General features: G+C 46.2%; 2 protein-coding genes across 2 annotated transcripts; both read right to left on the bottom strand.

Moving 5' to 3' along the window:
- Positions 1-41,425: 41,425 nt before the first annotated feature.
- Positions 41,426-41,869, bottom strand: LOC136483170 (protein STIG1-like). The gene has a single exon (XM_066480251.1). It carries the CDS (start codon positions 41,867-41,869, stop codon positions 41,426-41,428), a length of 444 nt encoding a protein of 147 aa, XP_066336348.1.
- A 7,959-nt stretch (positions 41,870-49,828) lies between these two features.
- LOC136482813 (vacuolar protein sorting-associated protein 2 homolog 1-like) lies at positions 49,829-52,332 on the bottom strand. The gene is made up of 5 exons (XM_066480006.1): positions 52,064-52,332; positions 51,459-51,589; positions 50,712-50,816; positions 50,246-50,506; positions 49,829-50,144 (listed from the first exon to the last, which is right to left on the bottom strand). Exons 1-5 carry the CDS (start codon positions 52,098-52,100, stop codon positions 50,004-50,006), a joined length of 675 nt encoding a protein of 224 aa, XP_066336103.1. The 5' UTR covers positions 52,101-52,332; the 3' UTR covers positions 49,829-50,003.
- Positions 52,333-72,089: the final 19,757 nt, after the last annotated feature.

Genomic DNA, 72,089 nt, shown 5'->3' on the forward strand with positions numbered 1-72,089 from the left:
CAGAAAAAGGCTAGCCACACAACAGGACAGGTAGCTAAAGGTCATGTTGATTTGGGTAAATTGTATTATTTTCTTTTCTATATATGTTTTCCTTAATGATGCATATTATTACTTTTCCAATTATTTTGTGACAATTAAAAATATATTTTAATCTTAACTATAAAAAACGTGAAATTAAATGTGGTTACATAACAACGTTGTGGTGCATAACACGTTGTGGTGCATTCAGTGGTCAGCATGTGTTTTGTGTGGTATGCATATCCAACATTTTACTTTAAGAAAAGTGGCTGTTTACATGTCTTATGATGGATTTTTGTTGGAAAAGGATATGTTGGATTTTTAACCATTGGATATGAAATTGACGGTCCGGGTCTCCTTCTCCAACATTACCTTTTTTTCCTTTTTCTTCCCGTAGCCAAAGAACCACGCCCAATCCACTACTGCCACTTCTTTCTCCATTTGTTGCGTGCCCCGGACTCCTTCGTCTCTAGCCTTGGCGGCGCCAAGCCGCTGAAGCCCTTGCCCCGCTACCACACTCCCAAGCAAATCCATCCAGAAGTCGTTGCTTCGTGCTGTGCTCCACCGCCTCCTCTACATCCCTGTTCACCTCCAGCAGCGCCACCACCACCTTCACCGCCGCAAACCCTAACCATTCGAACAAAGGAAGCCTCAGCGCCGGTGCCGGCTTCGCCCAACTTCCTTCCACCACATCAGCAGTAGGTGGTGGTAGGCGGCATCACTGTCCCTTCAGCCACCAGCCACGCCTCTGCTAGGCCGGCAGCATCCCCTAGCAACACTATATAGCCAGGAAGCCACAAAATCCCCCAACCTCTCGTCGTACCCCCAAAATCCTAACGCCCCTAACCAGAGCCAAGTCCGCCGGAGTTGGCCCTCGTCGGAGAAAAAGGATAGCTCATAGCTCACCAGAGAAGAAAGCTGCAATAATCTCCTATTGAATTCTTTGGGAAGGAATTTGTTAGATTTCTCCCCACAATATTCTTTTAGCAGATATTTAGCATATTTCTTCCAGTACTACAGTGACCTCCATATTTCAGGAATCATACTATATTAAATGTTACAATTTTCAAAATGATTTCCCAGAATGTGAACCACCAGGACAAAAATAGTAGTAATAAACTAATAACTATGCTTGCTAAAATGGAACCATGATACTCTTAATTTTGTAAATAAATGTTGCAACATGGAATGTTTTTACGCTTTGGGCATTCTCTTAAACTAAATTTGGTATGTGGAGCATTCTCATGAGGTCCTCCCTAGTTAGCACGAGAGAGAAATACGTACAAAAATTCGTTGCAAATCAAAAGGAGAAAACTTTTGTTCTGTTCTTGATTTTCCAGTATTTAAACAAATGTTTTTCTACTGAAAACTAGCAAACCATATTCCGTAGCGGTGCAAGTTGACTCTTATGAAAATGATCACTCTCATGAAAATAGACAATTTTGTGGTGGGATAGTCATTTTCATGGCGGTGCCTAGAGCACTCTCATAAAAAACATCTGATTTCATGACGTTATGTGGAGCATTCTCATGAAAATGAGTTTTCCCCACAGGAGTTACATCCCCCTCATTAAAAAGATTATTTTCACGGGAGTGTGCTTTGCACTTTCACAGAAAAATTGTTCCCCCCATGAAATCTCTTTTTTTTCTAGTAATGTGTTTGGCGCACTAGGTGGTGAATGTGGAATGAGTAACACTATATCGCATTGCTTCGTCGGATTCTGTTCCCCCCTTTTCTATAAAATAAAAAAGTATATATAATCGTACAGAGATGTTTGTTCAGAGTTTCTGAAATGGTAAGCTCATTCATATATATAAATATGTTCTTGATTGATTGATCAAACTCGCAGGTGCAAGATTATCATGGACCTCAATCTGTGTGCAACAATCTCAATCTGCATGACCGTTTCCTCTGCCTAATCAATTGATGCCCAGAATGCCCTTATTGGCTACGGCTGCGGCAAGAGGACGCCAGCGTCTCATCGACCTGTGGGCAATCGAACCCTTGGCGGGAAACTGGCAGGAGCCGCTGGGACAGGACTCCGGCATCCCGCCATGGTCATCATGGCCGCGTGAGACAAAAACCAAGAGTTGTTCGGCGTCTCACTCACGGTGATAGTCATCGTTTGATGGGGTGTCCACCGCCTTTTCTGCCATGACAAGGAGGACGGCGAGCAGGATACCAGCTGGTTTGTTCTTGGACCATGGAGCAACAACGACGATGCCAAAGGTGTCAGTGCTCTGCCACCGCCATCGCTGATGCAGCAGCAGCCACCTGAAAGCGGGGATGTGGCCGTGGACAGCGGAGCAACTGCGGCAAAGAAGAAGGTGACAGACCTCCACGGCAGCGGGTTGTGTGTGTGTTAAAAACAGAGGTAAATGGATGCTTCGTTCCAAAATTATGAGGGTGAAATCACAAAGTTTAAAAGTAGTGACAAAATCGCCATTACAATTTAAAATAAGGACAGAAACACCAAATTCCCTAATTATTACTTACTTTTTCCCCCTAATTCTACTTTCCAAGCGCGCAGGCTCGTATGTCTTGGCGTGCACATCGCGTAGGCCATCCTATCCAATCCCATGATGAAACAATGGAAGCGCCCCACCGCCGCACGCACGCGTTTATCTCCTCGACTCCTCCCCACTGCACGCCCTCTCCCTCTCTCTCTCTCTCTCTCTCTCTCTCTCTCTCTCTCTCTCTCTCTCTCTCTCTCTCTCTCTCTCTCTCTCTCTCGCATCTCCGGTGAACACACCCCAGCAGCCGCGCCCGCGCGCCCCACTCCAGCGAGTCCTCCTTGGCGGCCGCACGCGCGGCACAAAGTGGCCATGCAATGCCCACAACCGGTGTCCATGGCGGTAGCGGCCATGGCGGGTTCTAGTGCCGGCGGTCTCCTCCTCCTCCTCCCCCGGCGAGGTTTGCCTCCTCCTCATGGATCTGCTTCTTAGGGTTCCAGCGAGCCTCTTCCCCTTTTCTTCCCGAAATCTGACGGACTATAGAATGGCAGGCCGAGGGGAGGCAGGTAGGGCAAGTAGTGGGGCTGGACGGTGGGCGGTTTAGTGGAGCTGGCAGTGGTAGCGACAGCCAGGCCAGGTCGGGGCGGGGCTCCATGGCCGGATTTTGCCAGAGTTCACCAGAGTTCGTCCTGGCCACGTGCAGGAGGGGGTAGGGGGGAGGGGGAGAGGAAGAAGGTGGTCACCGGTAGTGGTAGGGTTTGACCGGAGCTCCACGGCTGCGGAGCTCCAGCGAGACCCTACCGCCGGCGGCAGGGCGGTGGGAGGTGCTGGAGGCGGGAGCGTGGGCGGCGCCACCGGATCTAGATCTGGCTAGGGTGTGGAAACACCGGAGGCGGGGAAGACGTGGGGGAGAAGTCAGCGGCGGGGATGACGCGCAGGAGGAAGACGATGCGGGCAGATTTTGTTTTTTTCATGGTGGTGCATGGAGCACTCGAGTTTTCACGACGGGATTTACATCACCCTCATGAAAAAGATTATTTTCATGAGAGTTTGCTTTGCACTCTCACGAAAAATGACTTTTCTGGTAGTGTGTTTGGCACACTAGGTGGTGAATGTTGAATTTGTAACACTATATCGCATTGCTTCGTCCCATTTTGTTCAGAGTTTCAGAAATGGTAGGCTTATTCATATATGTAAACTATGTTCTTGATTGATTGATCAAATTCGCAGTTGCAAGATTATCGTGGACCTCAATCTTTGTGATAAACTCAATTTGCGTGGTCGTTTCCTCTGCCCGATCACCTTACTGGCTGCTGCTGTAGTGGGAAGACGCCAGCATCTCGTCGACCTATGGTCAACCGCGCCCTTGGCGGGCAACTGGCAGGAGCCCCTGGGACAGGACTATGGCATCTCACCATGGTCATCATGGCCGCGTGAGACCATAAACCAGGTGTTGTTTGATGCCTCCCTCGCAGTGATGGTCATCGTTTGCTGGGGTGTCCACCGCCTTTTCTGCCGCAACAAGGAGGACGACGAGCAGGAACCAGCAGGTTTGTTCTTGGACCATGGAGCAACAACGCGGTCGCCGAAGGTGTCAGTGCTCTGCCGCCGCCATCACTGCTGGAGCAGCAGCCACCCGAAAGCAGGGATGGGCGTGGACCGCGGAGCAACAGCGGCGAAGAAGGTGACAGACCTCCGCGGCGGCGGTGTGTGTGTGTGTTTGTGCGCGCGCGCACGTGCCCGCGTGTGCGTGTGCATGTGTGTGTGTGAACTTTTTGGTATTGTTTTTTGCACCATTTGGTAGGAGATTTGAGCTTGTGTGCGTGCGTGCGTGTGTGCGTGTGCATTGTGTGTGTGTGAACTTTTTGGTATTGATTTTTGCACCATCTGCTAGGAGATTTGAGCTTGTGTTGTCCCTTTCTCAGCTGTTGTTTTATGTCAAACGGTTTGTTTGTTACAACTTATTCACTATATCATGTTACCCATCCTTTTTTTGTCAGAACATTCTGCTTTGTTTGACAATTCACTTGTTCTCCTAGGACCGGGTGTGAGATCTGCATATACACAATTAATTGAGCAGCTGTGGTTTAGGAGAACAAGTGTGAAATCGTTTTTAGCCATTGGATATACAGACACTGAGAGAAAGTACAGAGGTGAAAGGTAGCATATGTAAATTTTAGCCATTGGATATACAGAAAAATGTCTTGATGGAAGTATCAGCAGAATATAGGTTGCAATTGCTCCCTTCATTGTTGACCTCATAAGGTATTTGGTGAGCATTGTTTGGGAGTGTTTGGTGTTTTTGTTTGAATTGGGGATCTTTGTTTATCATCTAACACGAATAAAATCTATGCATCACCTAGTTTTTTCTAGTATCACTGGTACTGCTGGTCTTTTGTCTTGGGTTGTCGTTTCACTTTTCTTTGCATCACAAGTAATGTTCTACACTGTTAGGAGGAAGCTTACATTATGTATTTATTTATCATACCATTTATGTGTTTGTTTCACAATTTCCTGACATGCTCTGTCTTTTTGCTTTTTTTAACGAACTAGGGAGGAGAGCTGCCGATTATATTAAAAATGAGATGAACCCAAACTAGGTAAAAACAACAAAATACAATAGGGCGACTAGACCTCAAAATGTTGAGCAACTACAACAAACATGGTAGGGGTAGACCCTAGCACGGACTCGCCTAATATCGATATTATTATATGAAAGACCACAAATAGCAATTTAGACATTTTTTAGATATATCCACAAATTTTCTCAAATATCAAATATGAATTTGGATATTTTTTCCTAATATTGGACATTGCAGTCAATATATCCAACTACTAGCCAAAGTACGATCCAATTAAAAAAATTATTTCACTTATATTTAGGGCTGTTTGGAGGGGCTCCGTTCCGCGTGCTCCTATGCAAGAGCCAAAGCTCTTCTACCGAAGCCTAAAATCATGGGTCCACCTAGCATATGAGAAAAATGGCTCCTCCTCACCTGTTCCATGCCAGGGGCGCTCCTGCTCACCTATTCCACGCCAGAAATGCTCCAGCCTGCACCAAACTTCTACCGAAACCCAAAATCATGGGTCCGCCTACCATACGAGAAAATGTCTCCTGTCCCATTCCATGCCAGGAGGCAGCAGCGCTGCTCCTCACATATTCCGCACCAGAAAGCACTCCGAGCTGGTATGCCTGCCATACGAGAGAGAAAACGGCTGCTCCTCACCCATTCCATGCCAGGAGCGCTCCTCCTCACCTATTCCATGCCAGAAGCACTTCTTGAGCTGGAACCACACCAGGCAGGTACTTAATTCTTATTTACTTTGTTATTACCAACATTCTATGCCACTCATACATTCCATGCTAGAACGCTCCTCCTGCCTATAGTTTGGCGCAAGCCGCACAAAATAGACACTTGAGCCGGTTTATCTGGCATACCATAAAACGGCTTCTCCACACCAATTCCATTTCCAGGAGCGCTCCTCCTCACCTATTCCATGCCAGAAGCACTCCATGAGCCGGAGAACCACATCAAACAGGCACCTTAATTATTACTGTTTTTTTATTATTTGCAACGTTCTATGCCTGTCATACATTGAATGCTAGAACGCTCCTCCTGCCTAAAGTTTTTGGTGCTGGCCGCACCATACAGAAGAGCACTGCTCACCTATTCCATGACAGAAGCACTCCTTGAGCTGGAACCACACCAAACAGGCACATAATTATTACTTTCTTTTATTATTAACAACACGCCAAACAGGCACTTAATTATTACATTTTTTATTATTGGCAACATTTTATGCCTGCCATACATTCCATGCTACCAGCCTTAGCAGTGAACACTCAACACCAGGGTTGCACGGCATGAGGCGCTGCGGATTTATTTGAAATAATATTACTCTCATAATTAATTACAAATCTAGATATTGCTTTTATAAAATTGCAAGACTAGCATTCTATTTTTAATTAATTAATCATTATTAAAATAATATTATTTCAGTAAAAATTCGAGGCGTTGCCAACAGAGGAGTCACTAGCCTGCAACCTCATTTTACATTATAGGCAAGCTGTGTAGCAATGCTTTCTGCTTCTTCGTCTGTAAACTGTGGCTTGTTTCGGTAGCTATGGGCCCATGTGAAGCCGATCTGGACTGGTTGTTGCCCCAAACAGCTGAACAATGTGATGTGCTCCACGTATAGGAAAAAAAAACATGCTGACCACATAACAGGACTGGTAGCTAAAGCTCATGTTGATTTTGCTAAACTGTATTATTTTCTTTTCGCTGATCCATATTATTACTTTTCAAATTGTTTCGTGACAATTAAAACATACTCTTATATTAACAATAAAAATGTGAAATTAAATGTGGTAACAAGTAATGAATGGTTTGTGAAGAACAATTTCCCCTTATAAAATGATGAGTAAAATTCATCAACGGTTCTCAAAGTTATCTGGAGGTGTCATCTAGGTCCTCAAAGTCCTAAAACTCATTTTGGCTCTATGAAGTTGTAATGGGTCTCATCAAGGTCCAAACTGATGTTTACCAGACTCGCTATCCATGTGGCATTCGATTCAAAGCTTACATGCATCTGATAGATAGAACCAACATGTTAGCGACAAAGCCCCCACTTCAGATGAACATGATTTTATATCAAATTTGTAGTCCTAGATGAGATCTACAAATTTTTAGTGTTTTTTTCATATGAAATAGTTAAGAGGCTCAAAAAGTAATATAAAGTTTCAGCGGCATATTAATCGCGTACCTAGGCTTGGCGCCAAAGAAAAAACATATAATTCTTGTATAGTGTTGGATAAAGATACTTTTTGTATGTAGCCATCGATGAGATCTACAACTTGATAGTTTGAGTTTTGTAATTTAAGATTATTAAGAAACTCAAATGTATAATATAGATTTTCAGCGGTATATTAATCGCAAACCAGGGCTTGTCATATGGGAAAAAATATATCTTGTATGGGTCAGATAAAGATATTTTTATATGAAAGTTTTACTACTCAATAAGATCCACAACTTGCTAGTTTTGACGTTTTTTATTTGAAGTTGTTTGTTTTTTCAAAAAAATGATAGAAACTTTAGGAAGAACCAAATTGGAGTTTGTGTCAAATTTTTTAAAAGATCTAAACAACTTTATATATAAAGCTCAAACTCGAAAGTTGTAGATCTCAAGTGGTAAAACTTTCTTAAAATAATTGTCGTGCTAGTATAATAAGGTTAGAAATTAGCATGTAAAAAATTTGTACAATCAGACAAGAACACATCTTTAGACACACGTGAGTGATTTTAGCTAAGTGATTGGTTTAAATTTCATGAGAATTTTAGATTAGCCCAATTCATTTCAACTTGAACGCGGTATTTTGATTGACCAGTACAAATATTGACTAGCTGGAGATTTGTTCTCTTACATCTAGTACACGCGAAACTAAATTAACTAGAGGGGTACACGAGGTAGCTAGCTACTTAGGTTCACGTCGCCTTGTTCCTGCCGCCTTTGGCAGTTGTGGGAGCGCGCAGGTGTCGCGCTCGTGCAACCATGGCTCGACGCAGGCAGTGTGGAAGCAATGTCTGCACGCGATCAGCACCCTCACAATGTCGCCGTCGGCCAGCTCCGACAAGCACACTGAACACGTCTGCTCAGCCCACCCGCCCGCAGACCGGTACCTACGCTCCAGCGCAACCGCTGGCGTTGGTGCCGGTGCCGGCGGTGCCAGCGCCGATGGCGGCGCCAACTCTTTGTCTGCCGCCACCGTAGGCTCACTACTACATAAAGTTCAATGGAGGCGGGCATTTTTAATTAATGGAGACGGGCATTACAACCGCCTCCATCAAAGGTCACCGTTAATGGTGATCTACGGTAGCGGTTGCATTGCCCGTCTCGGTTAATCTATTAACGGAGGCGGGCGTCTTGCAAATGCCCGTCTCAGTTAATGAATTAAAAAAACAAAAAAAAACCCAGAGCCCACCGGCGAGCCTGTTTCTGAGCCCACCGGCGAGCCCAATCCCAGCCCCAGAGCTAGATCCACACCCACGCCGGCCACCCTTCATGCTCCCATCGCGGCGTCGCGCAAATCTGCCCCTATCCAGGGTCCCTCCACCGGATCTGCCTCTGTTCCACTAGATCTGCAAAAGGGAGAGGGAAGAGTGAGGGAGATGAAGAGGGGAAGAGAGTGAAGAGTGAGGGAGATGGAGAGAGAGAGGGATATGTACCTTTGTCGGCGCCGGATCGAGTCCGCTGCCCGCGCCTTTGCTTCTCACCATGCCGCTTACCACCATGGCCACCGCGCCGCTCACCGCCACCGGGATCTGGCTGCCCGCCGTCGCACACCACTGCATCAGCCTCGATCTGCCTTGACCCGCCTTGATCTGCCTCGATCCACCATCAGAGCTCGCGGATCCTGCCTCGATCCACCAGAATCCGTCTCAATCCGCTGCTGAGTCGTGAGACCCTCGGTGCTGGAGAGAGAGGGAGGTCGCGAGGAGGGAAGATGAACGTCGCTCGGGAGGTCATGAGAAGAGGGAGGTCTTGAGGAGGGAGAGGGAGGGAGGAGGAGCGCCGCTAGGGATCGGTCTTGGAGGAGAGGCAGATCATGAGGAGGGAGAGGGTGGGGACACCGCTCGGGCTCGGTGTTATGAGGCAGGCAAAAGTGACCGCCTCCGTAAATGAAAATGCCCGCCTCCGTTAATCGTCCGATATTTTCCTAGGCTGTTGAATTTTGTGACCACCTTCGTGAATTAAAGTGCAACGTCATGCAAAATCAATATTGTAGTAGTGTCTGCTGCCGGTGTTCTCTAATACCCTCAACGCTGATCTGCGGTCATGTGGACCATAGGTCCTGCTAGAGCTGCACATGATACGCTCAACAACACCCACATACCTATTTTTGGCCCGGCGAGAGGCCGGAATCCTGCCTCGGCAGCAGCTGCTGCTGCCAGTTGCCCGCTGAGGGCGGGGCAGCGTGGAGGACCACCAGATGCAGGCATTGTGTGGCAAAGGACGAGACAGCCATGCGGCAGATTCACATGAGGTTCACGGTGATGTACCAACTACAATGTCTATTAAGAATGCAAGTACATCATTTTTTTAAAAAAAGAATTCAGTACATCTCTATCTCTATCTCTAAAATCTATCTCTATCTCTATAATCTATCTCTATATCTCTACTTTATATATGTACTACTAAAGAGAGGATTATTTTTTTTCTTTTGTTGCTTCTACAAGCCTCCATCAAGCACTTACAGATTTTAGAGCTCTTGAATTGATATCTGGTAAAATGCTACGTCCGCAAAACCCAATGACTGCTACCTGCAAAATAGCACCATTCTAAGAATATATAGTTTGACAAAAACATTTCTTTCACTACTACGGATTTCACTTTAGTAGCACCATTTTCACCGCCGGTTTGTACTTATCCGGTGGTGGTAAAGTTTCACCGCTGGTTCAAAGGCAGGCGGGGCACAATTGGACGACAAACAACTGGTCGTGGAAATTGTTTTCATCACAGGTCACCATATGATCTAGCGGTGAAAATTGTTTTCACTGCCCGCCGGTTGCCATATGATCTGGTGGTGAAAATGGTTGTGGTCATCGGATCAAATTCCGATCCAGCGCTGAAAACAATTTTCAAAAGTTGATTGATTTAGAGATATATCCGCTTTAAGAACAGCTTATTGGTTTCATTATCGACCACGTCTTGAATCCAAATGGAGACCATTGCATTATTTTTTCTTGAGAATTACACAGTACACCACAGACCCTCACAAAGCATGCACACTCAGCCCTATAAACGCACGCAGATGCCCCTATGAGCTTCTTCGAAGACTAGGTCAGCAAATCCTCGAGATTGACGAAATCACCACAGACGCCTCGATGTCGACGGGAACGTCGCCTACCACTAAAAACACATAGCCGTTAAATCCTTGAAAATTCGCTGCCACGGGGAGTCGAACCCAGGACCTGAGGTGCTACTGAGGTTCTTGTAACCACTAGACTAAAGGCCCTTTCGCGACCATTGCATTATCTAATTATGGTGCAACTCTAATTCATCTTGTTCACCCGACAATCGCATGTTATACATATTTGTGTGTTAGCTTGGACTTGTATTCAAATTTATATCTCGTGTTCTTGTGAAAACACTGTGGTCGGATTTAATGTATGGACTCATGACTTGAACCAGATGTATATTTTGATGCATTGTGTAGGTCTTAGACTTGATGTTATATTTAAAATAGTTTTCTAAGAATGTATTATTACCACGAGCACTAGACAAACCATTGGTCATATGGTAGAACATGCGGTGATGATCAAGATAACACGGCTGAATAAAATGGTGCACGAGCGGTCATGAGCTCTTCATCATGGCTAGATCAAACGAGGTGATGAGCTCTTCATCACCATCGGATCGTATATCTCAATGGCGGAAAAATCACTTCATCACTTCCTAAACAAACCTCATGCCAGAGGTTATGAGCTCTTCGTCACTGCCTGATCATATTCCTGACCAATGGTTATGTCCAACTTCATCACCCCACTGGATCGTATGCCAGATAGGTGATAATGTCCGGTTCATCACTACTGGATTGAATGCTGGACCGGTGGTGATGGAAATGACATCACTATGGTGATGAAGTTTATCACCGCCAGTTCCGAACCGGCAGTGATAAGTTTTGTTAGCACTGGCCACTTTTACAAACGTCGGCGAAAACATGAAGATGGGTTATGAACTGGTAGTGATGAAGTTTGTGTCGTAGTGTTTAGACAAAGCAGGGTATGTTTACATTCAATACAACTAGTTCTAATACTTAATAGTTTTGAAGACATTAGAATTTAATGTTTTGTGGCATTGAATTCTAAGACATCAAACATTATGGACATATTATTAGGCATGTGTACAAGAACCTACCCAAGTGATCAACACTGACTCAACATAGATGCTCACATTTCTTTTCCAAGATTTATCCCAAAAAGGTTACGTAACACGTTGTGGGGCATTCAGTGCTCAGCATGTGCTTTGTGTGGTGTATGCACATATCCAACATTTTACTTTAAGAAAAGCGACCGTTTAGCTGTCTTATGATGGATTTTGACCGGAAAAAGATTTGTTACATTTTTAACCGTTGGATATGAAATTTATGGTCCAAATCTCCTTCTCCAACCCCACCTTTTTCCTTTTTCTTCCCGTAGCCACAGAACCACCCAATCCACTATTGCCACTTCTTTCTCCATTTGTTGCGCGGCCCGGCCTCCCCTGCCTCCAGCTTCGGCAGTGCCAAGCCGCTAAATCCTCTGCCCCGCAACGACTCCCAAGCAAATCCATCGATACAAAGTATTATATAATCGGCAAAGTTACTTCGCGACAGGTCGCGAGACATTGTGACCGTACAACTCCCTCTCGCGCCTACGGCCCACGCGAGCCCTCCTCACCGACGCAGCTCCTCGCTCCCTCCCTCCCCTCTAGCGGCGGCGGCGGCGGTGCCAGCAAGGTAAGTCAGGTCCTCCTCCTCCTCCTCCTACTACTCCTAGATCTGATTGAGCACCGGAGATAAAGACGATGGCGGCGGTGGCTAGCGTTCCGGCAAGAAGGAGGTCGCTGAGAGGGAGAAGAAGCCAACTCCCGCGCGCTATAGAAGGGCCCTGCTAGGGGTGACAAGCAGGGCAAGCGGTGGGGAACGAGATTGGGCGGTTTAGGGGGCCTAGCGGTGGCAGCGGCGGCTGAGCGAGGGAGGGGCGGGGGCGCCATAGCCGGAGCTCGGAGCTCGCCATCACCGACGAACATGGCCATGGTGGTGGTGCTCCGGCGAGAGGGGGGAGAGGCGAACAAGGCGGCCGCTGCGGGCGCTAGGGTTTGCTGGAGCTAGTGCGTGCGGCGGGGGCGGTGGCTGGTGGCGGGGGCTGGCATGACGGCGAGGGGCACGGGGAGGGAGAAGGGGGCGGGGGAGGAGGCCTGTCGTGAGGTAGACGACGGGGTCACGCGCTCCTGAAGCACGTGACCCGTCACGTGTTAACGTGCTCCTTATAGAATATACTCCTATCTGCCATCTACCTTTATGTACGTTTTTTATACCATTTCTGCTCAATAAGGGCCTTATAGAATATACTCCTAGCTGGTACTGTATATATTACCACTGTTCACCGTATACTGTATCAAATACTGTGTAGTAATGTATACATTGCTTTTCTCTTATTTTCCTCTTTTCCTGCTAGACTACAAATCTGTTTTTTTCCCTCCCGTGCCAACTGTGGGGTTACCTATTGTATGGATGAATTCAGAAAAAAAATGTGACAACGTCTCGCATACTGCCTTGCATGCGACACAGTCTGCTTGTTTGACGCATAATCAGCCCCGCGTGGCCTGAGGCGATACTGCCTTGCATGCGACACCATCGATCTACCTTGCAGGACGCGTGTCACGCGATTAGATGGTGTCGCAGCTATGGTGTCACATAGAAATTTTTCTGATGAGTCCTCTACTCTCTGCCCTGGGAAGGTTTGTAGCCGTCAGATCGGGCATGGACAGCTCGTGATTGGGAGGGGTTTATTTTGCCCTCCGTCTCCTGTTTAGATATATCGCATTGCTTCGTCCGGTTGTGTTACTCCCTTCTATTCTATATAATAAAATAAAAAAGCATATATAATTGTAGAAAGATTCTTGTTTAGAGTTTCAGAAATGGTATGCTTATACATATATCTAAACTATGTTCTCGATTTATTGATCAACCTCGCAGTTGCAAGATCATCGTGAACCTCGCGTGACAATCTCAATCTGCCTGGCCGTTTCCTCTGCCTGATCAATTGATGGCCAGAATGCCCTTACTGGCTGCGGCTGCGGCAGGAGGACGCCGGCGTCTCGTCGATCTGTGCGCAACGGCTCCCACGGCGTTCAACTGGCAGGAGCCGCTGGGACAGAACGGCATCCCACCATGGTCATCATTGCCAAGTGAGACCAAAAACCAGGTGTTGTTCGGCGCCTCCTTCTTGGTGTTCCTATTGGTTTGCTTGGGTGTCTGCTGCCTCTTCTGCCGCGAGGACAAGGACGACGAGCAGGATACCACTAGGTTTGTTTTTGGACCGTGGGGAAACAACGACGACGGCGAAGTTGTCAGTGCTGCCACCGCCGCCGCTGCAGGAGCAGCAACCGCTGCCCGCAAGCGGTGATGGCAGTGCACCGCAGAGCAACAGCGGCCAAGATGACAGACCTCCGCGGCGACGGCGGCGGCGGCGGCGGCAGCAGCCGCCCGCCGTGGCAGAGGTGCCCGCGGCCGACGTGGAGTTAGCTCTGGGCGAGGTGCAGTTGACGCAGGCCGGCGTGGAGTGGATGCTGGCTAACATGGAGTTGCTGGCGCCGGCGGCGGACGTGGACATGGCGCCAGCGGCTGACGTGGAGATTGCTCCAGCACCGGAGCCGGCGCCAACGCTCAAGTGCACGTTCAGTACAGCGGAGGGGTGGACCGAGGGGACGTGCTCCGTGTGCCTGTCGGAGCTGGTCGACGGCGAGAAGGTGAGGGTGCTGACAGCGTGCATGCACTACTTCCACGCCACCTGCATCGAGACGTGGCTGCGCGGGAACGCCACCTGCCCACTCTGCCGCGCCCCCGCCATGGCCGTCCCGGCCAGAGGCCGCCGGCTCCGGCGCCCGGCAGACCGAAACATGGGCCTAGCCTAGCTAGGAATCAGGTGGTTTGGACTTCGGACGAATTCCAGTCTCTCCTAGTATGTGTTTTTGTCTCTCGCCAAGATGGAGCGACAAATCTGTATGTACTTTGGTTAAGATTATACCCGTGCGACTGAGATTTTAATAATTCGACAGTGCTATCTATTATCTAATTGTGCCATTGTGTGATGTGCATCGAAGATGAGGACGAAACCTTCGAACATCTGTTTCCATGGTGTGATTTTGCAAAATGCTGTTGGAACCTCTGATTGGTCTTGGCTATCCACCTGACTGTTCTTTGCAGGCTGCTATTAAATTATTCAAAACTCAACTTGGCTCCCCATCATCATCGTGCCATGGGGAATGCTGCAAAGTTCTCTCACTACTGGAAAATGGAACTCCCCTGTCAGTAGCCTACCAACAGAAAAATTATGTATTATCCTGTGTCGTGTGGACGACAACCGATAAAAAAATTATACAACCATTGAAAGAAGGGTTACATACAACCTGTGTAGTGCGCATTGATGCATGTATTGGAAGTAGGCTTATGTCCCTACACCCTGGCACCAGCAACACATGTGCAATGCGTTCGACACCCAATAGGTGTCATAGCAACAGCGACAATGTGTCTACAGTATCCATACGTTTAAGACAATAGAGATTTCCTCCCAAACTCTTGTAAGTTGTTGGTCCAAATAGATCCATGTGAAGAAGCTCTAGCACTTTTGTTGTTGACATATAAGCTTTTGTTGGATGAGTGTTTGCAACTTGCTTGCCGGCTTGACATGCACTACAAAGCTTGTCCTTCTCAAATTTCACATCCTTCAAACCTATCACCAATTCATTCTTCATTAACTTCTTGAGTGAGCTCATCCCAACATATGCAAGTCTTCTATGCCATAGCCACCCAAGTGATGTTTTGGTGAATAAGCATGTCTTCAAATTTGCATCTTCGGAGGTGAAATCCACTAGATATATGTTGTTGTATCTAAAACCCTTGAATATAACTTGATCATTATCTTTCTTTGACACAACCACTTCCTTCTCGGTAAACAAACATTGAAAGCCAAGATCACACAATTGACCAACAGATAGCAAGTTGAAACTCAATGAAGCAACATATAGCACATTTGATATTGAATGATCATTTGATATTGCAATTTTGCCCAATCCTTGAACTTTGTCCTTTGAATTATCACCAAATGTAACCCTTTCTTGACCATCTACTTCTTTATCTAGTGAGGTGAACATACGAGGATCACCGGTCATATGTTGAGTGCAACCACTATCAATTACCCAATGACTTCCACCGGTCTTATAGTTCACCTACACGGAAGAGATCAAGCTTGTTGTTTAGGGACCCAAACTTGATGGGGGCCCTTGACTTTCTCAATTAGTGACTTTGCAACCCAAATTTGCTTAAGCCTATTCTTGTTGGGTGGACCTAAGAACATGACTTTTATCTTTCCACTAGAATCCTTTCTAAGCATGTAGTGAGTATTGAAGGCAAAGGGTCTAGCATGCTTGGGCAAAGGTTGTGGTGGTGGAGTTTGACACTTATGAGCAAAATGACCTTCTTGTCCACACTCAAAGCATCTCTTTGGCTTAGGCTTCGACTTGTATTGTTGTTGATGTTGAGCTTGAGCTTTCTTCTCTTGATTTGCCAAGTATCCAATACCACTTCTATCCATCTTCATCACGGTGTTTATGAGTAGCTCACTTTAGAGATATTGGCCTCTTGTGAACTTACTCAAACCGGTTTTGAGATGTTCTTTCTCCAACTTGAGCTTCTTGTTTTCTTCTCTTAGCTCATCATGATTTTTCTCCATCTTGAGTCTCTTGTTCTCTTCTTTAAGCATCTTATTCTCAAGAGCTATATCATAATCATTGTTAAGATTTTCTATCACAATTGTGTTGGTGGTTGATAGCTTTTCAAGATCTTTCTTGAGCCTTTCATTCTCATTCTTGAGCTTGACATAATCATCATAGTTGTCGGACTCAACCACTTTCTTGCCTTTGCTACTAGAACCTTGCTCAATGCTCTCAACAATCAAGTCATCACATGATGTAGCTATATCAATCTTAACAACATTGTTAGTAGCATCATGTGGCTCATTGAATAATAACTCATGAGAAAGGACAAGATTGTCATGATTAATCTTGAGATTGGTGTACTCTTCTTTTAGCAAATTATAACTAGTGATGAGCTCATTATGTATCCCCTCAAGTTTATCATGTTTTTCTCTAAGCTCCTTTTTAGAGGATTTGAGCTCCTTGAGTTTGGATGACACATTTTTATTTTCTTCTCTAAGCTCAACACTAACTTTTTTGGCCATGTCATACTTTGCTAAGAGTGAGTCCTTCTCAAATTCTAGCTTTTCATTTTTAGCTCTTGTCTTTCTAATGATTTTAGTTTATTGGTTTAGCAACTTGACAAGATTATCATAAGAAGGTAATTCAAATTCTTCATCACTATCACTACCACTTTCATCATTGCTAGCATTGTCATCACCACTACTATCATCATCATTTTGTACCTTTCGTTCACCCTTGGCCATAAGGCATAGGTGTGTAGAGGATGATGGCGGCGGTGTCGGTGAAGATAGTGAAGAATCAATCACAAGAGCGACCACCTTCTCGTTCTCATTCTCACTTTCATCATCGGATGAGCCATTGGATGAATCAATATCCATGAGCCAATCACCAATAATGTATGCCTTACCATTCTTCTCCTTCTTGTAAAATTCATTCTTCTTGCCATCCTTCTTCTTGTATGGCTTGTTCTTTTTTTTCTCATCATCATTTTCATCACTTGAATCATCTTTCTTGCCCTTGTACTTCTTCTTATACTTGTCTTTCTTAGGTTTGGGGCATCGATGAGCTAGATGATCAAGTTCTCCACAATTATAGCAATCCATTTCGGAGATGGGCTTCCTTCTAATGCTAGTGAAGAATTTCTTCTTTTTGCCATCAAACTTGACACTATTCTTGTTTAGCTTCTTGAGCATCTTGGCGGTTCTTCTCACCATGAGAGCAAGACTTGCATCATCAATCTCATCGTCACTTGAGCTATCATGATCAACTCTTGCTTTACCCCTCTTCTCTTGGCTAGCCTTGAATGCCAAATCTTTCTTCTTGATGGAAGAAGAGCCATCTTGTGGAGTGTTGTGCATGTATATCTCATGTGCATTGATCTTCCCCGAAATTTGAGTTGGTGTAGCGGTGGAAAGATCACCTTGATGAAGCACCGTCACAATATGCCCATATTTTTCAATGGGGAGGACACTCAAGATCTTTCTTAAAACATCGGAGGGTTGCATTTGTGTAAGTCCAAGCCCATTGACTTCCTCTACAAGAACATTCAAGCGTGAATACATTTCATTGGCACTTTCTCTAGGAAGCATCTCAAATGAATTAAGCTTCTTCATCATAACGTGATAGCGTTCCTCACGCTCACTCTTAGTTCCCTCAAGGAGCGCTCAAATGTCTGACCATAGTGCATAGGCGTCTTTGTGGTTCCACACACGGTTAAATACATCCTTGCAAAGGCCTCTAAAGAGGGTGTTTCTAGCCTTTGCATTCTACTTCTCGTAATTAACCTCATCACCTTGAAGGTTGGCAGGATCCTTAGGTTTTGGGAAGCCTTGTGAGGGGGCTCTAAGAACTCCAACATCTAAAGCCTCTAGGTATGCTTCCATGCAAATTTCCCAATAAGGAAAATCATCTCCCTCAAAGATAGAAGGGGGTCCATCCCCATGGGACATCTTGCTCTAGGCGATTAAGCCTAATTTAGGAAGCACGATGCTCTGATACCAATTGAAAGGATCAAGATGCCCAAGAGGGGGGGTGAATTGGGCTAATTCTAATTTTTTGCAATAATGAAGTCCTACACTTACCCATTTTACCCCTTGTGCCTAGAATGTGTTTCTCCGCATAAAAGTTTTGCACCCTAGGTTCCAATCCTACTCTAGCATGGCAATTCTAGGAATGTAAAGACATGAAATGAATTGCTCAAATGTAAATCCTCAAAGTAAAGAGAGGAAAAAGAACACGACGATATTTTCCTGGGGTATCGGAGAGTCGCCACTCCCCACTAGTCCTCATTGGTGCATCCGCGCAAGGGTGTAGCTCCTCCTTAATCCACGCAAGGATCAAGTGCTCTCTATGGGCTGATTCTTTGACACTCTATCACGGAGAATCGCCCACAACCGCTCACAACATGACTTGGGTCATCTACAAGCTCTATCGAATGATCACCAAGCTCCCAATCACCACCGAGCCGTCTAGGTGATGGCGATCACCAAGAGTAACAAGCATAAACTCTCACTTGACCAAGACAAGCCTAATGAGAAGGGTGGATGCACACTTGATACTCCCTATACACTAATGAGGTTCTTAATCTTAGATTATCAAATCTCAATCACCTCACTAGGCTCTTGCTATCCCTTGCACTCCAAAGGTATTTCTCAGCTGAACAAATGGGCAAGAGGCCTCCTATGGACAAGTGGAGTAAGTATTTATATCCCCTCATTCAAAACATAACGTTTGGAGGCTGAGTCACCACTCTGCGGGCTGAATGGACGCTCCGGTCAGGGTGACCGGACGCATCGGTCAGTTATACCCGCCACTGTGCTAGAGAGAGCCGTTAAGCTCTGACCGGACTCTGACCAGCGTCCGGTCAATATCAACCGGATGCGTCCAGCCTAGAAAAAAAACGTTCTGGAATCTTACTGGAGTCGACCGGATGCAAGCACCCCAGCGTCCGGTCAGCACCGACCAGACTCGTCCGGTTAAGAAAAAACTTTCTAGAACCTCTCTGCAGTTGACCGGACGCAGGCACCCCAGCGTCCGATGCTCCTCCACTCAGCGTTCGGTCAGAACCAGACGACTGCAGTTGATCAAATGAACTAACCGGACTCACCCTCCAGCGTCCGGTCACAACCAGACCAGCATCTAGTCAGACATTTGACCCTCCATTCACTTCCAACTCAAAATCCTACATGAATGAAGTTGACTCCAATTGATCTTAGGCCTATTCCTGAGCTACCTAGTGCTAAGTTTGACAAGTGTGCACCACACCTAATACATTAGACTCACCTAGGTCAAGCTACTAGTCCATACCCCCTTCATAGTATGGCCAAAGGAAAACAAAGTCCTAAACTACTCTAAGTGTCTCTCCAACACCAAACGACACTTAGAACTAGTCCGTCCTTAACCTTGTCGTCCATCCTTTAAAAACCAAAATGATTTCCATCAACAGTGGCATGACAACCATGATTACCCAATCAATTTCCATTACCATGACCTAACTTAACTTGCCTCTGCAAAACACACGTTAGTCATAGTAAACTCGTATTATCATTAATCATCGAAACCCAACTAGGGACCTAGATGCTTTCAATGCATATTGTTACTTTTTCCAATTATTTTGTGACAATTAAAAATATATTCTAATCTTAACTATACAAACATGAAATTAAATGTGGTTACATAACACGTTGTGGTGCATTCAGTGGTCAGCATGTGTTTTGTGTGGTATGCATATCCAAGAAAAGCGACCGTTTACATGTCTTATGATGGATTTTTGTTCGAAAAAGATCTGTTGGATTTTTAACCATTGGATATGAAATTTATGGTCCAGATCTCCTTCTCCAACCTTACCTTTTTCCTTTTTCTTCCCGTAGCCACAGAGCCACCCAATCCACTATTGCCACATCTTTCTCCATTTGTTCCTCGCCCCGGCCGCCTCCGTCTCTAGCATCGGCGGCGCCAAGCCGCCGAAGCCCTTTCCCTGCTACCATGCTCCCAAGCAAATCCGTACAGAAGTCGTTGTTTCATGATGCGCTCCACCGCCTCCTGTACATCGCTGGTCACCTCCAGCAGCGCCACCACCACCTCCACCACCGCAAACCCTAACTACTCGAACAAAGGCAGCCTCAGCGCCAGCGTCGGCACCGGCTTTGCCCAACTTCCTTCCATCACATCCACAGCCATCCCTTCAGCCACCTGCCATGCCTCTGCTAGGCTGGCGGCCTCCCCTAGCAACACTCTATAGCTGGGAAGCCACAAAATACCCCAACCTCTCATCATACCCCCAAAACCCTAACGCCCCTAACCAGAGCCAAGTCTGCCACAGTTGGTCCTCATCGGAGAAAAAGGATAGCTCATAGCTCAGCAGAGAAGGAGGCTGCAAGAATCTCCTATTGAATTCTTTGGGAAGGAATTTGTTAGATTTCTCCCCACAAAATTCTTTTAGCAGATATTTAGCATATTTCTTCCAGTACTACATTGACCTTGATATTTCAGGAATTATACTGTATTAAATGTTTCCATTTTCAATATGATTTACAAGAATGCGAACCATCGTTAGGACAGAAATAGTAGTAATAAACTAATAAACAATAACTATGCATGCAAAAATGGAACCATGATACTCTTAATTTCCTAAGTAAATGTCGCAAGATGGAATGTTTTTATACGCTTTGGGTACTCCCTTAAACTAAATTAGGTATGTTTACAAGTTAGCACGACGGAGAAAGACTAGTTACAAAAATTCGCTGCAGATTAAAAGGAGAAAACTTTTGTTCATGTTCTTGATTTTCCAGTATTTAAGCAATTTATTTTTCTACTAAAAACTAGCAAACCATATTTCGTGGACGGGAAAGTTGCCTCTCATGAAAATGATCGTTGTCATGAAAATAGACAATTTCGTGGTGGCATAGTCATTTTCATGGTGGTGCGTGGAGCACTCTCATGAAAAACAACTCATTTCATGACGGCATGTGGAGCACTCACACGAAAATGAGTTTCCCGATGGAATTCACATCACCCTCATGAAAAAGATTATTTTCATGAGAGTATGCTTTGCACTCTCACGGGAAAATTGTTCCCCTCAGGACATTTCTGTGTTTCTTGTAATGTGTTTGGCGCACTATGTGGTGAATGTGGAATGGGTAACACTATATCGCATTGCTTGCTCCTATTCTGTTCCTCCCTTTTCTATAAAATAAGAAAGTATATATAATCATACAAAGATTTTTGTTCCGATTTTCAGAAATCGTAAGCTTATTCATATATATAAACTATGTTCTTGATTGATTGATCAAATTCGCAGTTGCAAGATTATCGAGGACCTCAATCTGTACGACAATCTCAATCTGCGTGGCCGTTTCCTCTGCCTGATCAATTGATGGTCAGAATGCCCTTACTGGTTGCGGCTGCGGCGGGAGGATGCCAGCGTCTCGTCGACGTATGGGCAACCGCGCCCTTGGCGGTCAACTGGCAGGAGCCGCTGGGACAGGACTCCGGCATCCCACCACGGTCATCATGGCTGCGTGAGACCAAAAACCAGGTGTCGTCCGATGCATCCCTCGAGGTGATGGTCATTGTTTGCTGGGGTGTCCACCGCCGTTTCTGCTGCGACAAGGAGGACAACGAGCAGGATACCAGTAGTTTTGTTCTTGGACCGTGGAGCAACAATGACGATGTTGAACGTGTCAGTGCTCCTGCCGCCGCCACCACTGCAGGAACAGCAGCCACCTGAAAGCTGGGGATGGCTGTGGACCGCGGAGCAACAACGGCGAAGAAGGTGACAGACCTCCGTGGCGGCGGTGTGTGTGCGCGCGCGTGTGTGTGTGTGTGTGCGTGTGCGCGTGTGCGTCTGCGTGTGTGTGACTGTATTATTTTCTTTTATATATATGTTTTTCTTTAATGATTCAAATTATTACTTTTCCAATTATTTTGTGAGAATTAATAATATATTCTAATCTTAACTATAAAAACATGAAATTAAATGTGGTTACATAACACGTTGTTGTGCATTCAGTGGTCAGCATGTGTTTTGTGCGGTATGCATATCCAACATTTTACTTTAAGAAAAGCGACCGTTTACATGTCTTGTGATGGATTTTTGTTGGAAAAAGATATGTTGGATTTTTAACCATTGGATATGAAATTTATGGTCCTGGATCTCCTTCTCCAACCTTACCTTTTTCCTTTTTCTTCCCGTAGCCACAGAGCCACCCAATCCACTATTGCCACTTCTTTCTCCATTTGTTCCTCGCCCCGGCCTCCTCCGCCTCTAGCCGCAGAAGCCCATGCCCTGCTACCACGCTCCCAAGCAAATCCGTCGAGAAGTCATTGTTTCATGCTGCGCTCCACGACCTCCTGTACATCGTTGTTCACCTCCAGCAGCGCCACCGCCACCGCCACCGCCGCAAACCCTAACCACTCGAACAAAGGCAGCCTCGGCGCCGGTGCCGGCATTGCCCAACTTCCTTCGACCACATCAGCGGCCATCCCTTCAGCCACCCGCTACGCCTCTGCTTGGCTGGCAGCCTCCCCTAGCAACACTCTATTAGCCGGGAAGCCACAAAATCTCCCAACCTCTCGTCATACACCCAAAACCCTAACACCCCTAACCAGAGCCAAGTCCGCCGAAGTTGGTCCTCGTCGGAGAAAAAGGATAGCTCATAGCTCACCAGAGAAGGAGGCTGCAAGAATATCCCATTGAATTCTTTGGGAAGGAATTTGTTAGATTTCTCCCAACAAAATTATTTTAGCAGATATTTAGCATATTTCTTCCAGTACTACATTGACCTTGATATTTCAGGAATTATACTGTATTAAATGTTTCCATTTTCAATATGATTTACAAGAATGCGAACCATCGTTAGGACAGAAATAGTAGTAATAAACTAATAAACAATAACTATGCATGCAAAAATGGAACCATGATACTCTTAATTTCCTAAGTAAATGTCGCAAGATGGAATGTTTTTATACGCTTTGGGTACTCCCTTAAACTAAATTAGGTATGTTTACAAGTTAGCACGACGGAGAAAGACTAGTTACAAAAATTCGCTGCAGATTAAAAGGAGAAAACTTTTGTTCATGTTCTTGATTTTCCAGTATTTAAGCAATTTATTTTTCTACTAAAAACTAGCAAACCATATTTCGTGGACGGGAAAGTTGCCTCTCATGAAAATGATCGTTGTCATGAAAATAGACAATTTCGTGGTGGCATAGTCATTTTCATGGTGGTGCGTGGAGCACTCTCATGAAAAACAACTCATTTCATGACGGCATGTGGAGCACTCACACGAAAATGAGTTTCCCGATGGAATTCACATCACCCTCATGAAAAAGATTATTTTCATGAGAGTATGCTTTGCACTCTCACGGGAAAATTGTTCCCCTCAGGACATTTCTGTGTTTCTTGTAATGTGTTTGGCGCACTATGTGGTGAATGTGGAATGGGTAACACTATATCGCATTGCTTGCTCCTATTCTGTTCCTCCCTTTTCTATAAAATAAGAAAGTATATATAATCATACAAAGATTTTTGTTCCGATTTTCAGAAATCGTAAGCTTATTCATATATATAAACTATGTTCTTGATTGATTGATCAAATTCGCAGTTGCAAGATTATCGAGGACCTCAATCTGTACGACAATCTCAATCTGCGTGGCCGTTTCCTCTGCCTGATCAATTGATGGTCAGAATGCCCTTACTGGTTGCGGCTGCGGCGGGAGGATGCCAGCGTCTCGTCGACGTATGGGCAACCGCGCCCTTGGCGGTCAACTGGCAGGAGCCGCTGGGACAGGACTCCGGCATCCCACCACGGTCATCATGGCTGCGTGAGACCAAAAACCAGGTGTCGTCCGATGCATCCCTCGAGGTGATGGTCATTGTTTGCTGGGGTGTCCACCGCCGTTTCTGCTGCGACAAGGAGGACAACGAGCAGGATACCAGTAGTTTTGTTCTTGGACCGTGGAGCAACAATGACGATGTTGAACGTGTCAGTGCTCCGCCGCCGCCACCACTGCAGGAACAGCAGCCACCTGAAAGTGGGGATGGCTGTGGACCGCGGAGCAACAACGGCGAAGAAGGTGACAGACCTCCGTGGCGGCGGTGTGTGTGCGCGCGCGTGTGTGTGTGTGTGTGCGTGTGCGCGTGTGCGTCTGCGTGTGTGTGACTGTATTATTTTCTTTTATATATATGTTTTTCTTTAATGATTCAAATTATTACTTTTCCAATTATTTTGTGAGAATTAATAATATATTCTAATCTTAACTATAAAAACATGAAATTAAATGTGGTTACATAACACGTTGTTGTGCATTCAGTGGTCAGCATGTGTTTTGTGCGGTATGCATATCCAACATTTTACTTTAAGAAAAGCGACCGTTTACATGTCTTGTGATGGATTTTTGTTGGAAAAAGATATGTTGGATTTTTAACCATTGGATATGAAATTTATGGTCTGGATCTCCTTCTCCAACCTTACCTTTTTCCTTTTTCTTCCCGTAGCCACAGAGCCACCCAATCCACTATTGCCACTTCTTTCTCCATTTGTTCCTCACCCCGGCCTCCTCCGCCTCTAGCCGCAGAAGCCCATGCCCTGCTACCACGCTCCCAAGCAAATCCGTCGAGAAGTCATTGTTTCATGCTGCGCTCCACGACCTCCTGTACATCGTTGTTCACCTCCAGCAGCGCCACCGCCACCGCCACCGCCGCAAACCCTAACCACTCGAACAAAGGCAGCCTCGGCGCCGGTGCCGGCATTGCCCAACTTCCTTCGACCACATCAGCGGCCATCCCTTCAGCCACCCGCTACGCCTCTGCTTGGCTGGCAGCCTCCCCTAGCAACACTCTATTAGCCGGGAAGCCACAAAATCTCCCAACCTCTCGTCATACACCCAAAACCCTAACACCCCTAACCAGAGCCAAGTCCGCCGAAGTTGGTCCTCGTCGGAGAAAAAGGATAGCTCATAGCTCACCAGAGAAGGAGGCTGCAAGAATATCCCATTGAATTCTTTGGGAAGGAATTTGTTAGATTTCTCCCAACAAAATTATTTTAGCAGATATTTAGCATATTTCTTCCAGTACTACATTGACCTTGATATTTCAGGAATTATACTGTATTAAATGTTTCCATTTTCAATATGATTTACAAGAATGCGAACCATCGTTAGGACAGAAATAGTAGTAATAAACTAATAAACAATAACTATGCATGCAAAAATGGAACCATGATACTCTTAATTTCCTAAGTAAATGTCGCAAGATGGAATGTTTTTATACGCTTTGGGTACTCCCTTAAACTAAATTAGGTATGTTTACAAGTTAGCACGACGGAGAAAGACTAGTTACAAAAATTCGCTGCAGATTAAAAGGAGAAAACTTTTGTTCATGTTCTTGATTTTCCAGTATTTAAGCAATTTATTTTTCTACTAAAAACTAGCAAACCATATTTCGTGGACGGGAAAGTTGCCTCTCATGAAAATGATCGTTGTCATGAAAATAGACAATTTCGTGGTGGCATAGTCATTTTCATGGTGGTGCGTGGAGCACTCTCATGAAAAACAACTCATTTCATGACGGCATGTGGAGCACTCACACGAAAATGAGTTTCCCGATGGAATTCACATCACCCTCATGAAAAAGATTATTTTCATGAGAGTATGCTTTGCACTCTCACGGGAAAATTGTTCCCCTCAGGACATTTCTGTGTTTCTTGTAATGTGTTTGGCGCACTATGTGGTGAATGTGGAATGGGTAACACTATATCGCATTGCTTGCTCCTATTCTGTTCCTCCCTTTTCTATAAAATAAGAAAGTATATATAATCATACAAAGATTTTTGTTCCGATTTTCAGAAATCGTAAGCTTATTCATATATATAAACTATGTTCTTGATTGATTGATCAAATTCGCAGTTGCAAGATTATCGAGGACCTCAATCTGTACGACAATCTCAATCTGCGTGGCCGTTTCCTCTGCCTGATCAATTGATGGTCAGAATGCCCTTACTGGTTGCGGCTGCGGCGGGAGGATGCCAGCGTCTCGTCGACGTATGGGCAACCGCGCCCTTGGCGGTCAACTGGCAGGAGCCGCTGGGACAGGACTCCGGCATCCCACCACGGTCATCATGGCTGCGTGAGACCAAAAACCAGGTGTCGTCCGATGCATCCCTCGAGGTGATGGTCATTGTTTGCTGGGGTGTCCACCGCCGTTTCTGCTGCGACAAGGAGGACAACGAGCAGGATACCAGTAGTTTTGTTCTTGGACCGTGGAGCAACAATGACGATGTTGAACGTGTCAGTGCTCCGCCGCCGCCACCACTGCAGGAACAGCAGCCACCTGAAAGTGGGGATGGCTGTGGACCGCGGAGCAACAACGGCGAAGAAGGTGACAGACCTCCGTGGCGGCGGTGTGTGTGCGCGCGCGTGTGTGTGTGTGTGTGCGTGTGCGCGTGTGCGTCTGCGTGTGTGTGACTGTATTATTTTCTTTTATATATATGTTTTTCTTTAATGATTCAAATTATTACTTTTCCAATTATTTTGTGAGAATTAATAATATATTCTAATCTTAACTATAAAAACATGAAATTAAATGTGGTTACATAACACGTTGTTGTGCATTCAGTGGTCAGCATGTGTTTTGTGCGGTATGCATATCCAACATTTTACTTTAAGAAAAGCGACCGTTTACATGTCTTGTGATGGATTTTTGTTGGAAAAAGATATGTTGGATTTTTAACCATTGGATATGAAATTTATGGTCTGGATCTCCTTCTCCAACCTTACCTTTTTCCTTTTTCTTCCCGTAGCCACAGAGCCACCCAATCCACTATTGCCACTTCTTTCTCCATTTGTTCCTCACCCCGGCCTCCTCCGCCTCTAGCCGCAGAAGCCCATGCCCTGCTACCACGCTCCCAAGCAAATCCGTCGAGAAGTCATTGTTTCATGCTGCGCTCCACGACCTCCTGTACATCGTTGTTCACCTCCAGCAGCGCCACCGCCACCGCCACCGCCGCAAACCCTAACCACTCGAACAAAGGCAGCCTCGGCGCCGGTGCCGGCATTGCCCAACTTCCTTCGACCACATCAGCGGCCATCCCTTCAGCCACCCGCTATGCCTCTGCTTGGCTGGCAGCCTCCCCTAGCAACACTCTATTAGCCGGGAAGCCACAAAATCTCCCAACCTCTCGTCATACACCCAAAACCCTAACACCCCTAACCAGAGCCAAGTCCGCCGAAGTTGGTCCTCGTCGGAGAAAAAGGATAGCTCATAGCTCACCAGAGAAGGAGGCTGCAAGAATATCCCATTGAATTCTTTGGGAAGGAATTTGTTAGATTTCTCCCAACAAAATTATTTTAGCAGATATTTAGCATATTTCTTCCAGTACTACATTGACCTTGATATTTCAGGAATTATACTGTATTAAATGTTTCCATTTTCAATATGATTTACAAGAATGCGAACCATCGTTAGGACAGAAATAGTAGTAATAAACTAATAAACAATAACTATGCATGCAAAAATGGAACCATGATACTCTTAATTTCCTAAGTAAATGTCGCAAGATGGAATGTTTTTATACGCTTTGGGTACTCCCTTAAACTAAATTAGGTATGTTTACAAGTTAGCACGACGGAGAAAGACTAGTTACAAAAATTCGCTGCAGATTAAAAGGAGAAAACTTTTGTTCATGTTCTTGATTTTCCAGTATTTAAGCAATTTATTTTTCTACTAAAAACTAGCAAACCATATTTCGTGGACGGGAAAGTTGCCTCTCATGAAAATGATCGTTGTCATGAAAATAGACAATTTCGTGGTGGCATAGTCATTTTCATGGTGGTGCGTGGAGCACTCTCATGAAAAACAACTCATTTCATGACGGCATGTGGAGCACTCACACGAAAATGAGTTTCCCGATGGAATTCACATCACCCTCATGAAAAAGATTATTTTCATGAGAGTATGCTTTGCACTCTCACGGGAAAATTGTTCCCCTCAGGACATTTCTGTGTTTCTTGTAATGTGTTTGGCGCACTATGTGGTGAATGTGGAATGGGTAACACTATATCGCATTGCTTGCTCCTATTCTGTTCCTCCCTTTTCTATAAAATAAGAAAGTATATATAATCATACAAAGATTTTTGTTCCGATTTTCAGAAATCGTAAGCTTATTCATATATATAAACTATGTTCTTGATTGATTGATCAAATTCGCAGTTGCAAGATTATCGAGGACCTCAATCTGTACGACAATCTCAATCTGCGTGGCCGTTTCCTCTGCCTGATCAATTGATGGTCAGAATGCCCTTACTGGTTGCGGCTGCGGCGGGAGGATGCCAGCGTCTCGTCGACGTATGGGCAACCGCGCCCTTGGCGGTCAACTGGCAGGAGCCGCTGGGACAGGACTCCGGCATCCCACCACGGTCATCATGGCTGCGTGAGACCAAAAACCAGGTGTCGTCCGATGCATCCCTCGAGGTGATGGTCATTGTTTGCTGGGGTGTCCACCGCCGTTTCTGCTGCGACAAGGAGGACAACGAGCAGGATACCAGTAGTTTTGTTCTTGGACCGTGGAGCAACAATGACGATGTTGAACGTGTCAGTGCTCTGCCGCCGCCACCACTGCAGGAACAGCAGCCACCTGAAAGCGGGGATGGCTGTGGACCGCGGAGCAACAACGGCGAAGAAGGTGACAGACCTCCGTGGCGGCGGTGTGTGTGCGCGCGCGTGTGTGTGTGTGTGCGTGTGCGCGTGTGCATCTGCGTGTGTGTGACTGTATTATTTTCTTTTATATATATGTTTTTCTTTAATGATTCAAATTATTACTTTTCCAATTATTTTGTGAGAATTAATAATATATTCTAATCTTAACTATAAAAACATGAAATTAAATGTGGTTACATAACACGTTGTTGTGCATTCAGTGGTCAGCATGTGTTTTGTGCGGTATGCATATCCAACATTTTACTTTAAGAAAAGCGACCGTTTACATGTCTTGGGATGGATTTTTGTTGGAAAAAGATATGTTGGATTTTTAACCATTGGATATGAAATTTATGGTCTGGATCTCCTTCTCCAACCTTACCTTTTTCCTTTTTCTTCCCGTAGCCACAGAGCCACCCAATCCACTATTGCCACTTCTTTCTCCATTTGTTCCTCGCCCCGGCCTCCTCCGCCTCTAGCCGCAGAAGCCCATGCCCTGCTACCACGCTCCCAAGCAAATCCGTCGAGAAGTCATTGTTTCATGCTGCGCTCCACGACCTCCTGTACATCGTTGTTCACCTCCAGCAGCGCCACCGCCACCGCCACCGCCGCAAACCCTAACCACTCGAACAAAGGCAGCCTCGGCGCCGGTGCCGGCATTGCCCAACTTCCTTCGACCACATCAGCGGCCATCCCTTCAGCCACCCGCTACGCCTCTGCTTGGCTGGCAGCCTCCCCTAGCAACACTCTATTAGCCGGGAAGCCACAAAATCTCCCAACCTCTCGTCATACACCCAAAACCCTAACACCCCTAACCAGAGCCAAGTCTGCCGAAGTTGGTCCTCGTCGGAGAAAAAGGATAGCTCATAGCTCACCAGAGAAGGAGGCTGCAAGAATATCCCATTGAATTCTTTGGGAAGGAATTTGTTAGATTTCTCCCAACAAAATTATTTTAGCAGATATTTAGCATATTTCTTCCAGTACTACATTGACCTTGATATTTCAGGAATTATACTGTATTAAATATTACCATTTTCAATATGATTTCCTAGAATGCGAACCATCATATAGACAGAAATAGTAGTAATAAACTAAATAACAAATAACTATGCATGCAAAAATGGAACCATGATACTTTTAATTTCCTAAGTAAATGTCGCAAGATGGAATGTTTTTATACACTTTGGGCACTCCCTTAAACTAAATTAGGTATGTTTACAAGTTAGCACGACGGAGAAAGACTAGTTACAAAAATTCGCTGCAGATTAAAAGGAGAAAACTTTTGTTCATGTTCTTGATTTTCCAGTATTTAAGCAATTTATTTTTCTACTAAAAACTAGCAAACCATATTTCGTGGACGGGAAAGTTGCCTCTCATGAAAATGATCGTTGTCATGAAAATAGACAATTTCGTGGTGGCATAGTCATTTTCATGGTGGTGCGTGGAGCACTCTCATGAAAAACAACTCATTTCATGACGGCATGTGGAGCACTCACACGAAAATGAGTTTCCCAATGGAATTCACATCACCCTCATGAAAAAGATTATTTTCATGAGAGTATGCTTTGCACTCTCACGGGAAAATTGTTCCCCTCAGGACATTTCTGTGTTTCTTGTAATGTGTTTGGCGCACTATGTGGTGAATGTGGAATGGGTAACACTATATCGCATTGCTTGCTCCTATTCTGTTCCTCCCTTTTCTATAAAATAAGAAAGTATATATAATCATACAAAGATTTTTGTTCCGATTTTCAGAAATCGTAAGCTTATTCATATATATAAACTATGTTCTTGATTGATTGATCAAATTTGCAGTTGCAAGATTATCGAGGACCTCAATCTGTACGACAATCTCAATCTGCGTGGCCGTTTCCTCTGCCTGATCAATTGATGGTCAGAATGCCCTTACTGGTTGCGGCTGCGGCGGGAGGATGCCAGCGTCTCGTCGACGTATGGGCAACCGCGCCCTTGGCGGTCAACTGGCAGGAGCCGCTGGGACAGGACTCCGGCATCCCACCACGGTCATCATGGCTGCGTGAGACCAAAAACCAGGTGTCGTCCGATGCATCCCTCGAGGTGATGGTCATTGTTTGCTGGGGTGTCCACCGCCGTTTCTGCTGCGACAAGGAGGACAACGAGCAGGATACCAGTAGTTTTGTTCTTGGACCGTGGAGCAACAATGACGATGTTGAACGTGTCAGTGCTCTGCCGCCGCCACCACTGCAGGAACAGCAGCCACCTGAAAGCGGGGATGGCTGTGGACCGCGGAGCAACAACGGCGAAGAAGGTGACAGACCTCCGTGGCGGCGGTGTGTGTGCGCGCGCGTGTGTGTGTGTGTGCGTGTGCGCGTGTGCGTCTGCGTGTGTGTGACTGTATTATTTTCTTTTATATATATGTTTTTCTTTAATGATTCAAATTATTACTTTTCCAATTATTTTGTGAGAATTAATAATATATTCTAATCTTAACTATAAAAACATGAAATTAAATGTGGTTACATAACACGTTGTTGTGCATTCAGTGGTCAGCATGTGTTTTGTGCGGTATGCATATCCAACATTTTACTTTAAGAAAAGCGACCGTTTACATGTCTTGTGATGGATTTTTGTTGGAAAAAGATATGTTGGATTTTTAACCATTGGATATGAAATTTATGGTCTGGATCTCCTTCTCCAACCTTACCTTTTTCCTATTTCTTCCCGTAGCCACAGAGCCACCCAATCCACTATTGCCACTTCTTTCTCCATTTGTTCCTCGCCCCGGCCTCCTCCGCCTCTAGCCGCAGAAGCCCATGCCCTGCTACCACGCTCCCAAGCAAATCCGTCGAGAAGTCATTGTTTCATGCTGCGCTCCACGACCTCCTGTACATCGTTGTTCACCTCCAGCAGCGCCACCGCCACCGCCACCGCCGCAAACCCTAACCACTCGAACAAAGGCAGCCTCGGCGCCGGTGCCGGCATTGCCCAACTTCCTTCGACCACATCAGCGGCCATCCCTTCAGCCACCCGCTACGCCTCTGCTTGGCTGACAGCCTCCCCTAGCAACACTCTATTAGCCGGGAAGCCACAAAATCTCCCAACCTCTCGTCATACACCCAAAACCCTAACACCCCTAACCAGAGCCAAGTCCGCCGAAGTTGGTCCTCGTCGGAGAAAAAGGATAGCTCATAGCTCACCAGAGAAGGAGGCTGCAAGAATATCCCATTGAATTCTTTGGGAAGGAATTTGTTAGATTTCTCCCAACAAAATTATTTTAGCAGATATTTAGCATATTTCTTCCAGTACTACATTGACCTTGATATTTCAGGAATTATACTGTATTAAATATTACCATTTTCAATATGATTTCCTAGAATGCGAACCATCATATAGACAGAAATAGTAGTAATAAACTAAATAACAAATAACTATGCATGCAAAAATGGAACCATGATACTTTTAATTTCCTAAGTAAATGTCGCAAGATGGAATGTTTTTATACACTTTGGGCACTCCCTTAAACTAAATTAGGTATGTTTACAAGTTAGCACGACGGAGAAAGACTAGTTACAAAAATTCGCTGCAGATTAAAAGGAGAAAACTTTTGTTCATGTTCTTGATTTTCCAGTATTTAAGCAATTTATTTTTCTACTAAAAACTAGCAAACCATATTTCGTGGACGGGAAAGTTGCCTCTCATGAAAATGATCGTTGTCATGAAAATAGACAATTTCGTGGTGGCATAGTCATTTTCATGGTGGTGCGTGGAGCACTCTCATGAAAAACAACTCATTTCATGACGGCATGTGGAGCACTCACACGAAAATGAGTTTCCCGATGGAATTCACATCACCCTCATGAAAAAGATTATTTTCATGAGAGTATGCTTTGCACTCTCACGGGAAAATTGTTCCCCTCAGGACATTTCTGTGTTTCTTGTAATGTGTTTGGCGCACTATGTGGTGAATGTGGAATGGGTAACACTATATCGCATTGCTTGCTCCTATTCTGTTCCTCCCTTTTCTATAAAATAAGAAAGTATATATAATCATACAAAGATTTTTGTTCCGATTTTCAGAAATCGTAAGCTTATTCATATATATAAACTATGTTCTTGATTGATTGATCAAATTCGCAGTTGCAAGATTATCGAGGACCTCAATCTGTACGACAATCTCAATCTGCGTGGCCGTTTCCTCTGCCTGATCAATTGATGGTCAGAATGCCCTTACTGGTTGCGGCTGCGGCGGGAGGATGCCAGCGTCTCGTCGACGTATGGGCAACCGCGCCCTTGGCGGTCAACTGGCAGGAGCCGCTGGGACAGGACTCCGGCATCCCACCACGGTCATCATGGCTGCGTGAGACCAAAAACCAGGTGTCGTCCGATGCATCCCTCGAGGTGATGGCCATTGTTTGCTGGGGTGTCCACCGCCGTTTCTGCTGCGACAAGGAGGACAACGAGCAGGATACCAGTAGTTTTGTTCTTGGACCGTGGAGCAACAATGACGATGTTGAACGTGTCAGTGCTCTGCCGCCGCCACCACTGCAGGAACAGCAGCCACCTGAAAGCGGGGATGGCTGTGGACCGCGGAGCAACAACGGCGAAGAAGGTGACAGACCTCCGTGGCGGCGGTGTGTGTGCGCGCGCGTGTGTGTGTGTGTGTGCGCGTGTGCGTCTGCGTGTGTGTGACTGTATTATTTTCTTTTATATATATGTTTTTCTTTAATGATTCAAATTATTACTTTTCCAATTATTTTGTGAGAATTAATAATATATTCTAATCTTAACTATAAAAACATGAAATTAAATGTGGTTACATAACACGTTGTTGTGCATTCAGTGGTCAGCATGTGTTTTGTGCGGTATGCATATCCAACATTTTACTTTAAGAAAAGCGACCGTTTACATGTCTTGTGATGGATTTTTGTTGGAAAAAGATATGTTGGATTTTTAACCATTGGATATGAAATTTATGGTCTGGATCTCCTTCTCCAACCTTACCTTTTTCCTTTTTCTTCCCGTAGCCACAGAGCCACCCAATCCACTATTGCCACTTCTTTCTCCATTTGTTCCTCGCCCCGGCCTCCTCCGCCTCTAGCCGCAGAAGCCCATGCCCTGCTACCACGCTCCCAAGCAAATCCGTCGAGAAGTCATTGTTTCATGCTGCGCTCCACGACCTCCTGTACATCGTTGTTCACCTCCAGCAGCGCCACCGCCACCGCCGCAAACCCTAACCACTCGAACAAAGGCAGCCTCGGCGCCGGTGCCGGCATTGCCCAACTTCCTTCGACCACATCAGCGGCCATCCCTTCAGCCACCCGCTATGCCTCTGCTTGGCTGGCAGCCTCCCCTAGCAACACTCTATTAGCCGGGAAGCCACAAAATCTCCCAACCTCTCGTCATACACCCAAAACCCTAACACCCCTAACCAGAGCCAAGTCCGCCGAAGTTGGTCCTCGTCGGAGAAAAAGGATAGCTCATAGCTCACCAGAGAAGAAGGCTGCAAGAATATCCCATTGAATTCTTTGGGAAGGAATTTGTTAGATTTCTCCCAACAAAATTATTTTAGCAGATATTTAGCATATTTCTTCCAGTACTACATTGACCTTGATATTTCAGGAATTATACTGTATTAAATATTACCATTTTCAATATGATTTCCTAGAATGCGAACCATCATATAGACAGAAATAGTAGTAAGAAACTAAATAACAAATAACTATGCATGCAAAAATGGAACCATGATACTTTTAATTTCCTAAGTAAATGTCGCAAGATGGAATGTTTTTATACACTTTGGGCACTCCCTTAAACTAAATTAGGTATGTTTACAAGTTAGCACGATGGAGACAGACTAGTTACAAAAATTCGCTGCAGATTAAAAGGAGAAAACTTTTGTTCATGTTCTTGATTTTCATGTAGCAATTTATTTTTCTACTGAAAACTAGCAAACCATATTTCATGGACAGGCAAGTTGCTTCTCACGAAAATGATCGCTCTCATGAAAATAGACAATTTCGTGGCGGGATAGTTATTTTCGTGGCGGTGCGTGGAGCACTCTCATGAAAAACAACTGATTTCATGACAATGTGGAGCACTCTCTTGAAAACGAGTTTTCGCGACGAAATTTACAACGCCCTCATGAAAAAGATTATTTTCATGAGAGTATGCTTTGCACTCTCATAGAAAAAATGTTCCCTTCAGGAAATCTCTGTTTTTTGGTAGTGTGTTTGGTGCACTGTGTGGTGAATGTGGAATGGGTAACACTATATCGCATTGCTTCATCCTATTTTGTTCCTCCCTTTTCTATAAAATAAAAAAGTATATATAATAGTACAAAGATTTTTCTTCATATTTTTAGAAATGGTAAGCTTTTTCATATATATAAACTATGTTCTTGATTGATTGATCAAACTCACTGTTGCAAGATTATCGAGGACCTCAATCTGCGTGGCCATTTCCTCTGTCTAACCAATTGATGGCCAGAATGCCCTTACTGGCTGCGGTGCGGCGGGAGGATGCCAGCGTCTCGTCGACCTGTGGGCAACCGCGCCCTTGGCGGGCAACTGGTAGGAGCCACTGGACAGGACTCCGGCATCCCACCATGGTCATCTTGGCCGTGTGAGACCAAAAACCGTACCAGGCATTGTTCAGCACCTCCCTCGCAGTGATGGTCATTGTTTGCTAGGGTGTCCACCGCCTTTTCTGCCACAACAAGGAGGACGACAATCAGGATACCAGCAGGTTTGTTCTTGGACCATGGAGCAACAACAATGATGCCAAAGGTGTCAGTGCTCTGCCGCCTCCACCGCTGCAGGAGCAGCAGCCACCCGAAAGCGGGGATGGCCATGGACCGCGGAGCAACAGCAGCGAAGAAGGTGACAGACCTCCCATGGCGGGGCACGCGTGTGTGTGTGCGCGTGCGCGCCTGTGTGTGTATGTGTGTGTGTGTGTGTGTGTGTGTGTGTGTGTGTGTGTGCGTGTGTGTGTGTGTGCGTGTGTGTGTGTGTGTGTGTGTGTGTGTGTGTGTGTGCGTGTGTGTGTGTGTGTGTGTGTGTGTGTGTGTGTGTGTGTGTGTGTGTGTGTGTGTGTGTGTGTGTGTGTGTGTGTGTGTGTGTGTGTGTGTGTGTGTGTGTGTGTGTGTGTGTGTGTGTGTGTGTGACTTTTTAGTAGTGTTGTAGCACCATTTGCTAGGAGATTTGAGCTTGTGTTGTTCCTTTCTCAGCATGTTGTTTTATGTCAAATGGTTTGTTTGTTACACCAAGGCCAACGACTATGATCTCCATTTTGAAGACATCACTGAAGAATATCTTGCTGCTACTTCACCATGGTCGGCCCGTTTCAACTCCTCGGCACAAGGCTCGGGCGAAAGCCTTGCCAAGCTCCTATAGCATCGCCTCTTGTTGCTTGGCTGACGATGATTACGTTGTGACATCATCTTCCTCCTTGGAGGCATCGTCGAAGAGTCCCTATGCCTTGGTGTTGTAGTTTTTCTTTTTCTCTCTTTTTGTTGTATTTGTAGACATGCCACAATCTAGCCCTTATGTTGGGGCTGATGTTTTGGTTTTAGTCTAGTTTTCCAGAATTAACCAGACGACAGAGTTTTCGCCTTGTTCCCTAAAACCGAAGCTGTTGATGACAAATCAATATATCCAGGCAGGGAATCTCTCCCCTATGTAGTTTGCGTTCAAGAAAAAAACTATATCATGCTACCCATCCTTTTTTTTGTCACGACACTTTGCATCTTTGTTTGACAATTCACTTGTTCTCCTGGTGCCAGGTGTGAGATCTGCATATACATAATTAGTTGAGCAGCTGTGGTTTAGGAGAACAAGTGTAAAATGTTTTTTACTGTCCAAGATAGGGTCCAACGACACTGACAGAAAGTACAGAGGTGAAAGGTAGCATATGCAAATTTTATCCATTGGATATAAATTGTCTTGATGGAAGTATCAGCAGAATATAAGTTGCAATTGCTCCCTTCATTATTGACCTCATAAGGTATTTGGTGAGCATTGTTTGGGAGTTTTTGGTGTTTACTGTCAGAATTAGGCATCTTTGTTTATCATCTGACCCGAATCAAATCCATGCATCACCTAGTTTTTTCTAGTATCACTGGTACTACTGGTCTTTTGTCTTGGGTTGTTGTTTCACTTTTCTTTGCATCACAAGTAATGTTCTACACTGTTAGGAGGAAGCTTACATTATGAATTTGTTTATCATACCATTTATGTGTATGTTTCACAATTTCCTATTGTGCTATGTCTTTTTGCTTTTTTTAACGAAAGGGAGAAGAGCTGCCGATTATATTAAAAATAAGATGAGCCCAAACTAGGTAAAAACAACCAGATACAATAGAGCAACTAGACCTCAAAATGTTGATCAACTACAACAAACAAAGCAATAAAAAAGTTAGTCTAACAACTAAAAACAGCAACACAAAGATTGCACAAGCTGGTTGAGACATCAAGATGAGCTGTACAACAAAACCACACCACTACTCCTCAGCAAAAAGGCACAGAACTCCAAAAACAATGTTACTCCATAAATAACCCAGCACCACACACCACCAACAAACTACCAAGTCGATGCACTGTTGTCACTGCTTGCACCACCATAAAGACGATGTCCCACACATAGCAACCAACTGCCATGCAAAGCAAGTCGCCACAAGCCATGTAGTTGCCGCACCAATGTTGTTGATTACGACATCTGTCGACATTGTCTTGCACATCGCCGACTGCGTAGCTTCATGCATCCATGTTGCCTTCCCAAATATCAGACACATATACTTGTAGGGCTTGGCATATACTTGTAGGACTTGGCAAATGACTAGATAGCCCTGCAGACATGCTCTAGCTTTCATTGCAAAGCTTAGTAGAGTGGTACAAAAATGGATGACTTTGTCCATGAATATTTCTCTATTGAAAGTTTGAGAAAGGCATATGCAGGTAGTTTCTTTCCAATGACATGTGGCCACATGTTGACTTAGTCTACAAAGTCCATAAGCCTAAATTGAGAAGGAAACCTGGGAGACCTAGAAAGTCTATGTTCAAGGCATATGATGAGTTTAGAAGTAGTAAGAAAATAAGATCATGTTCTATGTGCCATGTACCAGGACATTTAGCCAAGACTTGCTAAAGAGGCCTCACTGCTAGTCAAAAGAGAAGGCTCAATTTTTCACAACAAGGATTAAAAGAGGACAGTACCGATCCAATATGAATCATGCATTTCTGGTCGTTACTAATTGTTTGCCTCATTTAACCATTGCTAATTTTGAAATCACGTTTCTTCTGTTTTTGGTGCAAGTGCAAGTGCTACATGTTGGGGAGGATGAGAGGAAGAGGAAGGGGAAGGGGAAGGGGAAGAGGAGAGGGAAGAAGCTAGGAGAGGACAACAATGACCCAATGTGAGTCATGGTTGTATTGCTACTCACTTCTACATATTTTTGATCTAATCATTACTAACCAACTAATTTCTACACTTCTCAGTCCAAGCTCTACCAAAATGGGAAGGGGAAGGGGCAAAGGAAGAGGGAGGGGAAGAGGAGGAGGATGAACAGGAGTAACAACAGGAAGGCAAGCTAGTTTGTTAGGCCTCCTGGTGGTCCTTAAATGAGATGCTTGTAACTAGACATGTATCGCTTTTGTTCAACATCCAAGGCAAACTTGTAACTTTTGTGGACATGTTTGACATGATGCATGAAAGACATTGAAATGTGTGGAAATGTTGCTTCCCCCATGGTTGTTGTCATGTTTTCATATGTGGTTAATATTGTTGCCATAATGCCATCAAAATGCTGCCAAGACACCGCCAAAATTTGAATATTTTTTAATATCAAATCTGAATCAAAATAATTACAAATTGTGCCAAATATATTTGACCAAATCTAACTATTTTTATCAAAATACAATACAAATGTCATATTCCAAATTAGGGGTTAAAACACAAATAGCCCTAAAACCCAGCGGCAAAATCATATGGTCATATTTGTCCTTTTGTACAGAAGTTAACATCGTTAGGAGGATAATGGAATAGGGGTAAAGAGGTGCTTCGTTTTGGAAAAATGCAGGAGTAAATTCACAAAGCTAAAAGACAGGAGCAAAATCACAATTTCGATACAAAGTAGAGGTGTGAATGCAAGAGCCATATTTTTATAATCAAGTAGTATAACTTCACCGTTTTAGTCTGCTCTGACCTTTAGCTGTGAGAAAACTTGCTGATAAATGTCCATAACTGGAGATTTATTTGTTATATACACCGCCTAAGTGGTGGTTTAGTTGTTTCAATCAGCTAACTTGAACTTTGTACACATGCATGTACGTACCGATGTTACTAGAACATTATGTAGTCCAAGTGAGCAAAATTTGGGGAAAATTTTGAAGCCTTGCTTGTACAAATATTTATAAAAATTTTGAATCAGTAACTGGAATATGTTGGCGCACATCGTGGCAGAGGAGGTGGTGGCAGAGCAGCAGTATTCCACCATTCGTTATAATTAATAGATTAAAGCATCTGAAAATTTCTGATTCTATCTTAATTGTAATTTCTTGGTTCGATTCATTAAAACCTTTCTATCCTTATATTATTTGAACATTTGAAGGCCACAGAAATTCAATGTTTGGATCAGGATTTACATGTCGCCAGGAATCATTAGAATTATTCCAATGTTTGGACCAGGATTTACTAAAGGACGGAGCCACGATAATACAATTTTGGAAAACGTCTCAAAATAGGGAAACCTTTTACATGCTTTTGGGCGCACATAGTAGTATTATAGTAGGCATATTCAATGTAAATGAGTAGGACTATCCTCTGGTGATGTCCTTTTTAAAGCAATAGGTAGAGAGTTTCTTCTTCAAACATCATCGTCTCTTGTTGTATACAATACATGTGTGTGTGTGTGTGTGTGTGTGTGTGTGTGTGTGTGTGTGTGTGTGTGTGTGTGTGTGTGTGTGTGTGTGTGTATAGACACACACACATACATATATATTTATTTGTTCTTGATTGATGGATGGAAGTTTGTCGTGATGGATGCAAGTTCTTCTCAATTTGCGTGGCCGTTTCCTGGTCTACTGATACTGGTTGCCACAATGCCTGTCGTAATGCTGTGGCAGGAGGGCACCGCAGCAGCAGCCGCCGGCAGTGGCGGCCGAAGTGGCAATAGAGGTGGCGAGGGAGGACGATGCGGTGCCCGTGGTGATCATATGCAGGACCGACGGCGGCGGCGGGCGGCAGGAACCCACGTGCGGTGTGTGTCTGGCAGAGCTCGCCGCCGCCGGCGCCCTCAGGGCGCTGTCGCCGTGCAGGCACTGCTTCCATTCCGCCTGCGTTCGCGAGTGGGTCCGCCTCCACGCCACCTGCCCGCTCTGCCAAGCTCCGGTCGCCGCCGCCGCCGGCGCCACGGTCTGACGTTCATCTATCAGCATTTTAATATTAAATAATTGTAGATAGATATAGATATGTATCAACAGTACTGTTTGGATTAAAATACGCTCCACTAGCCAGGCACAGGCGCACAGCTGCTTCCCCAATCGAAAAGTTCATCTTCTTCCATCTTCCCTGGATCCAGGGCCCTGCCCACGCCGCCCTGAGCAGCAACTCGGGCCTGCCCACCGCTGCCCGCAAGCCATCTCCGGCCGCCGCTGGTGTGGCACAGCGTGCCACCACCCCAGAGCCGACCTCCCCGTCCCCTCGCATTGAGCGCACAGCGCCGGCGCCACTGGCGGACCCACTGTTGTGCCTGGGTATTCCCAGGCATACCCAACATTTTGGGAAAAAAATAGTAGTTTGTAGATATATATACATGTATAATACAATTAAAGTCTCAAATTGATACTTTATGTTATTCTCCGCTTCATATTTGATTCCAAACACAAAGCAGCCCACAGGCTAACCCACACCCAACGGCCCATTTGGCGTTTTCCACTCCCCATGGCCCACTCCCCAAGTTTCTCTCGTGGCTTCACCTCATCTCGACTCCTCCAGACACGAAGATGGGAGACGGAGCGAGCGAATCGCCGAATGCGAGCGCCGAGCGGAACCCTAGGGCAGCCCGCTGGCAGCGTCGCACCGCCCCCATCCCCCACGCCCCGCCCTGCGCGGTAGCCGCGGCTGCGCCCCTGCCACGGACCCCGGCCGCCGCGGCCGTTGGATGTGCACTATTATTCTAATTCATATGAATATTGGTCATGAATTCAGTTCGCCAACAGGATAATAAACCAATTAAGATTCTACTTTCTAATTCATCGTGTGCAACTGCTATTAGTAAAAAACCATCCATGACTCTTATGCTCTAGACATTGGGGGCACATAGAGAGAGAGAGAGAGAGAGACCAAAGTTTGGAGGAATAATTTTTTTCTCTTTAATATTAGGTATAGATATAGATAGACAGGTCAGAGGTCTATCCCTAGGATAGAGTCCAAATACATCATGAAAACTAACCCGAATCAAACATGAAAATTGAGTCCTTCTCAGACTCACTTTAGATAGCTGTGCGGGACATGTCCAACATCATGCCTCTGGTTTTGCAGTTTACAGCCTACTGTCCAATTGATTGTTCACTGGATTTAAAACAAAGGTATGTCGCATTAGTTTACCCTAAATCAAACATTTCTATCTTTGACCATCAATTTTTGAAGAAAAAATGCATATAGTTTCAAAAGTATTAATATGTTGTTAATATATACAATATTTTAAATTGATGATCAAATATAAAAATGTTTGTCTTACGATATATCTAATATGACATGTAATTCAATAGGGGCCGGGGGAGAAGTCTAAAATATGCCGCACTGCACATTACAGGGCGTAGTCACAGAAGCCGTTGCTGCACTTCTTGTTGCAGCGGTTCCCGCATGTGCCACAGTTGTCCTCGTCCGAGAGCAGATCGACGCAGCGGCCGCCGCAGCACGTGCTACGATCGTGCTTGCAGAGCTTGTTGCAGCGGCCGCAGTGGTCGGCGCTGGCTGCCGTGTCCACGCACTGCCCGCCGCAGCACGTCGGACCCGGGCTTCCCGGAGCGAAGCACACGGCGGCCGACTTTTTGGAGCAAGCGCCGTACGATGGTGTCAGCGGCGGCGAGTTGTAGACCGCGCTATTGGCAAGCAGGAACCGGGTCCTCCTGGCAGCTTGTTGGCGACCTGCCGGGATGGTCGTGGTTGCGCCGGCATCTGAGACCGTGCCAGCTGCTGCGGCGGCGAGGAATGTGAGCAGGACGATGACCGTGACGGTGAGTTTCGCCATGGAAGAGACGACGACTTCTATACTTTGCTTGTCGCCGGTGAGTGACGACGGTGAGTTGTGTGTTGGGAATGTCTTAGAAAGAGGCGCATATATAGAAGTGAAAGTGATTGTTGACTTTTGATGAGATTTGGAGTTCACTTCACAGCAAGAGTTGACTTGTGATGATGAAATCTGGGGTTGACTTCTCATGAGATTTGCTGCGGTTGGGTGCAATTATATTCTCATGATGAATTTACGGCCGCCCTCACATGCATGCATGCCATATGCTTCAAATCACGGGGATGCATGCATGTATCGAGAGAAAACAGAACAAAATATGAAGCTCCAGCGTACGTGGAATGCATCGAGTGATGCCTTCCATTTGACACCCACAAATCACGACAGGAGATAGCTTAGTTACCTGCTGCAAAGTGCATGCATGTGCATACCATATTGTACATGATTCATCGTACAAATAGTGAGGATATTCCCCCAGATTCGTGGGGTCGACAACGGCGTGGAAATTAAGCAAACATATATTACGTTAATGCTTGGAAGCCGGCGTCTGTCAACCTGGAGGCTCCATTGGTGAGCCGCGATGCCAGCCCAACGACCTCCTCCTATCCTCGTCGGTTTCTCCAAAAAAAATCCGCTCGTCCACTCGCTCCTATCCGCTCGACTGTCGCCTCTGAGGCGTAGGGCTCAGCCGCTAGCCCTGCCAGGCGCGGTGCGCGGCCACCTCCAAGTCGTGGAGCTCGGCCTGCCAGGCACGGCGCGCAGCTGCCATCTCACAGTCATGTAGTCGCTGCCTCCTCGTCGCGCCACGCAGCCGCCTCGGGCTACTGCTTCCGATGAACTCCACACGCCGACGAACCTCTATTCTCCCAAGCAGTAAGAAGATGTTACACTGAAAGCGTATGTTTCAGTTATTTTAGGTGTTTCAAAGGAATGTTACAAGTGTTTCATATGGATGTTATAAAATTAGATCCGGACGATATTGCATATGTTGCAGTGGCTATACACGTATGTTGCAAGCGTCTGTTCCAAATGTTTCATCTGTTTTTCAGGCGTATGTTGCATGTGTTTTATCTGGATGTTGCATATGTCTCACACGTATGTTGCAAGTCTTTTATCTAGATGTTGCATATATTTGTAATGGCTTTCAAAAGTTTTCAGGTGTTTTTGCAAGTGTTTCAGACATATGTTGTAAGTGTTTCAGCTATTTTGGTCATATGTTATAAGTGTTCCATGTGGATATTACAAAAGTAGATATGGTGTTGCACATGTTGCAATGTGACCCACCTACCACACCCGCCTGTAGCAGCTGCTAGGGCACCATGCATGCGTGTGGGAAGCGATGGGATGGAATACTGCACGGCGGCGTATGCGGGAAGCATAGGGGAATGGTGACAGGGGTGTAGGCATTCCCAACTTGCGTGCGGGAAGCAGGGGGGCGGGGCAGCAGGCATGGAGGGGTTCAATTCGGGAAGCAGCAGGGAAGCGTGGGGAGTGGCGGGGAGGGGAGTGGCACGAGAAGCATGGAAGTACGGGTAGCGGCTCAAGCGGTCCCCTCCTGTGCCGGTAGCAGGCGCTGGCGCGGGCGTTCGTCTGGATGTCCAGACGCTAATACTTTTTTATGTATTATATGTATAAACACGCTAGCAGTGAACCATAATTTTAGTATCCCAAGAGTCATCTTGTAACATTCTCACCAGAGTATCTTCAAGAGTTCCCAAAACAATATCCCAATCCATGACTTTTGGCAAGACTGAAAAATGCATCTCCAACAACTCCCAATCCCACCTTTCAATCTTTTAGCACTTGAAAAAATCAACCTCGTCGTGAAAATAAATATGCACGCGTATCCATCACGCCAATCTAAGGTGGAAGGATGTGGAAAAGACTAAGAAGTAGGACATGGGCTCCTAATACAAATGTACAAGAGAGAAAGGAAGTATAAAACCGGTTGGGGTGATTTAGAAACAGTTCGGGATTCCTGATGTAAAATTCCCTTCTATCTTTTAAGGAGTGATTTTTTGGAAATTGTCGGTGAAATCTTTCTTTGGTGCTCCCAATACTTTTTGACCACTTAGAAAACTCAATGGTTTTGGGAAGAATATTTTTAGTACTCTTGGAGATGCTCTTACATATACGAAAATGTGCTCATGTAGTTGATATTATAGTCCCTTTATTCCAAGTGATAAGTTGCTTTGACTTTTTTTATGAATTGAATTTGCTATGTATCTAGACATAACGTCATACGTACCAAAAAAGATCAAAACGACTTATAATTTAAAACGGAAGGAGAACAAAGTAAATGCCTAATGCCCTTATCATTTGAGACTAACGTATCCATTAATTACGTACTTAGAAGTATCTAAGTTGCATGCTTGACTTGCTTCTTGAAGTTTTGGATTGGTTGCTTTAACCTTTCTAAGTATAAAATGTATTTTCTCTACCATTTATATGATTTCGATTCTCTAATAAGTGGTGGTTTAATTAGAGTCCGCCTTTTATAAAAACACTAGAAGAAGAAAAAATTAGAGTGGGCCAGATGAGATTTCAAGTGGCGGGCGACGCCCCTGCCTCTGGTTAAATGTCGTTGTCAATCTAGATTTCCAAAGGTGGTTATAATAATCGTCTCTAAAATAGATTCAATAAATGAACAAAAGAACACAAACCCGTCGGTGATCCCATTGCTAAGCCGGCTCCAAATTTTTTAGATCGATGAGGGGCTTACCTCGGTGGTGTGGACGTCTTCAGCCCACTGCCGTGTCCAGCAAGATCTGCGAGAGAGACTACTCCGGTTGACCGCACCGAGAAGGTTAATTTGTACCAGCAAATTGAAGAATACAAGCAAGAACTCTTAATAACACAATCTGAAGAAAGAATAGCTAATGTGTGATTAAGTACTCGAAGTTGGGTCTCACAAACCAGGATGAGCTACCACCTTTTAATGACATATTAATCTAAAGCAAAACATAAACACTAACATCGACGACGGTCAGTGAATATAAGGTCTTTGGGGCGTGCATACCCCATAGACACACCCCCTAGGGGGCTCAAAGACAATACACGACCCGCTACACCAAAGATGATGAATATGACGATGCGTGTGGTTGCCTCATCCAACCATGCATCGCATGGTGTCCGTTTGTTGGAACTTGGAACTCAACAGCAGTCGTAGGCACGCCGAATAAAAGATTTTGATGTCCTTATCATCAAAGGCTTAATCAGTGTGAACTGTGAACCAAGCAAAGCCTTACATTAACCTTAGAGAATGGTAAGTCAATAAAATATAAATTATCTCATCGTATGAATCGATCATAGGCATGGTAACCATCGCTACGCCTCCCCTTAAGTATCAGTAGGAGTGAACAATTGCTGTGACACAATTATAGCACCATAACACTAGCATTAGTCATACCAATAAATCCATCTCCATGTCGTACGTGGCCATGTTGACGCCTTGACGGTCGACGACAGGGAGATCCTGGCCGTCGTTGCCGTCGGCTACAGCATCACTGTAATCGTCGGCTTCCCGGCCATGGTTACAGCATCACCGTCGGCTACAGCATCACTGTCATCGTCGGCAGGAGGCCGCCAGCGGTTGCCGTGCACCGCCAAGGAGCAACGGCGTCGGCGAGGATAGGCCGCCGCCGACGGCAACAGAGGCAGCGGCAGTGGGCATGGAGGAGGTGGAGATGGGCCGGGCAGCTGTGCAGGCGAGGCCGCTGCTCTGCAGGTATCTGAAGGCCGACGAGTGGCAGGACGCCACGTGCGCGGTGTGCCTGGCAGAGCTTGCCGACGGTGACGACCTCAGGGTGCTGCCGTCATGCATGCACTACTTTCACGCCGCGTGCGTAGGCGACTGGATCCGCGTCCACGCCACCTGCCCCTTCTGCCGTGGTCCTGTCGCCGCCGCGCCCCTGGCGTGATGGACACGTACAGCTTACTGGTAACAACTAGCTTAAAGTAACTCCAAGAGGAGACCGAAATAATTTTGTACAGATAAATGGCTATTATTTGACAAAAAGATGTCTCCAACATGCTCTCCGAATGCATTTCCATTTTTCTTTTTCTTTTTATTGAGAAAGTGCTTAATTAGCACGTGTTTCATTAAGAAGAAATTAAGGAGTTTACAAAGCGACTAACGCAATGGCCCTGTTCGGCTTACTCCATATTCGGCTTGTTCGACTTCTTTTTTCAGCCGAAATAGTGTTTTTCTCTCACAATAATTCAGCCAGAACAGTGTTTTCAGTCAATTTCAGCCAAGTTTTAGACCAGCGAACGGGGCCAATATGGCGAGGTGCCAAGGCGTTAGACGAAGGTTGGTATACACAGAGCGATTATACAGGAACAATTTTGCTAAGCACCCTGCGCCATGGACACCGACATAGCTCCAAAACCCGCCCCCAACCAGGCGATCGATGGCTTCCTCGACAATCCGTTGAAATAGCAAAGACGCTGACAGTGACTTGGCTTGGAAAGTCCGACAGTTTTGCTCCTTCCACAGCTCCCAAGAGACCAAAAGGACGATGGACGAGTCGAAACCTCGTTGGAAGTGACGCGCACCTTCTGACGAGCCTGATGCCACCAATCACTAAGCACGGCATCTGAATTAATTAAGACGTCTCCGAATGCTCTCCATGCAAAAGATGTCTCCAACATTTTGTAAAGATAAATGTGGCTATTATTTGACGAAATTATTGCATATTGACCGTCCGAGGAAGAACCATGGTACGGTATTGTTCATCAGTCCAAATGAAATTTCAAACTCTCCATGTCTAAGTATCGTTGGAGACGGTTTCTCTACTTCCCGACGTTTAGGATAACCGGCTGTGCTAATAGCTCCATGGATGACCCATTTACCAAAAGGAAAAACAAACACACAACCCATCTATTAGTATTGTAGCCCTAATTAATACGCTAAATCTGTAGCTCACTCGGGTGATCCTAGCGCTTGTCTCCATCCTGCTGCTGTCAACAGTGGAGATGTAGCGAGCGGTCGCGGGGCCCAAGGTGGCAGGCGGAGCCTTCCTACCGCTGTTGCATGCCCACATGCGGAGATCGAGATCGAGATCGTCTACACCACTTCTTTTTTTTGGCAGTGGGGGGCGCACGTTGAATGGGAGAGGGCAGCCTGGGAGAGCCCACACACCACACCGCTCTCCACTTTGACAATTGGTGTATGTATATTCAATCCTTTAGTAAGAGCAAGTTATATTTCTTTGAACCATATTTTAGTACTTCAGTTTACATGTAAATTCTATATACAATTGGTGTAAAATGATTATTCATAAATGAGATATGATCAGAATGACTCGAACATTATCTAATGTTTTTTTCTTTTTATTTTCTGTATGTTTTATTTGGTTCTCTTTTGAAATTTTTTAGTTTGTCTTCCATAGAAATAATCTGGCTGTTTTTTTGTTTCTTTAATATTTTTTTGATTCGCTAGATCTGGATGCCAAGTGTTAGATGATTAAAAAACACTTGATTTTTGTTTCTCGTGGAATGGAGCATTGTAGGTGCTACAACCGCCCGGGTGACACGTCCGCCTAAATCACCAGAACGGTGAGTAGACAGACCCAATTAATAATCAAGCTGCGCAGCCTGCCGGCGGCTCGGCTCGGCTCGGCTCGTTCCCCATCAATCCATCCATATATAGATGGTTGGCAGCTCTCATGACAGCGACGGCGTCCGCGAGGTCCTCCTCATCGTCATCTTCGGCATCGTCGTCTATCACCTCCGTCTGCACGTGGCGGGAGCCCAGCGGTCACGCCGGCGGCGGTGGTGGGAGTGGGACGGCCGCTTGTGTGCACGTACCTGAGAGCCGACGGGTGGTGGGACGACGCCACGTGCGGGGTGTGCCTCGATGACCTGGCCGACGGCGACGCTCTCACACGCTGCTGCAGCCGTGCACGCACTGCTTCCACGCCGCCTGCGGCAGCCGGTGGATCCGCCTCCGCGCCACCTGCCCGCTCTGCCACGCTTCAGTCGCCGACGACGGTACGGTGTTGCCGCATGTTTTTTTTTCTTTTTTTCAGAACATGCATAGCACGTGTTCCATTAATAAGAAGTTAAAAGTTTTACATATCTAACATTACATCACAGCGAGGTGCCATGAGCGATGAGGTTGAACACTAACATAAGACACCGCCAGGCAGTGGAGCGCACTCTGTTGTAACTAACTAAGAAACTAATATGCGACCGAAGAGCTTGCGACGTTGAGCGAACCTTTGCTCAAGGCGCCCGCATCGTCGCCCGCCTCCCGCGAGCACCAGCCATCGGGAAGAGCTCCTGCATTGCCGCACGCTTGGACGACGACAGCGGCTCTTGGAACGTCTCGTGGAACCAAGTGGCGATGGTCGTGTCAGGCGTCGCCGGCGCTGACCATGTGGCGCTCGCCGATGGCTACCATTTGCCAAGCAAGACCCACTTGACCTGCTTCTCCGGGTTCGGATCATGGTAGGCGGACTTGACAGCAAGTCTATCGTTGCCGCATGAGTCATCGTCTGACGACGTCCACGCGTGGTTAGTGGTTACTCATGGAGCATCACAGTTATGAGCATGCATCATCTTATCCCGAGCCAAACTCTAGAAATGCATCATCACAGTTATTTGTGCAAAATATCACTTCTTTTATCGTGGCTTGCTTTCAAGAATGATTTAAATTTAACTATGTTTGTAAAAAAAATTGAGTAAGACGAGTGGTTAAACTTAAGGTAAAAAAAGTCAAACGTCTTATAATTTGGGATAGAGGAAGTATTATATTAAAAAGAAAAAAGAGGAAGAGCCCTTACCGTTACAGGCACACACATCAAAAGGTAGGAGACACCTTTATCCCCGGCCGAACTCTAGAAATGCAGCTGCTCACTAGCGAGCTACAAAGCTCTATTCAGGTTTAGAGGCACTACATCAAAAACACAGTTGTTGTGATGTTTTCGAATGGTCCAAGCACCAAGGATGACAAAAGAGTTGATGTCCTACTTAGTCTTATCATTGATCCCTCCTAAAATTTTCTCCCACAAGGCCACAAGTCATCGAAGGACGCTTATGCTGGCTGTGGAGCAAGGGACTGCATACCAAATTTTTGCAGCAGTCTAAAAAAATTCTCTAGCCAAAATACAGGACAGTAGAAGATGGCTGATGGTTTCTTCCTCTTGACCACAATGAGGCCATGTTTCTTGGTGAGGTAGTCCTCTTTTTTTTCTTTTTAACTTATGCAGTCCTCTTTTAGCAAGGCGATCAGCTGTTCAGCACCTATCTTGTGCTATCAGCCCCATAAAAAAAATTGCATTTACCTGAAGCCCAAGATTTCCATGTTCTTTGCCAAAGGCCGAAAAAGGACAGTGCCCTGAAGGAGGCCCCTATAAGCTGAATGCACGGAATAAACACCATTCGAGGAGAATCTCCAACTATGGGAATCCTCGACTCCAGGCTGTAAGTGTACTCTGAGTGTATTCCAAAGGTCAAGAAGCTCAGAAATGACTCCCACAGTGGTAGCCGCAAACATTATCGGTGAGGACTTAAAAAATTGTCCTCCTGTTAGCTCTCCTATTAGAGACCAAGGCAAAAACTTGGGGTGCAATATCAGTGACCCTTTGTCCATATGTCCCCCACAATCTCTCTTTGGCTTACAAAACCCATGTTTTGTGATACTATAGTTTCTGGAAACTACGTCATCCAAACTATGTCTCCTCTGTGTTGCCAAAGCGTAGATTAGGGTCAGTGGAAAGTAGTTGCTACTTAGCCGCTTCCCCATTATCTGCACGTCCCAATAAGGCTTCCAGAACACCATTGCACATGACATCAGAATGTAAGCTTTGGCAATGAATTTGGAAAATTCAATCCAAATTCATCGCTCCCCATGTAAGTCGAGCACAGCATTGTCATTAGTCAGTATACTATCTGTAGAGCCAACCTTTCACAACAGCATCTGAATCACGACCAAAATGCACTCGATGGCATTGGAACTTTGGAAGAGAACGCACAGCCTAGTTCATGGTGCTAGATATATTATATGTACAATGGACAATGCCAAACACTCTGCAACTCAGATACGACAAAGAATTTGCAATAGTATGGCTATATGTTTATGGTACAAAACTACAAACAAAGCGTGTGGATATGTTTTGTTAGGCTCCAGTGATCACATCTTCCTGAGGTTATCGAGCCGTGCCTGCAGGTCGTCATCTATGCCACCATCTGGCCCACCTGCGGCTTCAGCTTGAGCAGCAACTTTCCCAGCTGTGACGGGCTTAGCAACAGCAGTCGCAGGAGCCTTGACAAGCTGGGTATAGAGAAGAATCAACATTGCATATCAGTATCATCCATCTACAAGGCAGCGTATTCTACATCAGGATCAACAGAAGAATGCGTCGATGTTTTTACCTCTGAGTTGACATCAATGCCAATTTCGTCAAGGACTTGGTTGACTAGCTCCTCTGTTTCTTCCTCCTCCTCGTCACCGTCCAAGGCATCATCAATGGCATCGTTCATCACTTCACTAACCATCTCCATCTTCTCATTTTGCATCTCAAACTCCCGCATTATCTTCTGCAGGGCAGGCAAATTCATCTGTCTGTTCATTTGCCCCATGGCTTTTGTCACACCCTTCATGGCTTCACCCATTGCTTGTGTTGATTTCAGAGTCTTAAAAATTGGGCACCAGTCAATACAAGATTTTTAGAGAGGGCTCTCATGATTAAAGGAACATCAAAAAATTTTACAGTACAGTGAACCTTGCTAGGAAAGATTGAGTCAACTAAGTTTGTAATCATCAATCTCATCACAATTTGCACAAAGTTATCTGACTAAGTGTCCAAAATAAATATAATTCTTAAAGGTGTATAGTTACCTGAATACGAAGAGATACGCCTTGAAGCTGAGACTTGAGGGCATAAAATTTCGTAATCTGGTGTCTTGTGCGGATAAGGTCCTTTGCCATAATTTTTACAGCTCCCTGTGAACAATTTACAACATATCAAAATATTTTACATGACCATGTAAAGCAGTTCCAGCCAAAAAAACAGCATGTTCTTTTCAACATGTAAAGCAAAATAAATAATACATGTCCAAGTCCAAACCTGAACTAAGAGCAATTGCAGCCAGAAAACAGAGCATACCTTACATCCATTGAACAAAAAAACACACACAAGTTTGAACAAACCAAATCAGCCAGCTTATCCTATGAGGTATAACCAACTGCCTTTACACTGAACTAGACAGTTTGAGCATGATTGAATTCGTGCCTAAAATCGCACATTAAGACAAATAATAACCCCCCAACACACTAAGCGTCAGATACAATACAGTGCCATATTTCCCCAAATTTCCATAAATTGGTCAGAGCAATACTAAAATCATTAATTAAGGCAGAAATACAAGATAAAACCCTGGCAATAAGCTACCCAGGGAAGAATGATATCCATATGACCTTAGTTGCTGCAGTATTAAGATATGACAGGGCAACTTAAAGCTTCCAAGCTAGAGCTAAACCGTAGTTAACAAATGCAGGGTGCTAAATTAACTACCATCCTCAACGAAAATGGCATCAAATCGGATCGACAAGAGAGGAAATGCTTCAACATTATTTCGCACGTACCATCTGTCCCTGCTTGGCCACCTTCTTGATCTCATTGATGAGCTTCTTCTCCTGGGCCTGCAGGCCCTGCCTCTCCCTCTCAATCTCTCTGATGGACTTATCCAGCATTCGCTTGTTCTCCCGCAGCAACTCTGTCGCCAACCAACCGAGGAAATGTAAACGGATATCCTGAGGATCAAATTAAACCAACTGCAGGACATGCCCAATGTGAATGGGCAACAGCAGCAATACAACAGGTCCATTGGGGGAGCAAAGCAGTAATTGTTTCCAAACTAGAGCAGAGTAATGTTACTGCCTAAAATTCGAAAATCTTGGGGTTTTCCTAGGAGTGTGGATAAAACGGAGAAAACTACAGTAATATGATTGCGACGTTTCCGGGAATAACATGGGTGGAAGAAACCCCAGCGAGATCAGCAGCAGTGTATGTGATTTCTCGATCGGGGAAACCGAGAAAGGCGAGGAATTTCTCCATCGGGGACCAAGAGCGACCACAAAGACGCCCAATTTCTCCCGGGGCTGCCCATCGGGAAGAGGGGAGGATCGGGGAGTGACTGGAATCGAACGAACCGCAAGCTAGAACAAGGAGAAGAGGCGGGGAGGGGTACCGGCTGGGGTCTTCTTCTTGCCGAAGATGAAGCTCATGGCGGCGGGCGGGCGGGGGAGCAAGACGACGACAAGTTTCCTTGGATCCGGGCGGCGGCTGCGATTCGGGGCCGGCGAGCCGCTGAAGAATCCTTCCTTCCTCCTCTGCGCTGCGCGTGGGATTGGGGATTTGAGGGGGTCTCTTTCTGGGGATGGATGGGGGTTTGATTCGATGCGAAGGAAGGAAAGAAAAAAAGCTTTCGCTGCTGTTGCGTTCGTTTTGCCGTAAACGCGGTTTGGCCAGCGGCAGCGGCGACGCGTTGTTCCGGTTGTGGGGATGGCGACCGGATGTTCATCTGTCTTGGTCAACGCAGATTTTCCCACCAATATCCAAATTTTAAGTCGTTTTAATTTTTTTTATATATCTATTTTATTATACATCTAGATTTAGAAGGAAGTAAATCATATCATCTACTAGTCTACTTTTTAAATTTAGGGGTTTACTTCTAGTTTAACGGCCATAATTTCTAGATTCAATTTCAGCAATAGTCCTCTTTTCTCTCCTTCTTTATGTATTCCACCTGTTTAATCCAGCATAAATTCAAATAATAATATTAAGAGTTCATACAAATGACAAACATTTAAATATACGGATCAAAATTATTTGAAAAAAATCTAAATTGACTACCCAATAAACTATACTTTGAAACAACCAAATCAATCCTAGATCAACTATGAATCATAAATCCATTGTAAAAATACTTCATCTTTTCTAAATTATACGACGTTTAGTTTTTAAAGATATATTGCTTTTAATATATATCTAAACATAGTGCATATCTAGATGTATAGCAAAAACTATATATTAAAAAAACAAAATATCTTATAATTTGGAGAAGATAGTATAAGTTAACCATCACATGTATGTTCACAAACTAGCGATGGGACAGAGGATTTGCTCGAGTGAATATAACCTTTTGTGGCCAAACAGTAATATTTACATAATCCAGTTAGTATTTAAAAAGATAATTTAAACTCGGCGATCATTCGAAGAAACATTTAGCCAGTGCATTTTTTTATTTTTGAGAGAAAAAAGACAGAGGGACGAGTGGAATTGGCAGGAAGCTGGGTTGAGCAATGTTACCGACGTTGTGGTAAACGGGCCAGCTTACCTAAGGCCTAGTTTACGTGCGCATATATTCATCTCAATCTACATATGTTTAAGTAGATTAGAATAAAATTAAAATAAATTTTATTTCATTCTACTTTAATATATATAGATTAAAATAAATACACACGTACAAACAAGCCGAGTGGTTTTGTAGTGGGCCGGGAAGCCAACAACTTCAAAGCTAGCCAGCCAGCCCACATGCTGGCAGTCAAGAGTCAACTACTACGTGAACACGTACTGGCTGTGTGTACTGATCTTCACGATGTCGAAAGAAAAATAGAAGAAAACTGAAAAGGTTGTGCGGCATGTTTTTTGTTTTTGGTGTACAGTACAGTACTACGATATCCAGAGCCGCCATGCTTGTCATAATGAACAAGAGTAGGGAAACTGCTTAAATGAAGTTGTACAAATGATGGAGGTGCTTTCTGTGAGAGGCGTTTCTCTGAAAAAGTTGTACAAATAAAGGAAAATCACAGCTAGGACAAACTGGTTAAACAGGAATTGTGTTTAGATGCACCGTAAAAAGAACGATAACGCTTGTATTAGGGCGTCCGCCTGCATCCGGACACGGCATTACTCACTCCGCTGACCCTTGTGGTCATCCACTCGACCACTCATAGCACTCCCCAATCCCACCCCGTGCAACTAAAAAAAATATTGCTCGGTCCAATCCGCTGGCCGCCGCGGTCTCCCTGCCCGCGCCGCGTGCCCCCGGCCGCTCACCCCGCCATCCCTCACGCACGCACCCATCCTGCGCAGCACAGCGCCTCCCCGCGCGCACTCCACCTTCGTGCGGCCATCAAGCCAGCATCTACTCTGTCTCCGTGCGGCCATCCACTCCGTCTTCGGCCGGCCATCCACTCAGCCCGTATGCCCCACTCCGTCTCTGCGCGGCCATCCGTCGCGGCCATCCACTGCCGCGCGCCCAATCGAAGTCAACCATCATGGCCACAGCGTGCACCGCCACCACCACAGCGACGCCACCGGGAGAAGGTCATTGTCGGTCGGGACATCGTCTCCCACGGTCGGCTGAAGACACCACGACAGGGAGGACCCGTATGTAGCAAATGCATGATTCAAGTGTTTCATACATTTCAGAAGTATGTTCCAATTGTTTCACCTTGATGTTGCAAAAGTACAACGGGGGATGTTGCATATGTTGTAAGTGTTTCAAAGGCATGTTGCAATCATTTGTTCAAAATGTTCCACCTGTTTCTAGACATATGTTGCAATCGTTTTGATCTGGATTTTATCCGAGCAGTTTATTACACATGTTGCAAGTGTTTCAGAGGCATGTTGCAAGCATTTGTTCAAAATATTTCACCTATTTTCTAGACGTATGTTTGCAATATTTTTGATCTGGATGTTTCATATGCTTCACACAAATGTTGCAATAATATGTTCTAAATGTTTCAACTGTGTTTAGTCTTATGTTACAGCAAGTTATTTCTGTTTTATTGTTTGGATGGGGCAAGTCGGGGGCCGGCGGACGGGGTGTGTGGCTCACCGTGGGGCTAGTGAACGAGTGCGATGGGGGCCGACAAATAGGGGTGCTGCGGTCAGGGGGGGCACTGGGGCGTGCGCTCGCGCACGTGGTGCGTTGCGAAGGCGGACGCGGCACACTATGGGCGAGCTGGGTGTGTGTGGCGCGCCAAAGGGCTAGTGGACTGGGGCGCTGGGGCCCGGGGCGAATGGGGGTGCTCGTTCGAGGGGGCACGCTAGGTGCGTGCTCGTCCGCGTGGGGAGGGGGGCAAAGACGAACGCGGCTAGGGTGAGTGGGCGTCCGTCCAGGCGCTAGACATACCGTAAAAAGAAACTGCTAAAAAGTGTACGTCGTTTGACATATATTTTCATGTTATTTTTATCATAAGCATCTTCTTAATTATACATGTCGGTGTTTTTGTAAACCGGACTAGTAAATTTATACGATTGCCGCGCCGCTCTAGGAAGATGATGGTAGCATCCAAAAGACACGACGATTTATAGTGGTTCAGACCAGAGTCCTATGTCCAGTCTCGGAGATGATCGAGTGCATGTTCCTCGCTTAAATACTCTGAAGTTCTTACAATGGGGGTGCAAGAATGGTGAAAAAGGTAGGAGACCTAAAACTAGGAGACGGGCTGCCCGAAGAGACGCTTCAGGAGCCCTACTACGTGGAGAATGAGTAAAATGGTAGAGGATGGATGGAAGATGGTGCCCTTGCTGACCTTATATAGAATTTGGGGCCAGGGCTTGTACAAAGCAGTAGATTCTCCCGACCGAAGGGTCATGAGCCTGAGGCAGGTCCTAGCTAACTTGGCATGCAAGCTACGCCATCTTGTGGAGCACGTCTGGGCGTGGTTGTCGTCATAGTCTCGTGGCTCTCATCGGTCTGGGCATCCTCTAAGTCAAGGCCTTCATCGTGGATCCCATCCCATAGTGGGTGGAGTCATACGTGTGTCTTATTGAGCCATATTTGGCCGGTGGGTGCTGTTCCAACCATCACCGCCTTGGGCGGTGTTGTCTTGTCTGAGTTGCATGGTGCAGAGGCGGCGTCTGACCGGACCAAGGTGACTGTTGTCCCCTCAATCCTTGCGGGGTAAGTGCGGTGCACTTATCCTTGTCATGGTAGGCACGCTTGGCTGGGCTCGACCTCTTCCCGTTCTTATCGAGGGTCAGGATGGTGAAAAAGTCATGAGTCTTCATTCGTAGTGTGGCGAAGATAGAAGGAAGGGGTCATGGCTGACCCTAGCCTTGGCGTCCAACCTGGTTTGCTGAGCTCAACTGGACCTTGGTCATTTGGGCCTTCGCTAGCGGACATGTCATGGGTCGCTCAGCCTGCTAACTAATCGGTGCCTTGAGACACCCCGGGGTTATAACCCCGACAGTAGCCCTTGAGCATTTTTGTGATCACGAAGTGGTCGTGAAAGCGTTGTGTTGCGTGCATATCGAATGTGGGTTCATAGTTCATGGCCTGTTTGAGCTTCGTCGCTTGACCCCTTGTGGGCTGGTGTGTTCAATGCGGTAGGTGGCCGTTATGTCTAGCCTTGTCAGGGTGCCCTAACGACGCTGTACGTGACTGTTGAGCCCTACCGTGTCAATGTGTCGTGTTTCGAGGGTTATGACCCAGGTGGGGCCGAATGGCCTCGTTGACGCTGTACCGGCCCTGTCTTAGGGAGGGTCTCAATGTCCCCAACCTCTTGTGGTCATTTGACATTGGTTGTGGCCTCCCGTAGTTTGCCACGCGGCACGGGGGTTTTAGGCTGCTCAGTCCGTTCCTAGCCTATAAATGGAGATCCTTCCGTCGTTTGAGGCACTCATGGCTATAACTACAAATCGCTCTCTACTTTTCTACTGGGAGAGTGAGGTAATGGGAGAGAGAAGTTCGGGGAAAGCCATGTGGCTCCCGTCATATGTCCCTCTAGGGGTCATTTGCGGTGGTCGGAGCTAGCATCGCCTCTTCAATAACCGATGCTAGAAGGGGACTTGCGAGTGGGGAAGGATTGAGGTAGTGTTCAGGCCAACCATAGGCCCTCATGATTCTTGCACACCCCCAAACCCGTAGGTTTGGGTTCGTAAAAACACGAGCACCAAGGACCACAACCAACTCCTCCTAGAGTCTGCAGGCTGCCCTTGGGGGCTACCTGAGGTTCGGGGGAGGCCTTGCCATCCCTCGGTGTCTCCATCATGCCTTCCGAAGCATGATGGTGGTGGCCTATGGGCTTGGTCCCGCCCCTGTCCTTTCCTCCCCCGCCTTTCCACCCTAGAGGTTGTAGTGCTACAAGAAGGGAGGCAAAGTGATTTCTCATCTTCTTCCTTCCACACTTGTAGTCTAGGGACCCCGATGTCGCTGCCTAGGTGGCAGCACCGTGGCTCAGTACCTTTTCAAGTGGATCGACCACTCTTGTACTTCTAGGGATTTAAGCGAAAAGAACGCTCTTTTCTGTATGCTTTGATTTCCTTTTGTGCCTGTCGTGAGCCCCTAGGTTGTGGGATCGGGGTCACGGCCTTCAGCATGATGCGAGGGAACGTATCCTCGACCTCTTTTAGCATGTTCATGAGATTTTCTACAATCGTGCGTTGGCTCGTGGGTGTAACACCCCTGGTGTTACGAGCCCATTTAGCACCACGATTTAGGCCTAAGTAAAAATTTCTGAAACGAGTTTATCGGGTTTTTAATTTAAAACATAATAGAGGCGATAAGCGAATTCTGTGTAACTTAGTTTCGTGGACTCAAATAAACACTCAAGTTAAACCACACCGTGCGTAGAAATATTTAGGAGTGTCGAACGACGATTCTGGCAAATGGTTTGTTCTATTAGATTAAGCATAAAAAGCAACATTTATAAATAAAATAAAATCCAGTAATAAATAGAACGATATATATACATATACATACTTACGGGTTTATTTTGATAAGTATGAACTAGCGAGAGAGAGAACGCAGCAGTTTCATTTATTTTCCTAGCGTACAACGTACTCGTTGCATGGCAAGTATTCACTATCTCGTTCTCGTTGTGGCTCTGCATTTCTTTGCATTGCAAAGCCTCCCATCGAATCGCATCTGAACTAATCCACTACGTTGGGCGTCCAAATTAGGTGCACGTGGTTTTGCCCCTGCCCTAACCATGTCTTTCACGTTCTATGCGCGTGCAGCTGACGGCCACGCTACGCCTTATCGCTCTGCCTCCGTTGTCTTATCGCGCTACGTTCGGCCAAATCCTTCTCTGTTTACCAACCGGGCCACATGGTCGTGGTCGTTGTCGGTCAGTCTACTCTGCCTTCACCTACCGAGCTCGCTTGTGTCACTGCATGCAGTGCCTGCTTGTGCACTCTCTCTTCTCTCTCTCTGTCTTTTCGCTGCACTGCTTTGCCTCTGTCCGCTTCCTACCTTTGTCAACGCCTCTGTTTGTCTGCCTCTGCTCCTCTGATCCCCTTTTCCTTCTACCATGCATGCCGCTGAAGGATTGAGACGTAATAAACGATACAATAAATTGATGGTGCTTGCATGGAGTAGTACGTGTGCTGGATGCATGTGCTCAGAGATAGCGTCTCATCTTTGCATGCCTAATTCCTGTCCACTATCCTGCCATCTTTACAGCAGCCTGCTGTGGTGCAGCTCATTTTTACCTCACCATCCTTGCCTCTGCCGTGCCCACATCCTTCTGCTCCCTCTCCCGCACTTCTTCTTCTTGTGCACGCCGAGGTTAAAAGTTGCAGCGCCGCTGCGCACCGAAGTCGTCGTGCCACGTCTTCTGCCCGCCGTCGCGAACCCCATGGCCCTGCGCACACGCAGCGTGCCCCGCTGCCACCCGAGCAGCACCCCTCCACCTCCCTTGTTTCCCCGTTTCTTCCCCACGCCCGTCTCTGTCGGCCGGTGCATTGCCTCCCCTGCCGCAGGCACGTCCGCTCCAGCGCCGCTATGCGCGCAAGCTTCCCGATCCGTGCCGGGCTTGCTGCTCCACAGCCGTCATAGCTATTGCAGCGCCGCTCCTTCAGTTTCCCTATGTGCCAGCGCCCATCCTTTTTCCTCCTCCGCTATGGCCGCGTGTGGCTGCTGTGCCCCACCAAGGCCCCGCGTGCCGGAGTCGCCCTGCCACGCATGGGTGCCCGAGTCCCGCGCCGGAGCCACCGGTGTCCCACGCCATCCCGAAGCCAGCCGCATCCATCGTGCCCGCACTGCCCCGCCAGTAGCCACCGTGTTCAGCACTTGTCTGCCTCCATGACCCGTGCTAGCTGGACACCGCCGGTGGCGGTTCCCTGTGGCTCCTCCATGCCCGCGCGCCCGAGCCGCCTCGCCAGCCGTGACCGCACGACTCCGCCACTACCGAGCGCAACCACGACGAGTCCCGCGCCGCGTCTTCACCGGTGGTCCACCGCGCCGTTGCTGCCGCCGACCGATGCCCCCGTGTAGTGCTCTACTTTGAGAAGGTAAAAAGGGTACGAATCCAAGCCAAAAATTTATACAGGGTTCTTACTGCGAATACGTGTGCCATAGGAATAGTGCTGATTGTACTGCGGCGTGATTTAGTAGAAGCTCAGGGACCGCTTTGCAAATGTGCCACGCCATTTGCCGCCAAGGCCGGTTTGCTAGGCCATCCGTGCCTGCGCGCTTGGGCCGGCCTGGCGCCAGCCGCGCCTGGGTCACGCGCGCGTCTGTGGGCCGGCTGATTGGGCCGCTGCCCCGCTCCCGGTCGTTGGGCCACAGGCCACGTGCCACTTGGGCCGCTGGCCGCGCGCCCCGCCTGGGCCGCCGCATGGGTCCAAGATAGGGCCGCTGTGCCGTTTAGCCGCCACCGGCCCAAGTGCCCTGTTCTTTGCTTGTTTTGTTTAACATGCTGAAACTTGTAAAATTCGTAGCAAATTATAGAAAAATCATAAAAATGCCAAACCAATTTTGTTAGTCTCCTAAAATCATGATCTACCTGTTAGTATATTTTATTCGCATAGTTTGATAATATTCTTGGAAGCTATATAATTAAATTTAAGGTACTTAATATTGTTAAAAGGAGAACTTGTAGGAATCTCCGTGATAAATCGGTAATAGTGTTAGCTCTAAAATTTTTATAGCAAATTACTAATACTATTAGCTGCTCACTGTAATTTTTGTAGCTCCGAAATAATTAGTTTGCTAAATATATAATGATGTCCTATTGCAAATAAAGATTAAATTGATAAAATAGAATAAGGAAACAACTTGGGTTTATATAACTAAAATCATTGTTGGGAAATAACGCCTTATCCGACAACGTGTATATGTAGCCTAAGTACGGTCGTTGTTAGAACTAGTAGTTAACTCGAGAGGCGTACATCGTATTTTACGAGTCACAATTGCAGTTGATTAATTACATCCTTGCATTGCATCGCATGCATATCATATAGGTATGATGATGGATCAACGGATCAATCGAAGGATGATTGAGAATCTAAAGATGGTGTAAGGGTATTCTCTCCAGGAGATGACGCAATGGGTTTTCTATCCAGTTGATGGAGGATGATCTGGAGATGCAGATACTAACTTTTAATATATATCTTACCTAGGCAAACCTTGGTGCATAACCCCTACTCTTCTGCAGTTAAATTATATTTGTGCATTAAGTTTTAAGGAGTTGAATGAAACCCACTTGCATATATATCTTTATCCTATGAGTCTTACTAGTATGACAGGATCGTGTAGAATGCTATGCTACAGGACTCCGATAGAAGTCGAGTGATTGCCTGTCACTCGTAGGAAATATATTATTGTATTACTATCACTTGGAAAATAAAATGGTGGAAAGGAAAATGGTGACCAGGCAAAGATATGGTTTGGGTATTGGTGGGTGTAAGAGGTTGTGTCATCGTGGACGCGGGGCATGGCTTGGTTACACTGCTTTCTCTGTCTGTGTCGATTAAGGACCGGCCCTTGCATAAGACTCTAGGCAAGTCACAGACTTATTATCCCAAGCACATACTTGTGTATGGGCGCTTGGAAGACTTGTTGCTCTCTTGTCGTGGATCCGACTCTTTCCAGACCGACTGTTAGGGTTTCTTTTTGGTGGAGGAGGTCCTTGCACTGCACTGAGTCTAGGACTCAGGGGTAGGGGCTTAGAGTCCTAGTTTGGATAGGGACCTGGACCCTAGGACAAGAGAGTGATGGGTTGGTCCTGCTTGTGCCTTGGGTACAAGCGGGGCGTGTGTTTTCGGGGTACCTAGCTGGGGGCATTGATTCACGAATCGCCGGATGATCCGGTACGGCTTGTCTGCGGTTTAGCATCGTAGTAAGAACTAAAAGATGAAAGATGGAAGAAAAGGAAATCTGATTGCTTACCACCTGCTTGAAAGTAGCACAGGTACTTACATAGAATGGTTAGTTAATGAACCAATGCGGCTATTAATAAAAATTGAATATAAGGACGCACACTTAGTAATGCTTCCTACAAATGCAATAAACCCACAAGCCAGATAGCCTTGCACATCCTTAAAGTCTTTTCTTTCCTCCTATCAGGTAAGTCTTGTTGAGTACAATTGAGAACTCAGGGTTTTATTCCCCCTGTTGCAGGTGCCAGGTGGAGGCTAAAGCTGACCTTTGTGTGTGGATACCTCCTGGTGGGCTCAGCGAGGATTCCTTTACGCTGCGATCGTAGTTGTTATTTATAACTCTCACCAAATGCTTTTACAAATGAAAGTTTCATAATCTTATTGTCGTAGTTTATATATCAATACTTTATCATGCCATGATTAGATATTCATTTCCACTGTAATTATGATAACATGTTTATATTCCGTTGTCACATTAAATTATTCATAACTCTGGTAATATGATTACATTTCGCTATTATAATAATAAATGTTATACTCTGATGTACATGTAAAGTGATGTAAGAAATGGTTAAGAATGATGTAAGCTTTATTCTCTCATTTGTGATCCTGATGGCAAAAATGTGGATTTTTGGGTTCTCCCCTGGGGTGTGCCCGATGGAACCGAGTAATTTAGTGTTCTCCTTTGGGTGCTTAGGGTCTAATGGAAGACAAGCACTCCTAGGAGGCATTAGATTAGGCGGTTCTACCACAGTGGGTCTCAGACCTTTTATTTTTTCCATGTGACCAAGCCATGATCATGCTTTGGGCCCCACATTGCTTTGCGAGGAAGACTCTGCTGTGTTACCCTAGCCGTTTGCCTCGTCGACCTCTCCCGAAGAGGTCATGGACCTCTAATGGTTTGTGAGCCTTTGAGGCTAGCCTTAGGTCTTTAGACTTGGAGATGCCAGGAGGAGTTTCGGTCGCAGCTTGGCCATGACCCTTTTAGTGGGTCGCCGGGACCCCTCCTATTTTCTCGACGTCCCTACCGACCTCGAGAGGTCATGATGCTCTATTATAGGCAAGTTTGGTTTCGCCCCATGTTGGGAGAGGCATGTCCATCGTAACCACATGGTCAGAGTGGCGTGCCTCATCGGGGTCGATGGGTAATCTGAGTGGGACCCGATATCCTTTCCAATCGATGTGGAGTTCGATTGTGCCCCTTCAAGAGACACCCCATAAATCATCAGCTGTCAAGCCCTTTGGTCCCTGACCACCTTCGCAACGGCCAGAGGGCAAGATGCCTCCCCCAGAGGAGGTCAACCCGATCGACCTTAAGCGGATGACTTGGACATAGAGAGAGATGGTCATCTGGCTCCGTACCGCCGATTAGAGCTGCAGGGGCCCATCTCCTCCCTGCCCCTATCCCTTTTGTGCCCTCGAGCCCTTCTAAGGACTGACCCAAGAGTGGGTTTTCTAAGCACAATGCAGGATCATGGTCATGGTAGGTTGTTCTGTGCACGATCTCGAGGGGCGGTTGGCCTCCCCGAACATCTCATGGCATAATGGTGCCCACTCACAAGCAGTCATGCACCGTGGAACATGGGCATGCAAATTGAAATGATATGGAAAGAGTGGGGATGTGTGCAGCTTACTTGGTTCACTCCGCCGCATGGGCAACCGTCGTTCTGCCTCCCCCCCGATCGCTTCACCTGCTCTACAGTGTTTTCCAAACGGTTAGTAAATGTGAATGAACGCGTGTGTGCCTTGAATGTCCTTAGTCGCTATAAATACGCTAGGAGAGGTACGGTGGGGACTCATTCGCTTTGTGTCGCCTATTCCACTACTCCCCCGCTCTTGCTCTTGCACATCCAAAGTTCCTTCTTCACCAGCTAGGATGGACCGCGGTAAATGACCGTTGGAGGAGTCATCGGATGCAGGCAGGGAGCCACCGCCTCTTCATCCTTGCTTACGTGATCAGGGGTAAGTGCATTCGGATGATGTTCAAGTTTGAGGGTTCAACCTGCATTGACTGTGTGTGTTTGCATGGCTGCTTCCCATGCTACGTCTAGTGGGGTCACTAGCGTTCCTCATGCCATGACCCCGCCCATAAGGGGGTCAAGCTCATCGTTGTCCTCCTCGAATGATCATTGTGAGTTTTGTGAGCTTGCCCGTAGAATGGATGAGGCCCGCTAGCGCTACTCCGACGCCATCGGAGAAGCGAGCCAGCTAGAGCGCTACCTTGACACCGTCAGGGTGGCGCTCAAGGCCTCATAGAGGGAGAACACCATGGCGCAGGCGGCAGACACCGATGCCTAGGCCCACATCATGGGTAAGGGTGCTTCTTCATCTTGACGTCCTGCTCATTGTGTGCCACTCCTGATCTTCCTCTTATCTTCCTTTGTTCTCATCGTCAGTGTTGGAGGAGCAGCTAGCGGCCTCCTACCATGAGGCAGAGGAGGCTCACCTCTGGGAGGTTCTCCTAATGGAGGACCATGAACACATGGTGGTGGACAGAGTCCAGCAAGGAGCCAGTGTTGCCCTCGCTGCCTTGTAGCTCTGCACCGGCCAAGACTTCCGTCAGGTGGCACCTGGGTTCCCGAACCATTCTAGGTAGGCGAAGCGGGCAGAGCTGGCCAGCGGCTTTGTCGCCGCCGCGGCCACCGTGTTGGCCACCGTAAATGTGGAGGACATCCTCCACGGTGGTGGCCAAGGGCCTTAGGTTGTATCTAGGGTCCTTTAATGAATAAATTTTTTTAGTTTGTATCTCACACATCTTTTCCATTCGCGTGCTCGTCGATGATCCGATCGATTGAATGTCGTAGTCATGTGACCTTGCCTAGGGATTGATCGGCAAAGCTTGGCTTAGTGCGACTCCATTTTCGTGATCGAGGTGTCATGGGGTAGATCTAGCGGCAGCGTGCCTCCCGTTGCCCCTTTCCTATGGGTCGTGGCGATCTTTCTTCTGGTGAGCATTAGCGCATGGTATGTCGTGGTGTTGCCCCCATGAGTGGACCGTGTTGACTGGCACGCACTGATCGACATGGGCCACTTGGGGTCACATGTGTCGTCAGAGTGTCGCTTTGACGTGCACGTACTAAGGCATGTTGTGATCTTTGGGCGGTTGGCTGAGAGTAGTGAAAGGATCAAGATGCCCAAGAGGGGGGTGAATTGGGCTAATTCTAAATTTTCTTGCAATAATTAAATCCTACGGTTAGCCTAATTAACCCCTTGTGCCTAGAAAAGTATTTCTATTAATCTAATGCACAAAGGACTTGCAACCTATGTTCTAAACTTACTCTAGCATGGCAATTCTATGAATGTAAAGACAAGTATTGAATTGCTCAAAGTAAATGCTCAAAGTAATTGCTCAAAGTAAATAGAGAGAGAGAGAGAGGAACGTGGCAATGTTTTGCTAAGGTATCGGAGAGTCGCCACTCCCCACTAGTCCTCATTGGAGCACCCACGCAAGGGTGTAGCTCCCCCTTGATCCACGCAAGGATCAAGTGCTCTCTATGGGTTGATTCTTCAACACTCTGTCGCGGTGAATCACCCAAACCGCTCACAACTTGAGTTGGGTCACCCACACGCTCCGCCAGGTGATCACCAAGCTCCCAATCACCACCAAGCCGTCTAGGTGATGACGATCACCAAGAGTAACAAGCACAAACTCTCACTTGACCACTCAAAGCCTACTGAGAACATTGGATGCACACTTTGCTACTCTTGATTCACTAATGAGGCTACTCTCTTGGATTCTCAAATCTCAATCACCTCACTAGGACCTTGCTCTTCTTGGCACTCACAAACGTGTTTCTCAACTATTGGAATGAGCAAAAGTGACTCCACACATGAGTGGAGCTTCTATTTATAAGGCAGCTAGAAAAACAAACTGTTATGAGCCACTGCGGGGTGACCGGATGCTCCGATCAGTTCAACCCGCACACCAGTGTTTAAGTGTTGACCGGACGCTGGCAGGGTCCGATCACCACTGATTGGACACGTTCGGTCGCATTAAACCCTCACTAGAACCTTACTGTACTCGATCGGATGCTGGATCCTGAGGGTCGGGTCAGTATTGACCGGACGCGTCTGGTCATAGATTCACTCTTCTAGAACCTTACTGGAGTCGACCGGACGCTGCCTCTCAGCGTTCGGTCACTTGACCACTCCAGCGTCCGGTCACGCCAGACGCAATCTCCTTGGTCAAATGAACTGACTGGACCCTGCGGCCAGCGTCCGATCGCACCGAAGCTAGCGTCCGGTTAGCATTTGACCCTCCATTCACTTCCAACTCTCGATCATATGTGAATGAAGTTTGCTCCATTGGATCTTAGGCATATGTAGGAGCTACCTAGTGCTAGTTTTAACAAGTGTGCACCACACCTAACTCACTAGACTCATCTAGGTCAAGCTACCCATCCATACCCCCCTTAATAGTACGGCCAAAGGAAAAAACAAAGTCCTAAACTACTCTAAGTGTCACTCCAACTCCAATTGACACTTAGAACTAGTCATCCTTAACCTTGTCGTCCATCCTTTGAAAATCGAAATGATTTCTATCTTAGGGGCATGACCACCTTGATTGCCCAATTGATCCCCATTACCATGACCTAACTTAATTGCCTCTGCAAAACACACGTTAGTCATAGTAATCTTGTATTGTCATTAATCACCAAAATCCAACTAGGGGCCTGGATGCTTTCAATCTCCCCCTTTTTGGTGATTGATGACAATACCACCTTGAGTATGTGAAAGAGTGAGGATTTTGACATGCTTGGTTCATATAAGCTTTTGTCAATAAGAACAAAAGAGTTAGGCAAGCTTATATGACCCAAGCCAACACAATGTACTCAAAGGATATGAAGTAAGCATGAGTACAAGTAATAAAGCTCATTTGCATCGGAGTATAAACGCGGAAGCAAAGGCAAATGAGCATAACACAAGTGATATGACATATAAAGGAATTCAAAGTAGAGAGCACACATGTCATATATCATAATTACGTAGATAACACTATCACATAGATATAATAGTATGCATGAAAGTAAACACACGAATGCATAATAGTAATAGTGTATTACACAAATAAAACTCCAAATGTATATAATAGACTAATAGCTAACTAGGCTCTCCCACCCTAAACGTCGCTCCCCCTGAGTCTACATACTCGAACCCTCTCCCCCTTTGGCATCAAACACCAAAACCTAAGAGTCGGTCGGTGGGGCTACAGCGGATGAGCCGGGCGCTGAGGTACGAGGGGAAGCTGGAACTGGGCGCCATCATCATCTGACCCTGGGCTCTGTACTGACTGACCCTCTATGGCTGGAAGCATCGCTGAAGTGGTTTAGGTCTGAGCTAGGGCAGGTGCTGCCTGTGATGCTGCTAGTATATCTATCGTAGGATCTAAAGATGCAACAGACGAAGGGAGCCTTTGAGTAGTCATGGCAACAGGAGCTATTGTAGAAGGACCGGCAGCATGCATATGTGGCGGTGTAGGCATCCCTGTCAACTCGTTAAAAGATGCTCCAAGACTCCTAGAGACTGATGTGTCAGGCATAAATAGCGAGGGTGACTGATCCGATGTGAAGCCCGTCTGAAGTGGTGTGAAATGTGGGGCTACCACTGGCGAGGATAACCACTGGGACACCTGTACTGTGAGAGAAGCAAATGGAGCTGGAGGCTGTCCCTGACTCTGAAGCCCACTGGGCTGTACTGCTAGAGTTGTCGTAGTGGTGGCAGGCTGAGCAAGCTGGGGTGAAGGCTGTGACTGTGGAGCCCCAAGTGCTATTACTACATGCTGCATAAATCTCATAAGCTACTGTTGCACGAGTAACTACTGCTGATGCATCTACTGCTGCTGCTGCTGGAGGACCTGCTACTGGTGCTAGAACTCATCCTGATGAGCCTAAAACTATGCAAAGTTGGCAGCGGTCTCCTGAGCCTGTCTAGCCTGATCCTGCTGCATCCGCTCAAGGATAGCAATCAAAGCGGGGTCCGTTTGCGAGGCAGGTGGAGCTGAGCTGGAACTGCCAGCCTCTGCATCATGTCTGCATGGAGGCATCTAAGGAATAGGCCGGTAGTTGTCATCCGAACTATCACTAGACTCTGTCCTCTCCTCCTAAGCCTCAAGCTGCTCCTCCTTAGTAGCGGCTATGCCTCTGATAATCTCGTCCAGTTGAGCTGCGGACTCTGGTACATCTGGACGACGATGAGGCTAAGTGGGTGCCTGTGGTGTGCTATGTCTGATCCTCTATGCCATGTTATAAGCTAGAAACTCTGTGGTGGCACCTCTATACTCTGCAACCATCTCTAGTGTCCTAACATGAACAGCCTTGAGCATAAGGAAAGTGATCCAATGTGCATATGAAACTGCCTGCGACCCTTGAAGCCCTTAGCTATCGTGTCCTCCATCTCAGACAGAAGAAGATCCCAAATATCGAACACTGTCTGCTACATCAGGACGTTGAGGAGCCAAAGCTTTAGGCGAGTCAGACCCTCTCTATATCCCATCCTAGGAAGTAGTGTCCTCCTAATGATAGCCTCTAGAACTCTAGCTGTAGGAGTAAGGTCACTGGGGTTCCTCCTCGACCTCTCACCAAAGGGCTCCTTGAAGCAATGGCGCACAAGATCTGTAGGGGGCACCAAACCACCATGAGGACGCCTAGGAGGCTCTTGCTGTCCATAACATACCTCATGTAACCTGACAGGCTGCTCCTATAGCCTCAGTATCTCCCTAGCCCTATGACTCATCATCCTGTAGTCTCTACCTCTAAATCCAAAGTGTATAAAGTTATGCTGCGGGTCAATGTAGAGCAAAGCATAGAACTGCTGAACCCAAGATGGTACATACAATTCTGTCCGACTAATCAGATCTATCAGCCCCGGTAGATATGCAAGGTAGGGGCGAATATGCTCTCCAGCTGCTGTGACTATAGCCTCAATGCTGCAAATCCGCTGAGATCTGAAAACTGCCCCACTGTTTAGATATGCATTGTAGAAGTTTCTACAGTAGCGTGTAGAAACCCTCTGCTGCTCTCTCATCCCTCCTAGGTGGAAACCAGACATCAAACTCAATGAAGCGAAGCTACTGAACCTGCTTGGCCATGGTGGCCCTCACGTCAAGATGGGTCACTAGAGGCGGACCCTGTGGTCTAGGCGGTGGACGTGATCCCCTCCGCTGTGTCGGTGGCCTCGGTGAGACTAGAACACGGGTACGACCAAAGCGGCATAGCTGTGGCTAGGGTGCCTGCTCGGTCTCCTCGGCCTCCTCGACCTGCTGGCCCTCCTCACCCTCCTGAGGCTGCTGTGACTGTTGTCCCTCCTATGTCTCCTGAGCTGGCTAAGGCTTTGCTGGTGGGGGCTGCTGCTGAGACTCCTGCTGTGACTTCCCCTAAGGCTGAGGATCCATAATGGGAAGACATCGTCCTGCCATCATGACAGTCCCAGATGGACTACCATGAAGACTCTCAATCTGCTTATGTCTGCCCTATGCCTCTGGTGACAGATGATCTGCAATGATAACTCCACTGTGGGCACCTCCTCTCTTGGCATGCTCTGCGGCCTCAGCAACTGCTGCTGCTCTCGCTGTCTCTACATCAGGGTACTTGCGCTTCTTTGATACAACCTGCTTCGTCGCCTTGCCTTTAGGTCCTGTAGGCTGGCGAGGCGGGGGCCTCTGATCCTCGTCTCCTGGACCACCACCAACATTCTTGGTGCGAGCCATCTGATCTGACTAGAACCACTGCCGCTGAAAAGACCAACTCTCCACTGACACTTTCGAGGCTTGGCCTCGATCCATACTCACGAGCTTGGCTCTGAGTTGACTATCAACTGCCACTGACACCTCAACAGCACTGACTCGCTGCACGATGGAATAGAAGGATATACAAGTAAATACGATATATCTAATAGATGTGAAACCCTATGAGAGCAAGCAATGTAGATATGAAATAGAGATGACTGGCTTGCTACCTGATGAACCAGTGATCTGAGAAGAAGGGAAGCGACCCGTGGGGAACCACCGACTTGGCTAGGGTTAGGGTTCACGAAGCACAGCGTGAATCGGCAAAATCGACGGCGATGATTGCAGTGCAAGGTCACAGTGGTGCTAGGTTACTGGAGTACGAGCAGAGCGCAAGGGCTTAGGTGCGGCGGTGCAAGGAGCTCGGCGTGGGCTGCCATGGCTGCCGCGGCTAGGGCAGAGGAGAATACGGTGGTGCGGCAGAGAGATCGGGCGTTGATGTCGACACGAGCAAAAACTAATTAGGTCAAAAGAAATCACCGGTGCTGATTAAATAGGGTGGCCCTCACGAGTCAGAAATAGAAAATAGGAAAGTGACCTGATGCCACACGATAACTACTGATCGGACGCTCCGGTGGTAACGACCGGACCACCTAGTGTCCGGTCAATTCCAGAGAGGTCCAATTCCTCTAGAATCGCGACCGGACACGTCCGGTGGACACCGACTGGACGCAGCCAGAGTCCGGTCAACTTAGCCTTTGTCTTCTTCACACGACCGGATGCTGAGACATCATCTGATCGGACGCTGAAAGGCAAAGTCCGGTCACTCCTTTGCAGCGAGTTCACCACCTGTGAACTGACCGGACGCTGGACTGCAGAGTCCGGTGCAGCGTCCGGTCACTCTTTTCCAGCAAATCTTCAATGTTCCTTCGCGCTGCCTATTCCCAATCAAGTCCCAACTTGAATAAGATCTAAATAAACACCAATTAGGACTGATGTGAGTGACCTCTCTCAAACTCTCATATTTTTCAAAATATTTTGCCTTAGGCTATAATTCTTTTTAAGAGAATAGGCAATAAGAGGGCAAATGGAACAAAACGACAAAACAACATTCATGCATATGCAATACTTGTAAGTAAATCTAGTTGCTTGTCAAGTTTGATCCAAGGTTAAGCTTCTTCACACGCTTTTCGGTGGTTATCTTAACCATGTTAGACAAGCCCTATATGCATTATAAAGCATTAAACATGTTGTATATTACAATGCAATGCAAGGGACAACACAAGCTCAATTTTTAGTGAAGTTGCTAAAATCAAGCACATTGAGCTCATTCCGCAATCTACAAAATGTAGCCTCATCTAGCGGTTTAGTGAAGATATCAGCTAATTGATCTTCGGTTCTTACACCTTCTAGTGATATATCATTTTTAGCAACATGATCTCTTAGAAAGTGATGGCGGATATCTATGTGCTTGGTGTGAGAGTGTTGAACTGGATTGTTTGCAAGTTTTACCGCACTTTCATTGTCGCACAAAAGAGGTACCTTTTCTAGAACTACACCATAGTCTAGCAAAGTTTGTTTCATGTATAATATTTGTGCACAACAAGCACCCGCGGTAATGTAATCCGCTTCGGCGGTGGACAAAGCCACACTATTTTGTTTCTTGGAGGACCAAGACACAAGTGATCTACCAAGCAAATGGCACCCTCCGGATGTGCTTTTTCTATCAACTTTGCATCCGGCATCATCCGAATCGGAATAGCCAATTAATTCAAATATAGCTCCTTTGGGATACCAAAGGCCAATGCTTGGTGTGTGCTTAAGATACCTAAGGATTCTTTTTACGGCAATTAAATATGTTTCCTTAGGATTAGCTTGAAATCTAGCATACATACACACACTAAACATGATGTCGAGCCTAGATGCGGTTAAATATAACAAGCTACCAATCATGGAACGGTAGAGAGTTTGATCAACCGGGTTACCTCCCTCATCTTGGTCGAGATGTCCATTGGTAGGCATTGGTGTCTTGATTGGCTTACATTCATCCATCTTGAATCTCTTGAGAAGATCTTTTGTGTATTTCTCTTGAGAGATGAAGATGCCTTCTTTCATTTGCTTGACTTGAAAACCAAGAAAGAATGTAAGCTCACCAATCATTGACATCTCAAACTCCTTTGATATCAATTCACCAAATTCTTTGCATGAGTCTTCATTTGATGATCCAAAGATGATATCATCAATATATACTTGACAAATAAAGATATGCCCATTAAGCTTCTTGGTGAATAGTGTGGTGTTGACCTTCCCAATGATGAAGCCCTTCTCAATGAGAAAGTCCCAAAGGCGCTCATACCAAGCTCTTGGGGCTTGCTTAAGCCCATATAGTGCCTTGGACAACCTATACACATGATTAGGATATCTAGGGTCTTTAAACCTGGGAGGTTGATCAACATAGACTAGTTCATTAATAAAGCCATTTAAGAATGCACTTTTCACATCCATTTGATATAGTTTCATTTCATGATGTGATGCATATGCAAGTAGGATACGGATGGCTTCTAATCTTGCAATCGGTGCAAAGGTATCTCCAAAATCCAAACCTTCAACTTGAGAGAACCCTTTTGCAACTAGTCTTGCCTTGTTCCTCACAACAACACCTTGATCATCTTGCTTGTTGTGGAACACCCACTTTGTTCCAATGACTCTTACATCTTTTGGTCGCTCTTTAAGAGTCCAAACTTCATTGCGAGTGAAGTTGTTCAACTCTTCATGCATGGCATTGATCCAATCCGGATCTTTAAGAGCTTCTTCTACCTTGGTAGGCTCGTAGCAAGAGACAAAAGAGTGATGAGCAATAAATGAAGTAAGTTTTTGAGATCAAGTCATTACACCCTTTGATGGACTCCCTATGATGAGATCTTGTGGATGATCTTGTAGGAGAGGTGTATTTCTTCTATTGACCACTTGAGGAGGAGGTTGTGGAGCATCAACATCTTGTGCTTGTACCACCATTTGCTCATGAGAGATATGAGTATCTTCATTTTCTACTCTCCCATCTTTTTCACCATCTTGTGGCACACTTGATGAAGAGGGTTGATCAATCACTTGTATATCATCTTCATCATCTTTTGGCTTGATGTCTCCCACCGGAATATTCTTCATAGCCTCCCTCAATGGTTCATCACCTACATCATCAAGATTCTCATGTGCTCCTTGGGAGCCGTTAGATTCATCAAATTCCACATCATATGTTTCTTCAACCAAGCTAGTGGCATGATTAAATACTCTATATGCTTTGGACTTTGATGAGTAACCAACAAGAAAACCAATATCACAATGTCTTTGAAACTTCCCTAGGTGTTGCTGCTTCTTA

The sequence above is a fragment of the Miscanthus floridulus genome, chromosome 9 (genome assembly GCF_019320115.1).
Source record: "Miscanthus floridulus cultivar M001 chromosome 9, ASM1932011v1, whole genome shotgun sequence".
In the NCBI taxonomy this organism is placed as follows: domain Eukaryota; kingdom Viridiplantae; phylum Streptophyta; class Magnoliopsida; order Poales; family Poaceae; genus Miscanthus; species Miscanthus floridulus.

Coding starts and splice junctions, on each gene's coding strand:
- LOC136482813 (XM_066480006.1), bottom strand. CDS start 52,100: ATGAGCTTCATCTTCGGCAAGAAGAAGACCCCAGCCG. Junction 50,817..51,458: donor TGGCCAAGCAGGGACAGATG/GTACGTGCGAAA, acceptor AATTGTTCACAG/GGAGCTGTAAAAATTATGGC. Junction 50,145..50,245: donor GCATTGATGTCAACTCAGAG/GTAAAAACATCG, acceptor CTCTATACCCAG/CTTGTCAAGGCTCCTGCGAC.
- LOC136483170 (XM_066480251.1), bottom strand. CDS start 41,869: ATGGCGAAACTCACCGTCACGGTCATCGTCCTGCTCACATTCCTCGCC.